Below are 69661 nucleotides of genomic sequence, written 5' to 3' on the forward strand. Positions count from 1 at the left end.
AATTCGTAACAGTGTAATAATACAAGAGCAATTTTGGAAGGAAGATGGCTAATTTACCTTATGTATTGTTTTTTTTTGTCCAAACGTTTACCTCTAATCCTTGTGCCAGCACCACTTATTTAGATACACTCCTTAATATACTAAGGTATTTGTAGTAGATGAAACAAAATTCTGGTTTGACCCTAAAAGTCTCAGTGGAAGAAAAATCAATAGTCAGTATAATCAACTTGTGGTTGGAGCGTTATTCATGATTCCTTAATCAATCGACTGTTATATCACAGACCACACATGTTGCAGCACAGTATGGTCAGACAGCATTTCTTTGTCACATTGTTGCAAAGTGGAATGCTGATCCTGATGTCCCTGATAACGATGGAAGAAGCCCTCTTCACTGGTCTGTACCTTTTTATTGTTTATGTTTTAATACGAGCTTGGTGGTATTATATATCTATGGCTTCACTGTTTCCCTATTGATTTATCTATATTCGTGATATTTGTAGGGCTGCATATAAGGGATTTGCAGATACCATACGTCTCCTCTTGTTTTTAGGTGCCTATAGGGCACGGCAAGATAAAGAAGGCATGCATTGAATTATTTCATAACTCTTCCTATCTTTGCACAAATAACGAACCGATCAAAAGAGCCTTCTTTCCCCCCAGCTTGTTGTTCATTTCCATTGTAAATACTTTCCTTAGGTTGTACTCCTTTACATTGGGCTGCTATTCGGGGGAATTTTGAGTCGTGCACTGTGCTAGTTCAGGCTGGCAAAAAGGAAGACCTTCTGGTGCAAGACAATACTGGCTTGACTCCAGCCCAACTTGCCGCTGATAAGAATCATCGACAAGTTGCATTTTTCCTTGTGAGTATTATGCATTATTATTAATATTTTTGCTAGCATATGCGCATTCCGGAGTCCAAAGTCCTTAAGCCTATAAAGTGTTGCTATCTAATTCTAATTTAAATTGCATGAAACACATTACTGTTGATTTTTTTATTTGCGCTACGGCAGATTTTGCATGTGTTCTTCCTTGACAATTACATTTTAGTGCTCATAGCAAGAACTAATTTTCAGTATTAGTGGAGTTAGCATGGTGAAGGTGAATAAATGTGTTCCCTGGCCCTGCTATTTGCCAATAAAATTCGTGTGACTTCTTGCCACATCCCACATGGCATTATTTTTGTTACCATAAAGATGGTCAAATTTGTTTCATAAAATATCATTTACTGATATTGAGATGGAAGCAACCAAAGAGGAAATTATTTCTCTCAAGTCTATCAGTGCTGAAAGTACTCATCTGTAGCTTTTGTGGATTGTGACTCTTGTAATTGAATATCACTTTTACCTATCTCTTATTCCAGACTATCTTGGTTAGGGACTTGCAGTGGTCATTATTGACCTCAATAGAAAATGTCTTACAGTGCAGTAGGGAAATGCTAAGGATCAATACTTGATGGTTTGCTTTGTTTTATGCAGGGGAATGCTAGAAGATTACATGAAAGGGGATGTGGTGGGAACAGTTATTTTGGGAAACTATCAAAATTCGGACTTGCCCCTCTTCTTTGGTGTATCATTATAGGTTTAATTGTTACATATATACATTCAATTATCTTAGGTATATTACCATTTTTATGTCTGTCAGATTATTCAATATTTCATAATGTGGTACTGATTTTATTCCTAATGTGGTACTGATTTTATTCCTTTTACACAGGACAATATAACACAAATATGACTATACTTTTTGGGTTATTTTCATGGTTGGGAGTTTTCCTTGCAACCGCTGGACTGGTTATGTTTTATAGATGCAGCAGGTAGACATCTTTGTATAATACCAGTAACAAAAAAATTTAAGGAGCAGAGAAATATAACCAGAAACTAGAAGAGCTTGCCAATTGACCTTTAAGGCAAGCTTTTATAAGAAACTGGGTCTCTTACATATTGTTCTCATGGATTGCATATACTAATCGTTTGTTGAGTCACATGCAATTTGGAAAAGTAAACATTGATTTCTTTGTTGAAACTTATCGGTTTGCATTCCAGCTTATGGACCATTTAGTACTAGAATACCAATTTATTTAATGCTTCACGTTATTTTTCCTTATGCGGCTGTGTAAGGTCTGTTACTTGCAAACAACTAAATTTCAATTTGTTTAATGTGTTGTGTTCTATGTTCTTTGCAACTCTATATATGCAACACCCAACACCCTACTTCTTTCACTTCTTAGTTATGTATTTTGACCATCTAAAAATTTGTCTGAAATGACCATACTGTTTGTTATGCAGGAAAGATCCTGGTTACATCAGCAAGAATATAAGGGACTCACAAAACCAAAGAGATGATGTGAGCTTGACAGATTTAGAAAGCTATCGTGGATTCCTGTCAATATGTTTATGTTCCATTTGATTATTAAACTGCCACTTTTAGAAAGTTGAAATAATATGCATAGTCCAAAATGTGCAATGTTCATCTTTTTTTTTTGCACCTCTAGGAACCTTTGTTGAAGAGGGGTCTGGACAACCCTGAACTTCTGGCTGGTAATTGGTCTCAACTATGTATAACTTGCAAAGTAAGTTTTTGTTAATTGAGCAATCAGTGGTTTTCCCCCTTAGATTCACATTTTTTTTCTTTTCTGAAATGGCCTGATTTGCCTACTATTAATAGATTGTCAGGCCTGTACGCTCAAAACACTGCTCTACATGTGACCGCTGTGTTGAGCAATTCGATCATCACTGCCCTTGGGTATCTAATTGCATTGGAAAGGTACACTTTCTCTACTTTTATATGTTGAACTTCCTTAATTGCAGTGAATATATTAATAATTCAGGTTTAATAAGTTTAAGCATATCAAACAAACATCCTAAAAACTACACTTAGTGTATACACCCAAGCAGGGCCTGAAGAACAAGAAAAAATAGTTCTTCCTCTAGTTGACAAATTACATCCTTTTTGTTATCTGATTTGAATATTAATGGAAAATCGTGATATTCCTCAGTCTCAGCTACAATGGTTTGAAATTGCAGAGGAACAAATGGGAATTCTTTATGTTCCTTATCCTAGAAGTTTCTGCAATGATCATTACTGGTGTAACAGCCATCATAAGTATGTTTACATTTTCCGTTATACATGAAATTTGTACGGCACTAAGGAAAATTATTTAACAATTTTCTTGTTGCAGGAAGTGTAGGAGACCCGGCTTCTCCAACATCATTTGGTGGATGGCTTAACTATACAGCTATAAACCATTCCTGGGTTGTGTCTTTTGTCATAATGAACCTCTTGCTTTTCTTTGGTGTAATAGCTCTAACAGTAATTCAAGCATCACAGGTATGAACCAAGTTGGTATTTTCTCTCTCTCTCCACACCATTTGAGGTCGATCAGATCCAAATAAATACAAGGCTTAGGTATAGCCTAATAAACCATCTGTTGTTTGCTTGTTTTTAGTTTGGAGTTGTGAAATATGCAACAGTTCCCATTGAGTAAGGACTCATATCCCGCCATGTCCAATCAACTAATTAATCACTCCGATTACATCTGACAATGCATCCATTATGCACTAGCACAGTATGGGTGTAGTTACTAGAACATATTCTTCGATGAAAAATTGAATGGCATCAGTGTTGTTTTTACCCATTCCAATGTCAATATGTTTTTGTACCCCTTTGGCGCCAAGTGCCATTTTGTTCACAATTCGTCTAATCTAATGCTGGCATCAACATTATTCTTCGGATCTATTCTGTTAGATGTATAGTTGTGTAGATTGTTGCTGCACATGACACAATTCTTCATATTTTCATCAGTATGTTCATTCATATTAAAAATTATCGCCTTACCAGGCTTCTGTTTGTTTGTTGATATCCACTGCTTCTAATATTGCTCAGGCATTATAACTTTCCTTTCCTGCTTGTAATTCCTCTATCTTTAACCCACTTCTCCACAAGCTGATCATTTCTTGCCTTTTCTACTTTGCAGATATCCAGTAATATAACAACAAATGAGATGGCAAATGCCATGAGGTACAGTTATCTCAGAGGACCAGGTGGCAGATTCAGAAATCCATTTGACCATGGGGTGCGTAAGAACTGTTCTGACTTCTTGCTGAAGGGGTACAACGAGGATATTGAGAGGGTTGAACAGACACTGCAGCCTGATGAGGAAATGGGAACGATTCAGATGACAAGAAGCGCAGTCTCGCAGAATGGCGAGAGCATTCCGCTTCATATTAATGGCACTGACCATGGTTGTGCCGATTCCCAATCAAACTCAAAATACCATCGTCAACTTAGTCCGTCTAAGTGTTGCAGTCACAGTAAGAAAACAGATAAGACCCCTTTGGGCCTAGGACTGGGCCTTGGGCGTAACAATCCCTCTAGCCGTTACGCATGGTCTCTTCTTCCCTTGTGATTCATTTGGAGAATGCGAGTGCATTCTTTTTTCAGTTGTAAATGCATTTGCAGAACCACAGCGATGTTTGTATGGGCTATTTCCTCATCAGTGCTTCGTGATTTGTCTCTGGTTGCACTGACATTGTAATGGTGATAGAAATGGAGCCCCAAATCTAAAGTTACTGAAAGGGTGACTATAGAGGAGATGGGAGTTTCGTGAAGGTTTCGTAAGTATCTTCTACTCGCATCTTACGGAACACCAGATAAATTTTGTAAAGCCATGTAATTGTTCTTGGTGCAAAAGTATAACAATTTACGATGTGTCCACATTTTTTATGTACATGAGGCCGAGGGGTTGTAGAACAGGTACAATCCCATTTTGAGGTCACTACAAGAACTGTAAACTGTAGAGTAACCAAATTCCAGGACATGGCTTCCCCTGTATCTTTTTATGGTGTTGCTCTGCTGGGCGACATAAGAGGTTTTGTGGGACTAAAATGATTCGAGCAATGAATCATGTCGAATGCTTTGGCTGAATATGTTTGGAGGTGCAAAAGGGAAGGATAGAAAGGCAAATGAGAGATTCTAAAAAAGGAGTGTTTATCCAGGAGAAACTGAAAGGATAACAAGAAGCACTCACAAGAAATCAAAAGTTCAGTGTAAGGACATAAATGATAAAATAGGCTTTAGGGAAGGTACAATGATGCCCGTCTTGTAGGCTATTTCATAGTCCCACGCAATATTAAGACAACATAACTGATAACCCTTTCAATGGGTCATGTTTTTAGTTATCTCATAATAACTCACTTATTTTGTGATCAATGGAAGGAAGAAAATATATCCATCTTAACAAGATATGGTATAATGGTGTGTAAGTCATATCGTAGCGCTAAATTTTAGCTTAGTACACATTTGTTTTGTGAGACAACATCCTCTCTCTCCTCCATATCACTAAACTCCTACACGATAATGTCTGAGAAGATATATAAAATGGGTGATATGGACCATTGACCTGCCCTCAGTTTGGAGGATGAAATGTACAGTCATGATTTAGCTGGCATAGCATCGAATAAAATAAAGTAATTACTTGAAGGACGCAAAAGATGGTATTGTGGATAAGGATCCACGACATAACAGCTAAGCAGAAGAGCCTACAACTGAGCATAGTGAAACAAGCGAAACAATCCAATGCGACAGGCACCTTGGGTGCGGGTATGACCTTAGACTTTTTTTCTTTAACTTCGTCTGGGTTGAGGTTGATCTTTATCTCAACAATATAAAAGCGGTAAGACTGAGTACGAAAGGTACTCAACAAGTCATATACTACTTCAAGGAGTTGATAGATGCATAATAGATGAATCAATGATAAGACTTTACGGTATAGTTTTAAACATAAAGCATGTTTTATACAGGTATCCAGTTATATTCTCTATTGTTAACCTTTTAAAATAAAGGTAATCTAGTAACAAATCTTTTGAACAATTTTTAATAAGGTAGCCCGGTAACAAAGCTTTTGAAATAGTTTTAAATCCAGAAAATAGTGACAAGTTATATCTAGGGGTTTTCGATCCTGAGAGGGGCTACACCTCGCTCTGCAGTTTCTATTATCACATCTGATGTACCTCTAGTATCACACAGCTCATGGAAGATCGAGCCAGTAACCTCATCACACAGACATCTAGTCTACACGCTCACTCATCAAGACACACACTCGAAGTCTAGTCAAAATGGTTACTGTTGTCGCATGTCCATGACCGTGTACACGACTATTTGAATAATTTTACACTTTGCAGAGGTTTTACTTTGTACCCACACGATATGCTCAGTCTCCAAACCGTTGCAAGCGGAGGAGCGAATCATATCGAGACACTTTAATCACCTTTCCTGCCAAGCTTTTCTACGAGATACCCCAAGCACCAGAGGTCTTGTACTGAATGCCAGCCCCCTTTTTAAGCTGTTGGTGGTTCTCAAAACATTCAAACAGAGGGACAGATGGTCGCTTGACTCCTCGCTGCTTCGCAGCCTCCTAATATGATGCTCAACCCAGTCCAGTGAAAGAAAAGCTAACTCTAGCCCATACACGACGCATGGTTTCACGGGGGTGGTTAAACATGAAGGCGCAATGACCCGGTACTTAAGCGGCCGAGCCATGCATCTTCATTGGCAATGAATACCACCAGGTAACTCAAGTCCCTAAGAGCATCCTCCCCGGAGGATCACTCTACCTGCCCACGCCAAAACAATTTTCACCGATTTTTATATATCACTCTCCATATCCCACACGATATCAAAGATTTTACAACCATCACAAAATTCATGACCATAAAAAATTCATGGTATATGAGTTAACATTGATAATAGTAAATTATTATCTCCTAAGAGATGTATTTTAAAAGTGACGTCTCTGAGTAGACGTATTCAATCCTATACATGCTAGATATCAAACGTCGTCTAACATTAATATAGATAATAAAATATAAATCCTAGGGTGATATGTATTCTAGATGATGATATTTAAGACATGGCAAGTGTTTGATAGGAGTAACTACCATAAGTAGTTCGTAAATGAGCAATACATAGCACATAGGATAATAAGTCAAGTTTTATTTGAACATATAGATTATCTAAAAATATGGGTTCAATATGATCAAGGAAATACGACTTGCCTTCCCGAAGGGGGTCATTTCACAATTGGTCTTGTCATTTGAGTTTCCCGGGTTCTTCATCATCGGATTCCACCTTCAGTTCCTTCCTCGCGTTCTCGCCTAGAAGCTTGACTTCGATTCTACGTAGACTAATGACGAAAGCGCAAAATGACTAAGCAATGGAACACCAGAATAAAACTAAAGGAAACACCAAAGCGAAAGAAGAACGACTAGGAAAACGACGAAATCTAACCTAGCGGGAAGACAATCGGTAACTCTAAGCTAAGCGAAACTAACATACAGAGTCTAGCGAGGTTATCTAGTTAAGTTAGGTTAACTTATTAACCTAGTTATTTTATTAATTTAAGAGAAAACCTAATCAAATTATTAACGACTAGGTGAGTATTTATTAGCTTAACTACCGGAAGGCGACAGTTAGAGTTTTTACATGTAGGTGAGTGCACGTGTACCGATATAAACGTATGCGCGAACCGTGCTGAGCATTTAACGATGTTCACACATTTTGTTAGCTACTCCAATTTACTAGATGATTGCTATGGATCTTCTTAAATGGGTTCTTAATGCAATTGATAAATTGAGGCATGGTTTTCTTTGGAAGGGATGAGAATAAGCTAAAGGTGGAAATTGTTTAGTCTCTTGGAAAAAGGTCTGTCGGCCTCTTCAGTACGGTGGCCTTGGCATTCATGATCTTTAGACTTTTGGTTGTGCTCTTCGTATGAGATGGTATTGGCTCTTCACATGAGATGGTATTGGCTTCAGTAAATGGAACCTTCGCGACCTTGGGTAGGTTTGCAAGTCAGGGTTCATCCAAGCTCTAGGGCCTTATTTTCTGTTGCCATGACGACCTTAATTGGTGATGGCTCTAACACTAGTTTTTGGCTGGATCGGTGGCTTCATGATTGGTCCCTTGGTGAGATAGCTGCACATCTCCTTGTTTTGATACCGAGTAGAATTATTAATCAAAGGACTGTGGCTGAGGCTTTGGTTGATCTCACTTGGGTCTCGGATAGTCATGATTTAGCTGGCATAGCATCCCAGTAGACGAACACAGACCCATTAGTCAGCCTCTCACCCTTCCCTCTCTGTTCCCATCATCATCTCCTTTGGTCATACATACAACACGCCACGACAGCAAATATTTGCTTACGGTGTATGACTTGTCAGCCGAAACATGTCCATGCCAATGCAAGGCGAGGCGACATGAGAAAACCACCATCAAAGGCAGTAATACATACTCTTTTTCCTAATAATTCGTTACATGGAGCATCTGGTATTGCAATCCTTAGAGCTTCAGTATATGTCCTCTATAATACGGATAGCCTTCTCCCGACATTTTGAATAGTTGAGGTTTCTCATAGCTTAGACTGCTTAGTACATAGAAGCAATGAAGCACTAATGCAGGCTACTCTAATACTACATTTGGTCTTTTTTTATTTGTCCTTATTAACTTTTCACAATCTTCGAAATACAACTTTGACTATAAATTTTTATAACTTTATATTCAACATATACTGATAAATTTATACTTTACCGAATCATTTGTAATAATAAATCTAATGATATGATTTTATATAATCAATCTTGACACTTTAGACATACTAGTGATTAAACATTTGGAAGCTTGAACCCTCCTCTGTTGGACACTGCAAAGCCTAACCTGACACGCGTCATATTTCATACAGGTATTCACCTGTACGGCCTCACCGGGCTCTTCAGCAGCGACCTCTCCTCCACATGGAACTTGTACGGCGACGAGGCCATCAGCTCCTTGGCATCGCTCCTCCTCCGCTGCTCCCTCGAGTGCACGACCCACAGCAACACCGCCAGCAGCACGGCGATGGCGGCGGCGAGCAGGCCCCGGAACACCTGGCCGCTGTACCTACGCAGGCCCGGGCAGTGGTCGTCGCCGATGGACCGGAACGTCTCCCGCACGACCGTGCAGTCGGCCAGGCCGATCAGGACTGGCCCGTAGTGGTACAGCCCGTAGCTGACGTTGGCCGCGCCGGCCAGCTGCGCGTACATGGACGGCGTGACGCGGCCCGCGGTGGTGCACACCTCCGACCCCGACGCGGCGTCAACGGTGGCGCGGCACACGTAGCCCTTCCATGCCTGCGTTGCACACGGCGACGCAGGATCACATCGCCGCCTGTGATAGTTGCGTGGGTTGGACGGATCGGTGGCGAGCGGTCGTGTGTACGTACCTGTTGCGCGGTGTCGAAGGTGACCTCGCCGGGCGCGCAGGCGCGGTCGCGGAGGTCCGGCGTGTAGGGGTTGCAGAGAAGCGGAACCGGCGGGCCGGACTGGTTGTAGTAGAGCGGCGCGGCCTGCGGCGGGAAGTCGCGGTTGGAGACGTTGGAGAGCGCGCCGTTGAGCACGACGACGAGCTGGTAGTTCACCTCCTTGCTCCGGTCCAGCGCCTCCGTCGCCGCGGCGGTGTCCACGCACGGGAGGATGTCGTCCAGCGCCGTGTGCGCCTGCGGGTGCCGCACCCACTCGCCCATCGCGACGCAGGTGTCACCGACCACGCTGAAACATGCGCACTCTGATCATGAGGAAACCTTTTTCTGCGATCACAAGAAAGAGAAGCAGACGCACCACTCTACAATACATCACACTCGTGCATGCGCAAGTATGCCCGGCAACAGTGGTGGAGCCAGGATGTGTTCCTCATATATCTAGGCACATCTAAACTTTACAAGTGTCGGTAGAGATCAACCCTGCATATGGGATACATTCTACAGTGTGTAGTACTTCGGTACACTCATGCATGCTCATGTCCATATTTGAACTGTGAAAGACAATACATGGGCCGTACCAGAGAAATTGGAGGCGCGATATGAAATTCAAAATCAAACCCCATATATAAGAAAATATTTGACAAGAATGTTCTTCCATGCATATATATTTGGTATTTCATCCGTCTCGAGGCATATAATTCATAAAAAACTTACAACCATTATTACTCTTGTACGTCATTTTATGTGTGATGTTAATAAAGAAAAAGTGATTAAACAAAATTAGTGATAGTAGAAGAAAAAGTGATTAAATTATAAATTTAAACAAGCATTTCAGATTATTGAGAGATTATCACACAACAAAAATAAATTGAGAGGATTGCTATGAGCATCCTCTAGAAGGCTGTTACATATGTTCTACATCGGCATCTATGCAATATAGTAGTATTAGGTACAATGATGTACCACATATTGCACGACATGTCGCTAAACTTATTTTGTTGCTTTTAAAGAAGATTTATTTTGTTGGGTCACTGATTTTATGGATGATAGATCTATATAATTGAACTTGCTTAATAGGGATTCGAGGCAGTGCGTCATCACTCTTTGCCCCATTGTGGCAAGAGGAGCATAAGACTAGCATGTTCCACCTGCTCTGCTCTAGGCCCATGATCGGAAACTGCACGTCACGAACAACCCATTGCCCATGCACATCTTGCATGGATGGGAATGGGACAGATGAATCTATCGTTCTCGCAAGAGTCTGAACGAGTCTGGAGATCGGCAACTTGGCGACGCCAGGACACGTAGAAGCTTTGCTGATCTACATTGGACAGTGAAGGAAACTATGCCGAAATGGGTACGGGCCTGACAATACAGTTCAGAGTGCATGTAGGCAACCATGAGGAAAGAAAATTTTATAAGATCCTTCATATAGAAAGACTTCTGTGAGATTTGATCTATACAGTCATTTCTCTAATCTAATGGCTAACGCATGCATGAGAACAAAAGAAGACATGAATAATCCTAAGAGAGAAGATCGTTTAAAGGACATGATTCAGTTTTCTTCCAACCATAGGTGCTCTGCTCTGTAACCTGTACTATGTAGTGTGACCAAACTAGCAGTACTGACTTGTAAGCAACAGGTAAGTAACAGCAAGCCACTTACTTGTGCAGGAGGAGGAAAGTACCGCACAGTAGGAACGTTCCTGCAACCAGAATCCACCCGAGAAACGCCAGCCTGCAAGCAAGCACAACAAATGTGACCCGGCATCAGATTCTCAAGCTGCAAATGAATTGGATTAGCTTTGATAAATCTACTGATCGAGTTGATGCTTACACGTAGACAATCGACTCCAATCCACAGAGCGAGAACACTGCAAGAAAGCATCGCAAAATCATTCACAAGATTCATTTGTTCGATGATGCCCCACTTGACTAGAAACACGGAAGTTTCACAAGGTTCATACGAGAGCTGAAGTGTTCCCTATAAAATTCATGCATTCGTAACGGAAATAGGGTTAAGGCTTTGTTTGTTTTTATTTTAATTATAAATTTTAATCTAAAAGTAAAAGTAAAAATAAACAGTCGGTGTAAAAACTAATTCTCATATTTTATATATCAAATTATACTATCCACATTTCCATTCTGATGAGAATAAATTTTCATGGATTCAAAAAACTGAACTGAATTCTCATGATAAAGCTAAAATAAACATGTCTAAGTTTCAAGAAGGAAAGAGGCGGTGGTCATCTCACCGAGGCCAAGGAAAACAAGGATTAGCATCGCGGCCGCAGCAACAACCAGAACCTTCCTTCTGCAGTGGAACAAGAACATATTGATTTTTTGGAGAAAAAACAAGAACAAGATGATTAGGGGTAGGTACTTGTAAAAAAAAATTGCCGACAAAAATGGTTCGGTAACGTACGCGGTCTCCAAGGCGGCGCGGATCTTGGCGGCGTTGCTTGTCGTGCGGGCGGCGAGCTCGTCGGAGGCCGCGCTCACCTTGAGGACGACGTCGTCGATCCTCCCCTTGACGTTGGCGGGCAGCGTGACGGGCCCCACGCCGGTGGTCTTGGCGGTCTCGAGGAAGCCCGAGAAGCTCGTCAAGTTGGCCACCGTGTCGCCGGACTGCCGCACCACGTAGTCCACCGTCGCCGTCGTGCTGCCGTGGAACCGCCCCTGCCCGTCGTACAGCACGGCGCACCCGACGCTGCGACGCACGACAACGAGAGAGACCGGTTACTACTTACTACTAACTTGACACGATTAGTGATCGGAGAGGAGACGGTGGTGGAGTGATCAGGGAATTACGCGGCGGCGGCCGTGACGACGAGGAGGAGCACGAGCGAGACGACCAAGCACGCGCGCGAGTAGGACCCGCCGCGGCCGGGGCAGCAGCAGAAGCAGCAGGCGGCGAGGAACAGGGCCAAGCCGAGCACGACGAACCAGACCCCGGCCGCCGCGAAGACCGGCGCCGCGGTGAAGCCGACCGACTGCGGATCGCATCGCGGAGATCAACGGCAAAATTTGCTCGAGATCACGAATAATGAAGAGCAGAGGCGCAAAAACAAGGCGATCGATCGAGATGGGAGTATGGGATCTGGGAGAAGAAGAACTCACAGCCCAGTAGTGCTCGTCGCTGATGTTCCAGCCGCCGGTGTAGTACCTCAGCCCGTCGAGAGGATCCTTCCGCTGCGTCTGCTCCGCCGCGAGCACGAAGGACGAGTTCGTCCCGGCCGCCGCTGCGGACGACCCCAACATCTCATCAAACGATTACGGCAAAATCAACGGAACAGAAGAAATCCTACAAGATCCCAACCTGCTGCATCCGTCGCGAACAAGGACGCGCATACGAAGAAGAGCAGGACGAGAGGAGTCGCACGAGGAGGCGCCGCCACCATCATGGTGATCTTGGCCTTGTGGGGATGTCTTGGCTCGAAGCGGTTGGTCAACACGGCGTCAGCCGATGTTCAAACGGCGGGAATGGAGAGGGGAACAGAGCCGTTGGCCATGAAATTCTGAGGATCGTTTGGTTGCAGGTTTGCTTGGAGATTTGGGAACAAGCAAGAGATGGAAGAAAAGCAAGATCTGATTTATTTTTGTTGTGGATTATCATAATTTAAATTATGTGAAAAAACTCATTTTCTCTATATTATGGATTATAAGATTTTATAGTACAAGCTAGCTTTTGAAGTGTAAGAATCAGGTTTTAGATTAAGAATATTTTTATTTTATTTTTAGAGCTAAAATCTATAATCAGAATAAAAAATAAGCTTGGCCAAAGACCGGCGATCTCCTCTTCTTGCCAAGTTACAGCTTACGTTACTCCCGGCAAGAAAAAAGTTTCTACCAGTTCATGAGCAAAGCTCGTTTTTCTACTCCCTTTTTTTTTTTGGTTTGTGAAATGCAGTCAATCAGACGCAGATTCAAATCGCAACTGAGTAAGTGGAGCATATTTTTTGGTGGAATGTTAGTTGTGCTCTCCGGAATTAGCGACGTGGTTCACGGAGCCGTTCATGCACACATGGACCGTGTGCCGTGCCATGTGAAAGAATACGAGGAGTCGAGGACGTGCTTATTGGTAGAGATTTTTCTCTTCTCAATTTGTAAGGCCACCAAAAAAAGGCAAAAGTCCAAGAGCCACACTGACATATACTTCATTCCAACCATAAAAGCAAACTATTTAATTTCTGGGCTGTGTGCAGGCAAATTATTTGTTTTGCGGCTATTAATGTCTTTTGAAATAGTACGGGTATATTTGTATTGAACAGTAGCTCAATGAGATTTAAAACTTGTTATAATTTATAGATATAATATAATTATGAGGTAATTTTTGTGTTTTGGAGACTGACGATAAACTGGCACCTTTTATTTTCTTTGCCGGAAGGTTTTTCGTGATTCGGGATGCATGACTCATTTCTCTTTTTTTTTGGGTGTGTAATTTAGGTTTTGTTTGGCATTACGGTGTTTTTTCAGAAGTGTTTATTTTATTTCTATTTTTGGTACGAATGTTAGTTAAAAGTATTATTTTAAGATCTGTATCAATAAAAATCACACTAGAAATAATAAATATTTTGCTAATTAATTAACTAGGTTTCATAGCATAGCGCAATGCAACAACCGCAAATCGACCTTAACCTGAATATATATAATGTGCCATATATTTGTGAAGGTGGTTCCTTAGGAAGAAAATGCTATTAAGTTAAAAATTAATTACCATTTTCAAACTACGATAATCCATAACCTCATATCAACTGCAATGCTGACCCACCGGAGATAATTGTGCAAAGTATTTGTATCTTACACACAAAGTAAGTACACCAGAGACTCGAGAACTGGCTTGGTTATAGTAACGTACTCTTTGGTTACACCAACTTATTTTTTCTTATTACTTAAGTTATGGGATCTCCGATTAGCAGGATAGGTTACTAGTGACTCCAGAACATGGGTACACATGGAATGCGATTTCCATGGTGTCTAAGGACACGGGTACGGGGCACATTTAAGTTTATGTTGCATCACAATGGTAATCTATCATTCTGATCGGAGACCACGTGACTTAAGTAATATGAAAAATTAGTTGATGGTGTAATAAAGAGTACATTACATACATATGTACCCATATTTAAAATACAAAGTACTCTTAACTGTATAAAATGTTGGCGTAAAGCCTTAATATTCTAAAAGATATTGTCTTATATGATATCTTAAAAAACGACACCTACTACTTGAGCATAATTTTCTGTCGCAGTTCATGGGAATAGAGCATTCTAATGAAAAAGCTCACGGTGTAAATTCAATTCGTACATAACTTATGCTAAAAGACTAGTATATTAACATCACAACACAATGATAATTTTTCCTTCCTTTTCTCGCTTCGGCATTGGTTGGAGATTGTTGGAATATGTCCCATGTGAAGCTCATTTATAAAAATGCAAAGTAAGAAATGCATGTGTGTTTAGTCTCACCTTGCTAGTGCAAGGAGATGTACACCAATATAGATAGAGGAGTTTTTTTGTCTTTCTTGAATTGGTGGGTATAATTAGAGGGGAAATGGCTTACTGGAGGGAGACTGCTTTCATATAATGTCCTGGAGACGTCCAGGTGCAATCACCCACTTGAAAACACCTCTATCCTTCTATCTTTCTCTTGCTGGTGACCTGAGTTGTATTGTGCTGTCATATCTCATCGGTCATGCACCAAGATGAAACGTGAGCAGTATCTCCGAGCTGTTACCGTTGTGAAGCCTACAAAGAGAGCGACAATAAATAAAGTTTCTAAATAGCACAAGTATATGACTGCTCGTGCGTTGTTCGTCTACTATCTGTACTGCTTTTTCTTCGATCTGCACGACCATAAATTGTCACTGAACCTAAACCAAGTGTGACTTCATTTTTATTATGTTCTTTATGTTTTACTGCCGGCTGCTAGTACTAGATTAAGTTGTATTATTTATTGTTTTAAAAATATGTTTTCTTGTAGAATCTGGTATTAGAATATTGTGCATATTTTCAACATTGCTTGATCAATGATCACTAATCTCTAGTTGCACCTAATTTCGTGTAGCCAGTCAACATCGCAGCATCAATACAAATACCCGTTATATGCATACTCTTCGCGTCGAACTGTACAAACAAATTCGCTCAAAAAATAAAGCAGTACGTATAAACAAAGGCAGGTACCACGAACCAATTTTTTCTGTCCTTAGATTGCAAGATCGGTTGTTGCTTCATGAACAACACGCGATTAGGTGCGAGCATTTATACACAAAGCCATGTGCGTGTATGCAATGCAAGTAGCCGCTCAAGGTCGTTACGGTGTCGAACTCTCGACGTGCAGGCTATACCTACGACATCCATGTGCGCCCACGTTACGTGCTTTGAATTCGATACTCTACTCTGCAATGGTTTCCAGCCGCGACGAGACCGGGTCTCTGTGGCGGAGGAGAAATTTTGCGCATCGTGTTCGTGCCAAACGTTTTGCCTACATGCGTGTGGGCTTTGTGCCTGTTCATGGTAGGTGCGATGCGGGGTGCGCTACTCGGCTCTGCGCCCGGCAGTATTACCCGGACACGGATAATGATGTCAGAATTAGATTTAGATTTAGGTGTTTGATTTGTTAAAGAAAATTTAAACACGTAAAATACAATTTGATCTCGTAATCCGATACGTGTCGAAATACAATTTTGATTTAAGAGGCTTGATTCAAAAAATTAGATACTAACTTCCGTTCCAAAATAATTGACAACTTTGATTTTTACTATTGAAACTTTGGCTAATAATATTTATTTAAATACTTAGTTTAGTAAAACGGAAAAAAGTATTAATATATATGTATCAATGTATTTTAAGTATGTTATGTAGAACAAGCTATTTACATTAATATTTGTAGAAAAGACAACGATCAAAGTTTGAATAGTAAAATTAATGTTTTATATTATTGTGAAACGAGGTTACTAACACTAGCGTCCAGCCGGGGGCAACCATGTGGCCATCTCCGGCTGGCGGGTGCACCGTCGGCCCCTCGTGGTTTGCAGCCTTTGGTGTTGGACCCGCGCTGCCGCTCGGAGGGCCGCACATCTTCTTGTGTTTCGTGCGGCCGCCCCCCCCCCCCCCTAAAACTTTCGTGTCCCTGAACATCACGGCATGCCGGATGCTGACGAGCGCAGCAGATGGATCGCTCCCATGGCCCGCGAGGTACACTTGCGTGTGGGCTGCTTCGTGCCGCTCAGCCGCAGCTCGTCTGACTTCAGCTCAATTGGGCTGCCGTTTGGCCTGGATATGTGCATTTTTCTGGGTCGCACCATCGTCCGCTTCTTCCTCGGTTGGCGTGGGCTCGAACGAACTTGGTATCCTTGTGGTGAACTTTTTGTGCTCCCGGGGCTACGCACGCTTGAGTTTTTTTTATATTTTTTTATACCTAATATTTAAATAAATAGACTCTTGCTAGCAAGATTTGTAGAAATACACATCTATCGCCCCCTGAAAGGGTTGTGCTAGCAAGATTTGCAGAAATATACATCTACCGCCCCCTGAAAGGGCTGCAACATTTTTAGAGAACGGTTAGGATGACATGGTGGCACCGCCACCCCTTACTACCCTCTCAGAGGGCGGGTAGAGCCCTCCCCCGCACCCGCCCCCCTTACCGCCCTCTCAGAGGGCGGGTAGGGCCTTCCCCCTCGCCTGCCCCCTTACCGCCATCTGAGAGGGCGGTTAGCCCTCTTGTCGCCCTCTCAGGGGGCGGTGAGTCTCACCGTTTAGAAATTTGTTTTTTTAATTTAACTTTTGTATACGTCAATTTAAAAAATAGTGCACATTAATTTGGTGAAAAATGTTAGTTGTTGATATTTTTGAAATTTTGGATTGAAACGGTCAAAAAGTGATCAAAACGGCATCACGGAGTAGTTACTTTTTGGAAATTTTAGATCGATGTAAATTTGTCAATATTTGTTTATTTATTTGATGTAAAATTGTACGAGTAATTTTTTTTAGTGACGTAATGTTGGGAGGATACAAAATCTAATTTTTTGAACAATTGTAGTTATGAAGCACTATTAGCATAATACCCAGCACGAAGGTTACATACGGTGATAAACATTACATGGGATCCTAACCATAAAGACACGACGATAACAAACGTTGGTATATACAATACGCCTAAAGACCAACCTAATAGTGTGCCGCTGCTAATCCTAATATGTCTTAGGGAGTGAAAATATGCCGGATTACAGTAGATGCTCTCTACTGAGTGCACCTAGGATATTTGTCCTTTTTCAGAGCATCGGGGCCATCCGCCTTAGCACGACGGGCCCTCTCCCACTTCCTTGCCCTCCCTGCTTCGCATGCTTGAGCCATGGTATGGTCATGTGCTTCCTTCCTCATGCGCTCCTTCTCCTGCCGCTTCAGCCGTAGTTCTTTCTGCTGTTGCTCGTACTCCCGGCGTGCGTACGCTTCCCTCCTCCACCGCATGCTAATATCGACCCACCGCTTTTGATCTTCATTTCGCTATATGTCGAGCCATTAAATGAAGTCACAAATAGGTGGAGGAGACTAGACAAATAAAACAAGATGTGAGATTAGTAAAACAATGCGTAAAATCGTATGGAACAAGATGTGGAAAGTGCCACATAACTTATTTATGTCGCTATACCGGTGGATACTCATACGGTCCATGTTAAAGATTGTCGTATTGGTAGTTGACACACATGAAAAAATGTAGACCATAGGTGTAGGAGATGTCCTGAGACTCGTGAAGCCTACAAAGGTCGCCACTGAACAACATCGGCGATTCGACCCCCTAGGGAATGAAAATTCCCCAATATTTCTTGGGTGGGCTTGGTGGATCCGAGGAAGACATTTCAGTTGAGAGAGGTGAGGAAGAAATGGTCTATCCATGGATGAGGATGAGGTTATTTATGGTGCCTAGGGGCTGGTACATAGATTGAATGCATGGGCTTGGCTGGAGGCTGGAGCATAGAATTCCGTGTGAAAGATGAAAAAGTTGTAGCATTGATGCTAGACAGAGATTCCCTGTGTCAAGATAGATGTGTTATCATTTAATTTATGATTAAAGCTCTGCCGTGTGGTCACTTCATTGTCTACAGCCTGCGTCAGGACAGAGGTGTTGTCATTTCATAGTTAAAGCTGAGTCGTGCGGTCACTTCGTGTCTAAAGCCAGACTCACGATAGAGGTGTCATGTGGTCACTTAGTGGATAAGTAGCTATGTAAGAAATACTTTTCTAGCTCTGTCGTGAACGGTTCATACAAAACTGAGGACGAGGAATGAGTCAACATGTTGAAGAAATGTAACTAGTGTGCGGTCACGTGGGATTAAGAAATGAGGTAATGACATGGTAAGTAGACCATAGAAAGTAGATACGTCCGAATATGTAAGGCTAGTTCGTGAATCGAAGATGCATCATGAAACAAACATGTAAGTTACAATAGCAAAGGTAAAATCCTACTGCTATCTCCCCCGCTACCGTCGGTCATTCACACCATCATAATCTTGAAGCCGCTACCGCTGGTTCACTCTCACGTGGCCCCTAGAGTAGGTCAGGGCTTCCGGTGGACCAACCTGCCTGGTAGGCCTAGTAGCGATCACAGATGTCGAGGCCTCCTCCTAGGTCTGTTGTGTCCGAAGTGGAGCACTGGGCAAACGGAACCGCGTGATGACGTCATAGTCTGTTGTGGCCCCGAAGAAGTCCCTCACGAGGTCAAACAGGGGGATGGCCCAGGCTCATCCTCCTGACTCGGGTATAATGACTGCGATGGTTCCATCGTCGTCCATATATAATCACTCGAGGGGCCTATGAATGGATGAATTTATTAGATACGTTAAATGTGCAAATGAATGTATTAGTATAAAATACAATGTTGTACCTGTATGGTATGCAGGTACAACAGTAGATGGCCAGGCATGGTGCTGAAGTAGGGTGCGAACGGTGGAGGTCCTAATGGTGGACGTGCGAACGGTCGAGGTGCAGATGAAGACGCCCCGGCTTCATCACCGTAGTAATCTGCGGAATATATTAGATATACTATTGAATATATTGAATGCGGCAATGTATTGGCGCCTGAGGCCTGCGAGCGGTGAAGGTGTCGGCACTGAACATGGTCTAGGTGGCAGCGTTGAGAAGTATGTAGGTGCACCTAATATATTTTTTGAAATTAATGCATCAATAATAAAAGATATCGCTAATCGCTGTGCATATGAAAAATGCGTACCTGTTGTGTCCGGGCCTGGAGGGCGTGGTCCAGGTGGCGATGTGGATGTCGGTCCCGGTGGAGGTTTTTGCACATCAGATTTCTTGGACGACTTTGCATGGACCCCACTGGACCTAGAAGGAGCACCGACGACGTCTGTGGTGGATCGGCATGAGGTAAGCTTCAGGGCCTGCGCGGTCTTGTTGAAAACCCGCTTGACAAATCCCACTACATCCGCCACACTAAGTTGCATCCCTTGCCTGAGGCGGTCCATGGTTCCAGCCGCGTCCCTATGGATATCGTAAATGATATCAGCCTGTTAAAAAAAAATATGAAATGAGAATTCCAGTTTATAGTGGTTCTTATAGGATTATATGATAAATAAATGAAACGTTAATTACACACACTGCTAATGTAGCGTTCTCGTCCCAATGGCCCAGGTAGGCCTTCGTAGTCGAAGCGACGTGCTGCCCGACAGTATCTGGGGTGTAGGTGACCCGTGTATGTGTACGCGGGACGTATCACCGTAGGTACTCCTCGAAGCTCGGCTCGACGAAAGGACGAGGCTCCTCGACGACATCCACAAGGGTATGGGCCCACGTCGAGACGTATGGCGCCAAACGATATGTCCAGAGGTTGCCACTCGGTTGGCCCTTTCATGTATACCTGCAAGTCAACCACGTTAGATAGACTGTAAATGAGATGAATGCTATGGATTATATATTTGATTTTAATTACTTGTGAACGTGGTCCGAAACCATGCTAACGTTGACAAGGGGGAAAGCCTGGAAGCGTCTGAACTGCCTCATCACGTGGTGGGGTGAGTACTCCTCGACGTAGATGTCGAAGATGAGCGGCTTCTTCGTAAGCCAATACTCCTCGTCGCGGCTACACAACGGAGACAGACCGACAGGTGCACGAGCTTGTATGAACAAGTGGCTGTAGGGGGTCTAGACCACGTCGTTTGGACGCAGACAGTCGAACTGCGACCTAAAAAGCTCATACATGCTGTGGGCCAGCTCGTGCGCCCAGTGCGGTTGTGGAGAAAAATAGTAAGAAACCAAAATTAAAACCCGTGGCAAGTGAAGCATAGCTATATTTCATACGTACCCGATGTCGATACCACAACGAGCCTATGGTGGGCCCATTTCTCGCACATATTGTGGCTAGTTGATGTGGTAGGTTGTCATATGAATCTTTGTATGTCCCAAACCTCATCTTAATAGTCTTATGTTTCACCCTCCATGTCTTGGCATAGTTTATTGTGTACTGGAATATTTCCTCAATAGCACGGATTATTAATCGTAGCTCATACTTTAGGTTTTCTATAATCTCTCCGTACATAGCATTGGCAACAAAAGCAGATGATAGGTTCTAGTGGGAGAACTCTATTTCCTCAATGAGACAATTATGCTCCCTAACTATTGAGCACTCCCAGTAGTCAACCCACTTCCCCCTGAATGCATGCACCCGTCACGGAAAATCAAGCACCAAACACTTGACATCGTACTCCCTTTTGCTTGACTTCACAACCTTGAACTTCCTCCGAAGAGACAGCAACCAGAATTTTACTGCAACAATAACAACCTCCTTACTAGGGTACATAGCACCCTGAGGCACCTCGTTCTCATGATATTCCCACGGTGTCCGATGAGGCACTGACCATTAGCTTTGAAAATTTCTGATTCTTCCACTCTACAGGAACATGAGCATTTCCCACCTCATTAGATGAATCCTCATCGGCAATGGCTTCCTCCAGCTCTTGATCCTCTATCTCTATCTCTTCAATTATGCTAGGGATGTGCTCCCCCTCATCGGCTACACCCCTCGGTTGCATCTCACGCACATTCCCAACATCTTGCTCGTCCCCCACCTTTGCCAGGTCTGCTTCATCCACCACTGTCTGACTTGTTCTTGTTACTGCTTCCGCAAAGTTTATCTCTGCTAGATCCTTCTGGTACGCCTCAGCTAGCAACACAAGAGGGAGATCACGTTCACATGATATATCTACGTACTGCCTCCAAGTAGATGTCGCATTAATCGGGATGAGCTCTCCAAAGTACCCCTAAGTAGCACGACTTAGCACAGCTCTCAGCTTAAGCTCATGTTGCTGGGGATCTAGTTGAAAATGGCGCATCAGCCACTTGCACACACCCACTATGGTCTTCTCATTGGCTCTACTAAGTCCCTTGACGACATGTTGAAATCCAGAGAGATCTACACTGATAGGATCATAACTAATTTGATCTTCACCATAATATATCTGAAAATATAATTTATCGGACATCCTTGAAAACATCTGAAAATATATCCAATGTTAATACTGAAAAACTATACTTTTGATTATCGAAACTCTAACAAAATTACCGACACCGATGATGATCTAACAATACGTTTATTTAATATTGCTCCTAAGCAAAGTAACCAATTTAAACTAATTAACCATCCGTCTATTCAATAAAGTTTCTAATTAGCTATAATTATTACTTACATCATTATTCTGTAAAATATAGATAATCGAAACTACCATACTATAAATACTATTATGTATCTGATGGCTATCCTACCATGTCAAAATTGATTTTTACAATATACTACAAAAGACAGCATATCCTACCTTTCTAAACCCTATGTTGCATATAATATAACTACTGTTATTACGCTAAACCCTAGATTTACTGGTACTTTAATTACTAATAAAAACATAAGTCTTAAAAAATTACCAGAAATCTAGATCCAAAATCCGCAAATCAAAAACAGTAGAGCTTCGCCGCGCTGCCTCCCTCTCCTCTCTTCTCCTCTCATCTCATCTCTTTCTTTTTTTTTTCTAGATTAAATGGCTATTTTAGCTAATTTTTAGCCTTTTTATACTAATGGAGGAGGGGCGGGGTGGAGGCTAACCGCCCCTGGGGCGGGCGCAGAGGGAGGGTCCTATCCGCTCTCTAAGAGGGCGGGCGTGGGGAGGGGTCTACCCGCCCTCTGAGAGAGCGGTAACGGGTGGCGTTACCATCGTGATATCCTTATCGCCCTCTAAAAGGGCTGCAACCCTTTTAGGGGGCGGTAGACATATATTTCTACAAATTTTGCCATCAGAAATCTATTTATTTAAATATTAAATATAAAAATATATAAAAATAAAAAAACTCGCGCACGCTTCGAGTCATGATCTCAGACTTTATTTTTATATTTCTTAAATAAAAAATTACAAAAATATATATGCGTTTTGAAAATCACGCATGTAGACTCATGACATTCATCGGAAGGGTGACATGTAGAATAAAATTGTTTTTTATTTATTATTATACTTATTATATTCTTGTCTGAAAATTTTTAGAGAGCTAGATTATAGTATCATCTATACTACAAAATTTTTAGAACTTTTTACGACTATTTTGATAATATTTTTTTAAGAGTGATAATATGTGGTTTTTTAAAGCAGACGTATATTTTACAATTTTTTATTTAAGAAATATAAAAAAAATCGCAGTGCTGCTGCACTGCTGAACAGCGGCACTTCTTCAAGTGTCACCTTCTTGTTCTTAATAATTTGTCACTGGAGAGAGGTGCCCCTTGCTCGTGTAACTGTGAAAATACCACTAGCGAGAGAAAGACTTCACCAAGACTCTTTTGCCCCTGTTTCTTCTTCCTTGTTCGCACACCATGGCCGGCCGGCCATGCCATACGTTTCTCGTCGGCGCTCGGTGGCGATGACGTCTCCGCTGTGAGCCTACGACCCCCCCCCCCCCCCCGCACGTACACTAGTGAGCCATGGTGGCACCACGGGGCCCACTGTCCATGCATCAAGCTTGGCGACGCCCATAGCATGTACCACGCGGCCTCACCGGAGAAGCTCCAGATCTAGCCCTATGGAGCACAGGTTGTCGGTGGCGGCTGAGGATATGCCCTCGCCATTCTCTCAGGGACGGAGGCCACCAAAAGTGGGGTCCGCGACAACGTCGGTGTGTGGAATTAGATCCATTGGCCATCTTATGGCATCCATGGCCTTAGATTCATTCTAGCTTTGTTCACATGGAGTTGCTTGCTGTAGCTCACGGCGAGAGGGGGCGTGGCATCGGCGACAAAGAAGAAGAGAGCTGGGAGAAGAACCAGCTAAGAGAAGAAGGGAATGACTTTGGTGCCCTTGATCAAGAAATGAAAGTGGTAAAGGAATAAGAACTTGTCTCTCTTCAATGGCAAATCATGAAGGATAACGAAAAGAGTTGTATTTGAAGATGTTCTATTATTTAGAGTGATAAAAGGTTAAAAGTTAAATACCGCATCTTGGCTTTACATAAAAGGGAAATTCTTTGTTTGTCATTGAAAATTTTCACTCTTCCCTCTATGTTACTTAAAAAAATCGAACTTCCTTATCTGTCATCAGTTTCAATTTTTTGTTCCTTCCATACGACTCTCTTACGTCTCGGCGAGTTCTAACGTCGAAGTTCACCATTCACCGGTATTATTCATGTGCGCAATAGTCTTCTGTTTCTAATTGTCTTCTATTATTTTAAAAATCCTATAACTTTGTGTGCATATTCCATAATCCATGTGCAACTTATTTTAATTAAAATTCTTAAAAAGCTAATTTTATAACTTCTAATAATTGTTGGACCCTTAAATAAAATTCTAAAAATCTAGAAAAATCACAAATAGTCTTATTAAATGATGGAGTAATTTTTAAAATTATTTCTAGCATTAAGTTATATGATGAAAAAGTGAGTTCCTTTGTAATACTCTATTTATATGCATTTATAATAGATATAAATGTGCAATCTAAGTTATATGGTAAAAAAAATGAGTTCTTTTGTAATACTCCATTTATATCCATATGCAACCTACTTATCGTTGCATATAAATAGATCATTTCAAAGGAACTTATTTTTTCATCATATAACTTAGGGCTAGAAATAATTTTAAAAATTAGTCTATCATATAAGAAAAATATTATTGAATTTTTTTAGATTTTTAGGATTTTATTTAAGAGCCTAACAATTGTTAGAAGTTATAAAAATAGTATTTTTTTTAGAATTTTAGTTCAAATTCTACATAGGCTTTTTAGGTAAATCTAATTAAATAGGCGTAACTGAGTGGTAGAGAAGGAACAAAAAATTAACACCGACATCAGATAAAAAAAATCGTTTTCTAGAGTGACATGGACAAAAAAGGTGAAATTTTTCGATGACATATAAAGAATTTCTTCGTATATATATTCACATCACAGACGATTTTTTTAATATGTATCTGTATTTTTACATCATAGACGACGGATTTCTTAATGCCTGTTTGTATCTTCTCATTACAGATGTATTTTCTTAATGTCTGTTTATATCTTATTAATTTCTATCACACCAACATGACCGGTTATGTTACATATATTTGGTTTAGTAACTGTATCTAAGTACTTTATTAATAACAGTCTAAAAAACTGTTTGTGACTACCCGTCTGCTCTAACCGTTGATGCTGTAGACTCGTAGTGAGATATGAACAACCCCAGACCCCAGTCTCGTCGAAGATCCAGCATCGCTGAGTTCGAAGACGTAGAGGACGGGCTTGCCGGGGGTGGGCGCCGTGGTACTAGGAGCTGGAGGACTCGTCGCCACCGCATGTGTCGGAGGACTCGTCGCCGTCGCAGATCTACGAGGACCGCGAGAGGAGACGGGAGCCGCTGGACTGGGTTCTTGAGAACGTGCCCCGGTCCCTCGCAAGAATGGCGGGCTGGCGGTGCAGAAATCGGCGAAGGCGGAGGCTTGAGCTAGCGAGTGGAGGTGCTGCTGCGTTCGTGGTGACGATTTGGGCGAAGGCAAGACGGAGCCTCGTCACCGGTAGTAGCACGAGCAGCGGCGTAGTACGGTGCTCACGTGGCCAAGCAGTTGCAAGCTCCAGCTACTTCGAAGTCAGGTGCCGTGATTATTCACTTGAGACAAAGGATCGGAGTAAGAGAATCAGGGTTCGTTCCAGCATACACTCTTCATCCAAGGATACCACACGGTGTGCCCTCATTTTGTGGAGTACGCATGAGTATATGTATTCAGTAGCAAAGCACGCAACGGTCTTAACCCCAACCCCCCCCCCCCCACCCCAAACATAAACATACATATACATATACTACTACAAAACACTATTTTTGGAGCCGAGTGGTAACCTATTTATAAAAACGTTTAATCAACCGTCTCCGATCGAAGACATGTGAAAATGGATGATTTTCACAGACGCAAAAATGATCGTTTGTGAAAATCAATTATCACATACGGTTCACTTAAGTAACCATTTATGGTAATTCATATTTCTACATACGGTTCCTTAAGCAGACCGTCTGTGATAATCCGCCACCGAATCGATTTTTTTTTCAAAAAATGTTTTTTTACCAGGCACCCAGCGATCGTGACGTCGAAAGTCACAAGTCATATGATTTTTTACACAAAATACGCACATACGGTTCTTGACACTCAAATCTAGAACCTCTCAGCTCATACGAATGCTACTTATCATCCCACTACAGGACATTAGTGATAATAATAGCATATGCAATCATTTTGATATATTATATCTAAAACTTCAAACAATTATTTGGATATCTAAATGACTTTAAATGAAAAAGTGTCATCATCCGATTTCATATGAAAAAGTTACGATTTTTTTTTAAAATAAATTATTATTCATTATCAAAAGTGGTTCCTTATGTGAACCACCTGTGATAATCATCCTATTTCTAGAGACGGTTCACATAAGAAACTACCTTTGAAAATGATCTTTTACACGGGCAATTTCTTATCTGAACCGTTTATGATAACCATCATATTTCTAGAGATGTTTCTAGAAATAACCTTTTACATGAGCGATTCACATAAAGAACTACACGTGGTAATCATCCAATTTTTAGAGGTGCTTCATATAAGGAATCGTATATGAAAATTTATTTTCACATGTGATCCAAAACCACAGGGAGCCCTCGCAAACTGCTAAGATGATTTTTCATATGAGTCGTTTGTGTAAAGACACTCTAGGTGTCTAAAAAATAGTTTTATAATAGTGGTATAAATATATTTCATAGTTGTTAGCAACATCATCAACATCTTTCTTTCTACCATCTCTTTTTTTTTATCTCTCTCTATGGTACCTTAATCCCTATCGAATACCACTAATACATAAGAGGTTAAGGTCCTATTTGATGCAGCTTTAGCTAGCTTTTGCTACTCAAAAGTATAAAGCTGAAGACTGTTTATGGAAATAGCTTCGAAGTAAAAGTTGACAAAAAATCATTATTACTGGAAGTCAGTATGGAGGAGATTTTGTAGCTTTTGAAATATAATATTCCGATAAGTACTTACATATATTATACATTTTATTCATATCAAAATCAATTCAAAAACAGTTTTTTTAAAGTAGCTTTTAAAAGTAGTTTTTAGAAAGTCTTAACCTAAGCAAACAAGCTCTGAAAAGCATCGTCTTTCGGCTAGAGAATTTCACGGAGCATTCCTTCTTATCAAATCTATAATAAGAAAATTTTCCTATGGGTTCACATTCTTTTAGAATTCCTTCATTTGTCCTCAAACTACATATTTTCAATTGAGAAAATGGAATTAGATTATGGTGTGATTTATACCTCATGCATATACCAGCCTTGCGAGTGCACTTCTAGGTGGAGCCCTTTGAGCGGCCAACTTCATGTAAGAAAACACTCCTAATCCTCATGATATACGTCATCCATACATACTCTACTTGTTCAAGTGTATATATAGCCGAAAACATAGTTTTCTTTTTATTCATACTGTAGAATCATCTGAGGACCTTATTTTCAAATGACTATCAACACTACATTAACCGTAAGCGTAAAATATATAGTAGAAGTGCGTGCATATTTCAATAATACGCCGTCCAAATCTCATAGAAAGAAGAGGGAGAAAAAAGAGAGGCGACCCATTTTGCAATTAACCCCTCTAAGCTATCATCGGCAACTGAACTGTCCACAGGGGAACATCCACACTGCATCCCATCCAACGCGGGCTCCGATGCGCTGCACGTGAGGCGCCTCCACGCATTAACCTTGTGTCAGACGCGCTCACGTGACGGGCACCAACCGGCCCCTGCCCCACCATGCTCGACCCCGCCACGTGTGTGTGCTTCGGATTGTCTACGCAAAGGGCGTACGTGCACACGTGCGGCGGTGCACATGCGGTCGTGCGATCGCAACGGTTCTGGCGAAAGGCAAAGCAGAAAAAGGGAAGCGGGTTGGAAGTTGGGATCTCGTGGACCATCATGTTCCACGTCGTCCTTCCAAATTCCAAAAATGCAGTACAACACATACACACTTATATTATTATAAATATATGCTCATATGCTGTTTACTAAAAATTAGAGATACAAAATTTGAAAATTTATCAAGTCACATGAGACGTCTCGCTATCGACAAATACATCGTTTATCAATTAAAAAATTACCTTAGTAAGACACATAAATAACAAATCTAAAATTTATTCTTCAATAAATAGATAGCACAACCACCTCTGCTAATCACTCCAGCCAAATCCTAGAGCGCACATATTATTGTAGAAGGTCGGCTTCCGTATATTTGAACGCATTTGTTTATAGTTCGGTGGGGCGATTTGACCAGAGATTAAGGCCATAGGACCGACAAAAGTGGTGTTAGAACCATCAAAGATTTCTCTGCTACTCCAGTAGTAAAGCTCCTGTTTTTTTAATTAACCCAAACTAGAGTAATGATTATAGGATCACCTACAAACAAGAGAGAACATCCATTGCTTCAACATTATTCTTTGATAGATTAGCATCCTAAGCCGCCTAAAAAAAAGTACCAATTTGCCAAGCCAACTTAAGGACGTTTTTGGGTCAAATCCTATGAGTTGATGCTATAAAGCTTTAGATCGTAGGCTTCGGAGTTTTGCTACCATAGGTGACTTCAATTTATCGAAGAACTAGTCCTCCGTACATTCTAACAAGAACCAACTATTGATCCATATATATCAATAAATGCATGTATTTCCACAACATACACAGCATCACAGACGTTGCATACTTGATGTTGAAATTTAAGCTCTCAAATCCGAGTAAAATGAATTTTTGACTTGAGATTTGAAGTTTCAGTTGAAATTTTGAAACTTGCAACACAGGGAATTTGATCTTTGAACTGAACATTTTAAACTCTATCAACATGGAACTTGAAGTTTGAACAATAAATCCTAGCCTTTAAACTTAGGCTTGTTTGGATAGAGGGAAGCTAGAATTTTGTTTAAACTAAGGTAAATTGTGAAAACTCCGAAGTAGTCCCCTCATACAAACACCCTATTAAAAAGTTTGAGCACACACGTCATACTACATCACTTATTTGTGGTTTGGGGGGAATATAAAGTAGAATACTCTCTCAAGAATGTCAGCATTTAACCAAATAGAATCAGAATCTCACAGTACCTCAGACACATGTCATGTGCTTCATCACTCTCCTCTAAGCTCCTATATGCATTTAGCATCATTAGTATGAACAAAAAGGAATTCATCGTAATTCCATCAAACTACAGGAACTAAAGAAAAAAAAAACAGCTCTGTTTCTATCTAAAACCAGGTGTAAAAGGCAAGAACATATGCAATCATTCTCGTCGAAAAAAAGAACATATGCAATCAGTATCAAGATATAAAAAAAACAGTTCAGAGATGAAGCTGAGCAAATGTTGCTTTTGTAGAATCATGTTATTATTCCATATTCTGTTTGACTTCTTGAGTTGAAGACTAATCAGACAGTTTAAGGAGGGGCTGTCGAACTCACCCTCCCAGTGATAACGGACCATTCTCTGAAAGACAGTTCAGACTTTTTAGATGCATTGTCAGAAAAATTACATCAACGTGTCTGATGAATCGGTACAGTACCATGTCAAAACTTCAGAGTGTAACCATGGAGCAGCACAAAAAAACCAAATCAATGCATGAGTGGAGAGATATGTTTACAAACCTTAATCACATCCAATCCAACCTGAGATAGTCCATCGCAAACCTTATCAAATCCGCACCTTGAACAACCCAAAGCTAGATCACTAGCTGTTAGCTAGATTCAAGCAGTACTTATCTTTTGGAATCTAGAACACGTACATGTAGAAGCCAAACAGAAACAACTTATTCATTCATTGCAATTGCAGTAACTAGGTCAAAATAATATCCATGTTGAAAGGTTTTATAGCAGAAGTAAATGGTAGTACTAGTTCATACTCCATACCAACGCTCTAAACACATAGAAAGTAATTGCAATGTCACATTAGCAAATCCATTCAAGCTTACTAATAACAAACCACACAAAAATTTATATTAAAATAACTGTTGAAGAGAATGTAGATCCCCAAATGAATTACAGAATGCATTAATCAAGCAGTATTTGTAGCTTACCATTTGAAATTTAGAACTCAAGTAAAACAGAACCTATCCTGTAGCAAACAAGATGGGGCAAAGCCCAAGACAGTAATTTGTTAGTGGAGACTGTCGATTTATATTGTATTCATGTGTTGCCCAAGAAAGGCCGTACTCGCCCCCACACATAAGGCTCCAAACAGGGAATCAAAGGGGCTCCTTGGACACTGCATTTGGTCATAGGTTAAAAAGTTGGCACAAGGGTTGGGAAACACTAGAAACAGCATCCACGTTCTCCTCACCTCCCCACCTCCCTTTCTTTCCTTCAAAATTGTTTTGTATATCTTGTTGGCTCACTATGTACATGTCGCAATAGCCCAATCTCCAAGAGATGCAAAGGAGATATATGTTAGAACTTCAGACCTCGCCATGCTCCAATGTCATCACAGATCAACATTTGTGAAATATTTCTTGTTCTAGTTATGGAGGGAAAAAAAGGGAAATGATTTTGTTTACAAGCAACAGTTCAACTGATTGAAATTCAACATCAAGCCTTTACTAACATCAGTCAATAATTTGTTTGGCATGGTAGTTTGTCATAATTTTCAGAATTGTGATATTGCAGTAAATTAATAGTGTAATACAGTAATTCACCATTGTCCATGTTATCACATTGCGCATTTGAATTCATGATTGTGGTCATGCAGAACTAAATATTCATGCTCGCAAATTCACTTGTACAAATTCCAAAATAACATTATGAACTGTAAAATTCTTTAGAAAAAGCATTGTTCATTAAGAGATTAACCTGATAAAACTATCAGTAAAATCAGCAGACTCTCCTTTGAGAAGGAAAAGCCACTTTTTTGTGGAATTTATGTGTGATCTCAGAGAAGCTATTGGAGATTTTGATATAATCGACTCTAGCAAGTTCAATGCAAGGGCAAGTTCAATGCAAGGCAAACCTAGTACAAAATTATTTTGCAGCTCCTTCCAATGAAATTACATTTTATAAAACAGTTCCTCCTTTTGAAATATTACATCCCAGCACCTACAACAGCAATTCCGGAACATGTTCTAAATTTGATTCACAAAGTAACTACACATGCCTATCACTGTCATAAAGCAAGGTGCATTCCATGATAGTGCCATAGATTAAGGAGTCAATTGTCAAAAGCCTTAGTGATGCAAATATATAGCCCCCTCTCCTGGTTGAGTCTTTAATACTTCTTAACCCACTAAACACCCCACCTCCCATCCTTCATAAGCTAAGACATATCTCTCTTCTTCAAAGCTCTCTACCCCGTCCAACCCAGAACACACACAACACCAGAGGGCTTTACACCTACATACATGATCATGGTAAGGATTCTAACCTTCTCCGTGCTCTCCTGTGAATTCTCATAGGAATTCTCCATTTATTGATGCAAAAACTGTTTGGAATTTTGAAACATCAGCAGGCAATGTGGAAGCCAGCATGGTTACAGGCCCTCAACACACAGAAGTTCTTCGTAGCATGCTCTTTCCATGAGCATGCCAAGAAGAACGAAAAGAACATCTGTTGCATTGACTGCTGCACCAGCATCTGCCCACACTGTGTGGCAGCACACCGTGTACACCGGCTCCTGCAGGTACGGCGATACGTCTACCACGACGTTGTCCGGCTGGAGGACCTTGAGAAGCTTATTGATTGCTCCAGTGTTCAGGTACATCAAATGTGCTTCGCGCATGCATGTGATTCTGATTATTGTTGTCTGAGCCTCTGAGGTTCAAGCTGCAAGCAGACTTATAATTTTGTATCAACATGGTGCAGTCTTATACGATTAACAGCTCTAAGGTTGTTTTCCTGAAGAAGAGACCACAGAATAGGCAATTCAAGGGGTCAGGGAATATCTGTACCTCCTGTGACAGGAGCCTTCAAGAGCCCTATTTTCACTGTTCTCTGGATTGCAAGGTAATTAACTAGAACTAATAATCAATGGTTATTCTGTGTGACTTTACGTAATTGAATTATGATTGCTGAGCAAATAAGAGAGCATAATTCATGCTAAATGAGAGGAGCAGAACAATTATGATCTATAAGGTACCTAGCAAGAGAAGTATATGTCCTTGTTTCTCATGCAATATCCATGTCAGTCTGTTTCTACCTGAAGAATCTGCCCACATCATTAGGATAGCACTACAAAGACAAATGTGAAAAATTTATGTCAGTAAATTTGTCCAAAATTTGTTCAGAGAGCTATTAAATGCGATGAAGCTCACTGTAAATTTCTAAGACATGAATATGAAAATTATTTGACAATTGGCAATTTTTCAGGTAGAGTATATACTACGGCAGAAGAAAGATTTGTCAGCATACTTGCGCCCATGCAAGATCTTACAGCTTGGCCCTGACTTCTTCATTCCTCATGATGCTGATGATGACACGACTCACTCAACCCTCGTTGATGTTGATGAGCCCATGGAATCATCAGACTCTGAGAATTTGAGCACACCGTGCACAAATTTTGTCCGCAAAAAGCAGAGTGGACCATATATTTGTGCACGGTCTGCAAATCGAGTCTCTGATGATGACATAGCCACAAACATGAGCAGAAGGAAAGGGGTTCCACATAGATCACCTTTGTGCTAATAAAATCAAGAATTAAATAGTTTTTCCTTTTCTTCACTTCTTTCATGTTATTTATCTCTTGGACTAAGCTGGTGCACTACTGACAGAATTTTGTCTCGATGGAACCATGTGATTTCAATGTACATCACTAGAGGCAATTGCACTCAAATTCTTCAAGTTGATGCACCAGTTCATATATATGTACGCTTCAACATAGTTCGTGTTATCCCCTTCTCCTTAGTTCTTTAAGTATGCTGTTGTTATTGTTCAGAAAACTAAAAGCTGTCCGCAATTTTTTATTAGGTCCTTAACTAAGACTAATATTTAGACATGGTATCCAAATATCCATTATGCCATTGTTCTTTATGCTTGACATGCCTACAACTACGACCAGGAATAAATACACAAATACAGGTATTTATACGTAGATTCAATAGCTAAGTCTTAAGAGTGTAATTTTGCAGCTAAGCAAAGGAACAAGCATATAAATTTTCCTTTTGCATCCACAATTTTACGTACTGGAGTAAACAGAGGGGTTATTTTAAAAGTGAAGGTTCTTTCTACCATATAACTGAAACTAAACCTGTCATAGCCTGCAAACAAACAAAACAGCATTCGAATGTCATCGCCATATCTAGTCACACTTGGAATCAAGTCAGATCTTTGTTGGAATTATGGGCACTTGCAGACTGTTTTTGCGAATTAGTAACTAGCAACCACCTAAAGTTTTCAATGGAGTGGAACAGAATATAGCGGTTAACATTTTATCATGTATAACCATCAATAAAATCAGTGAAACATTTTATAGTAGCCTCAAGTCTAGCAAAAAATGCTGCAAGCATGTTCAAAATATTACCAGTTGTTACACTTAAACAGAAATAAGGGGAAATAATTTATGGAATTACACACAGAAGATTTAATAAAATGACAAGTCATGAAGCAACTGCGATGAATCAAAGTTTTTCCAACCCATTTACATCTTCTATAATCTCAAGAATTCATGATGCAATGCAGTAGCACATAAAAAATGCAATGTAGATGCCAAAAATGGGATCCTAGAAATACTTTCTTCTTGTAATAAATGTAATCCCTGGCTAGTTATATATTTCCATAGGCAAGAGGTGGTCAAACATAGCAAAAAGATGCAGTTGTAAAGGTCAATTTACAGAGAGAACAACTTTCTCCTACCAAACAAAAGCTTGAAAGTTGTTTGTTTACCTTCCATTGCACATTTACTTGTCTACAACCAAATGGTTAGAGGAAAAAGGTACAAACTTCTTAAGATTACAGCAGTTTCCATGCAAGCAATCGTATTGTAGCAAGACAACACTGTTGGATCTTGTTGATTACATTTTGCTTCAGAACATAAAGTTAAAATAAACTTCAACCATTGGAAGTTGAGCAATTCTAATTTTAACTAATGAATCCCTCAGTAATGCCTACTCAGATCATCTCGAGATCAGAACATAAGATTAATATTTTTTCCATGCACCTCGTGATATGATTCGACACATATAGCTGGAAAGCTCGGGAAGTGCACTCGTGCGCGTCATCGACTAAATATTATAAGCCCGTTAAGATATTCTAGTGTTGATTAAAACAGTGAAATCTTTGTCATCCTCTCATGATGACGATTATTAAAAAAGGAATTGGCCTAGTTGCAGGTGAGCTCTCCCCCTTTGACTTTGACTGGAACCAAACATATTTTTCCTTTTGAATTTTGGTAAGCATTTTAACCACTGTAATTTCTTAGTAGTGTCCATTTTGTTGTCATTGCTGCAATCCAGATGCATGCACCACCTAGTTTGATGGCAGATCTCAAATTCATGAAAACCAGTACGGTCAAAAGTAAATGACATTTAGTAGCTGGGGTAACATGCGTATTACAGAAGAACAAACTCAGATGTAATATTCAAATATCACAAAAAGTGGTCATAGATGTCTGGTGATTCAGACGTACATTTGGAGTAGTTTTCATTTGGGAAGGGGAAACAACCAAGTGGCAGTTGATCATGTCATGTCGGGCATGTTAAGCTAAGCTCGCTAAACCTCTCTGATCAGATCAAATGGGTGTTGTACTCTAGTTCAGTTCAAGCTAGCATGAAACAACTGAGTTGAACATGTTTGAACATGTTTGGCCGAAATCAGGTACGCAAAACAAGACAATGCTCTACAGTAAATAGGCAATAATAATAATGCAGGCAGCAACTGAAGCAGCACAAATCTCAATATATTCGAAATTTGTTGCAAAGAGCCAGCCATGATCCACTCAATCCTTATAATGAAAAATGGATAGCTATTGGCAGCAAAAATAAGAAAGCCATGACATTCAAAGAACCGTACTGTTGAGAATATTGGACGGAGAAAAACTGCCATGTCTTAAGTCTCAAGCATTCGAGGATGGAACATGGAACTAAAGTTATTTGGCTTCGAATCACAACAGTTTCACAATGAACCTCTTACTCAAACACTAATTTAAAAAGTATGGTTCAACTAGTCATGCAACCATGGTACTCAGCCACACATGCTTCATTTCATGGTGGATCATTCTAAGGAACATGTCAGATGAGAACTTGACATAGAATAGGATGATGCAGACTCGCAGTTTAATCTGCCAGGCTGGGCCTTGGAAAGCTCAGAATCGAAGCATCTGAGAGAGGTGGTAGGCACGGAGGACTCAAACGCAAGCTAAAAAAATCGGTACTTTCTTTCGCAGAGCAACGTCTAGATGAGCTATCTAAAGTCCCATCGGATGCCTCAGATCGCAAATTTATAGTCTCATAACTTAGGATGAATTCTCACATGATGCATCCCCAATCATTCTATATATGTAGAGAGGAATCTGTATCAACTCACAAGAATATATATATATACGGCGAGGCTATTCTGCGTCTATGCGCAGTTGCTATTTGCACTGCACACATCCCCCAGTTACAACCCGAAACACTGTGAGTTACAACTTGTTAGGTAGACCAGTTACAACTTCACGTCCAGAAATGCATAATTGCAACACGAGAAGTTAACACTGTGAGTTACAACTTGTTATTCGCACCGCGCACATCCCCCAGTTACAACCTGAAACACTATGAGTTACAACTAGGTAGACCAGTTACAACTTCACGTCCAAAAATGCATAATTGCAACACAAGAAGCTAACACTGTGAGTTACAACTTGTTATTCGCACTGCGCACATCCCCCAGTTACAACTCGAAACACTGTGAATTACAACTTGTTAGGTAGAACAGTTATATTATTGTAAATTTGTGGCCTTTTCTGTTAATTTTTTTTTAAGTTTGAATACCCATTCTATGAATCTTGGGTCTGCCACTGATTTCTGGTCGACGCTCTTTGACTTCACCGTAACAACAAAATAGTTTTCCTTAAGTCCCTACAAGTTTCGATTCGCAAATGAACACATAATTTATGTGAGCAGAAACTAGTTCGGTACTCTAACTCTTAGAATCCTTGAACAGTAATGTCACCGGCTAGAGCGTCTCTGCAAAGAAGTAGTGAACCTAATGTATGATGTCATTTTGTCGTATATTTGCAGTAGCGTACATATAAAAAAAAGAGAAGAAAAGAAAAAAAAAATCCCGACTGGCCTCTCTCCTTTTGGGACGGCCCGATCCCTTCCCCTCTTCTCTACCGCTTGAGCCGGCCTAGCCCGTTTCCTCTCCTCCTTATCCCCTCCGCACCGCTGCCTGCCCTAGGGCGCGCCGCCCTGTGCTTCTTCTCCCTTCGCCCTTACTCGCATGCATCTTCACCTCTCCCATATCCACTTGCGCCGCCGCCTTTCCCCACGCGCCCGAGCCGCTCCCGCGTTCCCTGCTCCCTGGGCTTGAGCCGGCCGAGTGTGCTCGCCCCGCGCCGCGCTCGTGCTTGGTCGTTTCCCCCGTGCTTATCCCTTCCCTCATCCCTATCTCTTCCCCCAAATCCGAGCGCCCCCTATCGGATTCCTCCGTGAGGGAAGCCCTAGCCGCCGCTATAAGAGGTCGGGAGGGGGGAAACAGAGAGGAGGAAGGCCGGATCTGAGGGAGAGGAAGAAGAGAGCTAGAGAGGGCGAGAGAGAGAGGGAAGAGAGAGGAGGGAGATCCACCGAGAGAGGCATCCTCGCCGCACGGGTCTTTTTGCCGTCACCAATGGCCGCCGTCGATGGTGCTCGATGCGGTGGGTTCCTACCGTAACCACCCCTTTCATCCCCTTTTTCCTTGCTACAGGTGACGACCGGCGTTTGCGCCGCGTCAGTGCGAGCAGGTGTTCTGGCCGGCCTTGTGCCGCGACCACGTGAGATTGAGGTGTGAACTCCGGTCGGCCTCGTGATGTGATCGCGTGTTATACAGGTGTGCTGGCTGGCCTTCGTGCCGTGGTCATAGAGCTGGGTCCTGGCCGGCGCTTGCACCGTGGCCTTGGAGAGTGTGCCGCCGCTATGCGAGCTGTCGTTGGTTCTCTCTGGTTTGTGTTGGTCTCCGGTCGTGTGTGCTTCGTGCCGTGCAAGCGCGTGAGTTTGGCTTTGCTTTTGGCCGTGCATGCCTCCGCGCAGCATGAGCGCATCGAGTTTTGTTTGGTATTGTTCTGGCCAGCTTTGAGCCATGGCCGTCAACTTGGGTTCCGGCCGACCTCGTTGCCGCGACCGTGGAGATGTGCTGTGTTGATTTGGTCATCGGGTTCTCTTGTTCTGTGATGAAATCCGGCTGGCCCTCGTTGTCGTGACTGTGGAGATGTGCTGCAGTGATCATGGGTCACCGGCTGGGAGCCAGAGGGCCGCCGGCAAGCCGGCCGGGTGTCTGGGAGCCGCCGGGTGCTTATGCTGAATGCTGTGTCTGTGTGAGAACAAGTGTCTTGGCCGTGCCGGCGTTTGGGCTGTGCCTCGGCACACACTGCCATTGAGTCGTGTGCCTCTGTTCATATGGGCCGCCGTTGTTCTTTTTCTGATCTGAGATGTGTTCTGGCCGGCCTTCGTGCCGTGATCGTCGAGGTGTTTTCCAGCCGGTTTGCGCCATAGCCGTGGAACCTGTGTGTTTCGCCGGCTGGGAGTTCGAGTGCTGCCGGCTTGCGATGGCTACCGGTTGGGTGTCCGAGCACTATCTGTGCTGTCATGCCGATTGGGTGCTGTTGTGCTGTTTTCTGTGATGAATGGCAAGGTTGGCAGTTGTTTTGGTTGGTTGCTAGTGAGCTGGAGACCCTAGTGCTGCCATTTCTGTTATCATCCATATACACAACCATGTTGTTGGTATTGTCAAATGTCTGTGGCCCGGTTCTGTTATCGGCCCTCGAGTGCATATGCGAGTATCTTGCTGTTTTGGCTTTAATGCTCGACTGTGTATGACCTTTTGCTATTGATGATCATGTGCCTATTGTGCCTCTATGTTGGTTCACGGAGCTGGTGATGAGGGCTTCCTTCTGTTAGTCACGCAGAATTGAGGTTTTAGCTCCTTGAGATCTTTTGTTGGTTGATCTGTTGTGGCCTGTCTTCTGCTGCTGTGGTCCTGTCATTGTGACCCTGCTGTTTGTGAATTTTGTAACATGGACATGAGGCCCTTTTTATCGCTGTTTTATTGGTAGAAGACCAATGATGATCAATGAACTCATTGTTCAGTGGTTTGGCCGATGACTTGGTGGAGGCCCAACAGTTGGTTGCCATTGTTATTACCCTTTCGCCTTGGTGGCGTTTGCCTTAGTGGCTAGGTTGCTTGAGGGCTGAAGTTAGAGGTCGTAGATAGGAGTTTGGAAACACCACAGTTCACCGGGCTCCCACGAGGTTGTAGCCGGTAAACTGCTGTGTAGCTAGATTCTCTCTCCCTCCATTCTCCTGTAGAACCTGAGGCCGAGGCCGATGATGAGGGACTACAAATTCTGAGGCCTACGTAGCCGATGATGATTCGGGATATATAAACAGTTCATAAAGCTCATACTAGACTGTTTGTCTCGTCTTTTACTGTTATTTGTCTTCTAACACTCACTCTGTTTTGTCTGCAATGCGTGTGACTACAGCCTTGCAGACTCGGAGATGACTTAATGACGACCAATACAGCGGCTTAATCGGAGATTGTCCGGATGAGCCGGACGTAATTAACCGGAAACCTCACGAGGCCCTGGGAACCAGGATGAAGCAATCGTCAAAGAAGTAGTCAAATAGCATGTGTGTTTGTACGCGTGTAGAATAATTGTAACAGACGAAACTGTACTTTATGATTTCAATAATGAATGAATAAAGTTACGTGTTTCAATTGCAGTTTTTTTTTCTGTTCTTTTGTATACTTTGAGTATACTAGCACGCCCGCGATATATACAGTATACAACAATTTAAATTCGAATCTGTGAGTTTCAAATCCGCAAAACACCTAAAACTACCAAAATCCTTTCCAACATTATCATCATTAGAAAAGAGTGATAACCAATGATCTCGACAACTCACATAAGGTGAAGTAGACCAAATGCACTTATTCAATAAAGGCCACGTTAATCAACTCAAACAGTCAACTAAATTAAGATATGTTAGCATTTTTCTGTTCTGGGGATGCTCAGTCAACCTAATAACCATATGGCAGATGATGACTCAGAACAAGATGGTGAAGATCTCCAGATATGCTGATTGCAAATACACTGGGTGCAGTAGTAAGCCGACATATTGCGAATAGCAAAACCAAGTAAGTAAATTAATTTTTCACTAAGGAATAGCAAGATCATGATCCGACACTATATCATCTATTCATCTCTTATCTGATCCCTAGCAAGTATGAAGATTACACTCTATTTACATGGGAACTATTTAACCATTTTCCACCAACCTTTATCACAACATATTTAGCATAAGTTGTTGTAGCAAACAGGGCTTGGGAAAAAAAATGGTAGAAGTTAGTGGTCAGGTTAAGCTGGCAACCACTTTTACTGGCAAGTACCGCTTCAAAGAAACTGGTCGATTAAGGGGTTAAGGTTTATGCTTAGTTAGGGCTCTCTGTGGGTGAATTATGTTGATTTAGTAGTTTGTATGGGTGATATACAATTATACCGACCATGTTTTGCATTAATTTAGCCTTTCTTATTGCCTTATTGGTGCTCTGGGCCACTTAGCAAATTTTGCATCATATGTATCATGGTATGGCAACTATGTTTGCATCATGTTAATATGTAAACACAGCATGGCATAGTATTTTCAAAGTATAGAAATCTTCCGGAACTCATCAAGCACCTCAAGTTGAGCCAAAAACTAGCTGAAACGCAGCTAATCAGCAGGTTGCTACCAGTTTCTAAACTCATGGTCCATAACTGTTCTCGGAGGTGTTAGCTTAAATAAGGGACATTATAGTCACTTCAAAGAGATTAGAGCTTCAGCACTTCACCTATCACAAAATATACGCAGTATGAAATGATCAATTTGCATGTCTCAGGAGTCAGGACCACAATGATTCAATAGAGATGCTTTTGTCTGTGAACAACTTGCTGCACTTTGAACGCTTGAATTTCTTGCCTAGAACATGCATGAAGTCAAAGATACATAGTAGATGATTAAGCGAAGTCTGCACATAAGAAATGAGACATAGATCTCAACCTGGAGATTCAAGCATGTCCATGTCAATGGTCCATAGCAAGCAGGAGATGCAAAGACACTGGCATTTGAAGCCCTATTTTGCAGACAGCAGCCTCCTTGCCTTCTTACATAGCAAGATTGTGAATCCTAAAAGAGAAGGGTCAAATGCATGAAAACTAATTCAGGATCCAGTGAATGGCAAACAAATGCACATAACAAGAAGATCTAATTCTTTGCCATGGCACGACAACAGTAAGTACTCCGAACTGCCAAATCATACATGCTTCTTTTTGTCCCCAAAAAAAGAATAAATGAATGAACATGATCGATCACACTTATCAGGGTGCGTTTGGCAAACGATGGGAAAGGGCTTGGGAATTGGACGTGGGAGTTGGTAGAGACATTTACCAGGGGAATTTGATTTTTAGTCCTCACCCCTCGTTTGGTATGTGATAGGAATTTAGAGAGGGAGTTCATTTTCCATTGTTTGTTAATTGGCTTTGGGAGTGGGAAATCACAGGACGTGTTAACATAAGTTACGATCAACAGTGGAGATGTATCCATATTCTACTAACAAGCAATTATCACCTAATTACCACCACTCCCCCTGGTTTATAATGGTGGGAGTTGGGGCCTCAAACTCACTTTCCCCATCCCACTAAAATTTCCATGCCCATAAACCAATCCAGAGAATTTTAAGACCCCACCTCTAAACTCCCATTCCCTTGTACCAATTCCCTCCAAGGCTCCAACCAAATGCACCCTCAAATGTAGCAAGCGTAAGATTCTTCCATCAAGCCACGGCCGGAAGGTACTCAGAACTGAGCTCATCATCTCAAAGCCTACGCACGCTTCAACGACGACACTACCACGAACCATCACTAGTTCAATCCCAGACCCAAAATTTGCACATCCCAAATCCGCACCTGGGCATCCGCGTGAACGCTGACTCTGGATAGAAGTGCTGCACCACGCTTTAGCATTGCGTCGAACACTTGGCGGGCAGCCAAATTCCCCAGCGCCAGGAATGCTCACCGTCACCGACCTTTCCACTACGATCGTCGCGCAGAAACTGCAAGCCGAGGCGAGCACGCGGGCTCAGCCACCGGAGGAGACGGCCCCCGTGATCGCCGGCGTCGCCACACAGGCGGGGGACGAGCGGCCGCGTGCGCGACAACGCTGCGATTCTGCTTCGCCTCCTGCGAGCTGCGAAGACGTGGCCGTCAAAACCTTTCCACTGACAGGTGGGACCCACGCCCCGTCTAGTTGGCGTGGCGTAATGGAACGATCACTTTTCGAAAAGACCCCCCTGCCTCCCGTAAAACTTTCGAAACCCCTCCCTGGTTTCTTCTTCGCGACGTCTCATCCGGCCATGGCGACCGCCGGCAAGCCCGCGGCCTCTCTCCCTCCTCCCGCCGCGCCCTCCACGTCCGCCCGCGGGCTCGATTCGGTCCACTTCTCCTCGGGGAACCCCCGCATCGAGGAGACCCGCGGCGTCGTCGTCCTCTACCCCGACCCGCCCGCCGCCGCCTCTTCCTCCTCCTCGGCCGGCCTCCCGGTAAGCCTCCCCTCCCAGGGTTTCCGTATTGGGATTTCCATGGATATGGTTTGGTAGCCTGATCTCTAAGGCTGGCTCGCGCTCGCGTGTTTGTAGGTAGGGAGGAGGCCGCGGGTGTGCGTGCTGGCCGTGCCCAACCACATGACCTACGCCGACTTCTGCCGTTTCTGCGGCGCCTTCGTCCCCCACACGCTCGAGATGCGCATCGTCAGGTTCCTCGCTCATCGCCTGATCATTACCGCTTTGCTTTGCTTACCTTCACACCATTGTGTGCTTCCTTAGACTTAGGACTCAAATAACTCAATAGATCCATGTGATGCAATTCGGTTAGTTTGAGTTAACTTGTCTGCGTAGTCTTCTCAATTATGTGATATATCGTGCTTTGTTGGACTTCAACCCCAAATTGGCTAATTTGATGTGCTTGTATGGTTTCGACAAGTTTGTGGGCTGGAGTGTTAACTGGTGTTTATGGTGCAGGATTGATGGTGCAGAGGACCAGTACAGCGTTCTTATAAAGTTCGACACTCAGAGCTCCACTGATAGCTTTTTCAAGCACTTCAATGGGAAGCAGTTCTATTCGCTGGAGGTTTTGGTTTCTGTTCTGACTAATTCTGCACTGTGTTTTACCCCTGATACTGTGAATAAATGTATGTGATGATCACTGATTAGAGGTTGATGTCGTGCAGGGGGATGTTTGTCGTGTCCGTTTTGTGGAAGATGTGCACTACACTCAATTGATAGAGCATTCTCATAGCTCGGTTACAAGCTTGGCTGAGCAACCTACATGTCCAGTATGTCTTGGTATGTGTGACTGTCTTGAATAACTCTATTTTTTTTCCCCGAAATTTCAGAGCATGGTGTTATGTTCCATTTGATGATTTGAAGTTTGTAATCTCTCTGTTTTTTTGTATTGTATTATAATGGACAGAAATGTTTGTTACCTACACATTTGAAATCATGTCATAGTTCCTTGTGGTATTAATTTATGACATTTACTGGTTGATGGGAAAGAGAACATGGATTTGGTTTCTAACTTAAGAACATTTAGGATGTACATTGAATTAGATGTAGACTCGGCTAAGTGAAACGAGATTTAGAAACATGTGCATTGGCTATCTCTTAATTCCATTGGAAAACTTAGGTCATATTAGGTTTGTACATGATGATGTGTCTGTTGAATTTCGAACACTGTTCCAGTTGATTCGTAGTAGATATGTGATTTATAGCTTCCATATGTCTTGGTGCTGTTAATTAATCCATAACAGAAGGTTTAGGCATGCATAGATATGTCAATTTGGGGTTTTCACACATATCATTATTTGAATTGACTTATGATGTAGGAGGCTAAGGAGGTTTCTCTTTTCAAGATTTTCCCTATTTTGATGCTTGGCTGTGTGCATTACATGCATCTTTATAACTGTTACATGTAAATTATCCGTCATTCTTTTTATGCTCACTTCACAATATAGAAGCTTGGCTCCATGCATTTTATCAGCTTTCTAGTTCTAGAATATTTTAGCCCAGACAGCATGGTTTTGAAGTTTATGTTGATCACATCATCTATTTGTTTCTATTTTTAAATAGAACGACTTGACCAAGATCCTGGAGGCATTCTCACTACAATTTGCAATCATTCTTTCCACTGCTCATGCATATCGAAATGGACAGACTCGTCATGCCCAGTAAGAGATTAAGATGATTTACTTAGTTAATGTGATTTTATTTTATATTAGTTTAATAACCACAGTACATATGTTGATTGTATCATAATTGCTTCCGGATTACAAAATTCAAAATGGAAATGTATAAAAAAAACTATGATATTGGTGCCTTGGGGAATATCTGTTGTCACCCAGTTGGCAGCATCTCAGATTTCTAAAACTCAGTGATTCTTCTTTTGGTATCTACTAGGGGATGAACTGGATTTGACCTTCATTATTTATCTGTTTTCCCTGGGTCTAGAGAAACATATTATGCTATTCTTTTACTCTCCGTGGCAGCATGTCCAATTTGTGTTTACATTGGAAAGTATCTATCAGGTCTGTAGATATTGTCAGCAGCAACCAGAGAAATCCATGTGTTCTATTTGTGGAACTTCGGAGAATCTTTGGATTTGTGTAATCTGTGGCCATGTTGGCTGTGGAAGGTAAAGTATTTCATTCATCCTGAAAGTTGTGAATTTTGCTTAATAACTTATTTAATTTTATTGCTGGGGATATCTCGCAGGTACAAAGGTGGACATGCTATTGAACACTGGAAAGAAACTCAACATTGCTATTCACTTGAATTAGAGACACAGAAAGTTTGGGACTATGCAGGGGACAACTATGTCCATCGGCTTATTCAGTCAAAAACAGATGGAAAGTTAGTTGAGTACAATTGCCATGGTGACCACGCAGCAGATAGCACGTGTTCATTGTGCAATGGTGATGCTGGAATGAGTGAAGCTCTACTGAACAGTAAAGTTGAAGCTGTAATGTTTTAAGTAAATAATTTCTTTGTTGATTATTATATAATACCATCCTGGTGAACTTCTGTATGCCTTGTATTACAACATTGACTTTCCCTTCTTTTAGATTGTTGAAGAGTACAATGATCTGCTCACATCTCAGCTTGAAAAGCAAAGAAATGTAAGTTCATACATTTATGTGCATGTCTGGTCAATGTTTATTATCAGCTAGCTGTTTCTTTAATACTTAGAAGACTACTCTATATCAAGCCATGTGATTTCTGATTTTGTTTTTTGTGCTAATGTAGTACTATGAGTCACTTCTGCTAGAAGTCAAAGAGGAAAATGAGAAAGAAATTTCTGCTGCTACTGAGAAAGCTTTAAGCATAAAACTCCAAAAGTTACAAGCAAAGCTTGATAAGTGCATAGAAGAGAAAAAATTTCTTGATGATGTAAGCACTTGAGTATTTGACTATATGTTAAATCTAAATCAGAATGTTAGTGCTTAAGAATTGCTGTTTTCAGGGGCCTTATCATTTGTACTCATAATTGCTTGGATCTGTCCTTTTTCACAGATTAATGACAACCTTGTCAAGAATCAAGAGATGTGGAAAGAAAGGATACGAAAAATACAAGCAAGGTAATTTCTTCTTTGTGTTTCAAATGATCACACAATCAATTTATGAATCAGGGCTTCATGTTTGATGCAATCCTGATATTGTTCCAGCTAGAATATGGATCAGCAGGATAAGCGTACTGAGTTTTTGTTGCCTTCCTGATAACTGATATCTTAATATTTATCTGGTGAAAATTGCCATGGACAGCTCAATTTGGTATTGAGTATTGACCCATTATTTGATTTAGCTTCCATATGTTCTCATGAGTGATCACACTTCTTTTATCAGTTGGTCGATTGTCTTTTGTGATGTTTTCTTTGGCCACTGTTGCAGGTGTTGAACACCATGATCATACCATGAGTGATCACACTTTTTTTATCAGTTGGTCGATTGTCTTTTGTGATGTTTTCTTTGGCCACTGTTGCAGGTGTTGAACACCATGATCGTACCAATGTAGAATTTAGAATGTACTTAATTTGGGGTTTCCATCTAAAATGGCATAGTTTTATTTCAGGGAGCAAGCTGTCATTAGATTAAAAGATGAAAAGATTGAAAAGCTGGAAGAAGAGGTTAGTATGGCTAAAGTAACAGTTCTATTTTTCAGATTGTGATATGCTTCTCAAAATTCGAGATAGATCTAATTAGACTTTTTTATTTTTTATTTTTCTTTTTCTTTTTGGGTTTTCAACTATGGAATATGGAGTGGACTAGTTAAAAAAATAAAATCCTATTTAGGATAATAATTGGATAAGAGAGCCTCTACCCTGTCAAAGGATAGCGAGAGAACAAAATATGGGCCTCATGCTATTGCTTATGTTCATGGTGGATATTCATGTTCTGGTTTCTGTCATTGCAACCAACGCTCTGATGTGCAGAGTTATATTTTTTGAGTGGGAACTTGTTTAAACATGTTGAATGGATATGGAGCCTACTATCAGATAAATTGATCACATTGTTGTTTGAGCGAAGTTTGAGTTACAATAAGTACTGGTCTATTTGTTAATCTCCAGACAAAAAATTAACACCTTGGATCGGTTTGCTAAAAACGAGAATACATAGATCTTGATTCCTGTTTGACTTAATAAGTGGAAATGTTGTTATACGTTGTGTCTGCTTGTAGTTAACTGGTCCATTGTTGTCCTGTGACAGCTAAGAGATTTGATAGCCCATTTTGAGTGCCAAGATGCTGTTGCACAAGCTCCTGACTTGATCTCAAGTGATATACAAGGGGGCACGATTCTTCCGGTAGCATCTGCATCATCCTCAAGCAGCAGCAGCAGCAGTAACCACTTCGTGGCTCGATAAATGTTAAGGGGAATTGAGATCAGCCACTGCATGCTGCACTTTTATGAATGACTTATGACTGTTGGGGACTTCGGTACATTCTTACTCCCAGATCCCCACCCTTCATTACTGTATGATAGGTTCATGCAAGACTAACATACCTCTGTCACCTTCCGGGTCTCTCAGATCCGTTATCATTAATCGGCAGCAATACTCACTCTGTTTCACTATATTTGTCTATAGCTTTAGGAGACTGTTTCAAAATATTTGTTCATTGAGAAAATTAAGAGGTAGTTATTACAATATTTTCACTCTCTATCTCTAATTAAATGCTTTGAAAGAGAGAAAGTGGTTGTATCATGTCATTTAATAGGGGTGTGAGTGGTCATTTATTATTGATTTTTTCTTGAAATTAATATTTTCTTGGTCAATGGGTACGGTGGGAGGGAATATCGTGGTACCCATGGTGGTATTCTTTTGACGTCTCAATATCATTCTGTCTGTATTCCGTAAAGTATATCCTTGTTGGTAACTATCGGTGGATGAACACTGCAAGCGGGGATCCTGAGGGATCCCTTTAAGATTCGGCCGGGAGGCTGATTCTGAATCTACCTCGTACGTGGATTTAATGCGAATGTATAAGGTTTAGGCGGAGCGGATGATCGTCGGCTAGTGAGAATAAATGCACAAGGGATTTTAGACAGTTTTGGGTCGCACGGAGCGTAATACCCTACTTCTGTGTGTATGATGTGCTACTAATGCTCTTAGAATGCCTTTCTCTGAATCTCTGTGTTACAAGGTTTTTTGTCTAAGTTTTGAGCTTTGGTCTTCAAGTGCCGGTCACTCTGAGCTTTCTACTCGGCCTGTCCAAAGCTTGACTTCTATCAGCCGTGTCCTTCTTCGAAGTGCTCCCCCCTTTTATCCTGCCGGGGGAGGCTTGGCGTGCCCAGAACGCAGGCACGAGTTTCTGTACGCCATAAATGAAAAGCAACCATTATGTGTTTACAGTTTGATGTTACAGGGGTTGAAAATGCGCCCTTCGACTGGTCCCGTCGCCCATTACGCCCAACTTTAGCAGGTGCAGGAGGGCCCACCGAGCAGCCGCCGAACATCCCCGTATGCCCGTTCGGTCAGAGCAGACCTGACACTGAAGGGTGGCAGGCGATACACCTCGAGCCCAGCGACGACATCTTCAAGCCGTTTCCTTTATGGGCCTCGCAGGGTGACGTGCGATGGGATCCGTCGCATTAAATATCCCTACGTCTCCTGCTAGGCGGTGGCAGGGACTGATGTACTCAATACGATAGGCGTGGGGGGGAGTGATTGAAAGTGACTGGCCACGCTCTCTCTTAAATACGGCATCGGGTCTCCCACCGATTGACACCTCACTGTTGAGCCATTGTGGGGTCCACCGGTAAGGGGCTTCTCAGGTCCTCGGGGAACTCTGGGTACTCGGGGATCAACTGTTTATGGCCCCGGACGCCCTCTCCTGGATTTGTTTCTTCTCGGGTGGCTCTTCTCGGTTCTCGGGGAGATGGTTCTCGAGGAAAGGCGTCACGTGGTATTCTGTTGTTCTAGTCTCGGAACTTGAGGACTCTTAGTTCCCAAGTCACCGACAATAACTCATATACTGCATGTTTAGCACTACCTTACTCTATTCTTTTTTACTGGAAATTCCCTGAGACTAATAGCAAAATTACTCGTGTAACAAGTCCTGTGCGACTGTGGTCTCTGCCCAAAATTTTTGCACAGAAAGTGACGCGAAGGAAAGTGAAAAAGGCACTGTTACAGGTGTGAAGGATTTCCATGTATCTTGTTCTATGCTGGAGGCGTAAAGCCAACGATTAGCGTATACCATGGGGAACAATTGATCGAGACCTTATCTTTTTCTGATGGATTTGCCCTCTCCAGTTTGCTCGTGAAGAACTCGCATCTGCTGTTTCGGTTCAGCTATAATTATATTGGTGCTGTTTTTCTCTGGCGGTCTTCGGAGTTCCCAGTTAAAGTTTGGAGGGTTGCAATACGATGTATGAGCGTGAGCTCTCCTTTGACATGTTTCTTTTTTGTAAGGACATGAACTGTCTAGCTACTGATCTAAAAAAACGGCCGTCTAGGGTCTAGCTGTCTAGCTACGGCATGGAGAAACTTTGGTGTAAATTAGCAAATGAGTGTAACGTCAGTGAATGTCGGTCGACGTCTGTCTTATCTCCATTTGAAGGCTATGGTTAATCCCACTAATATACAAAAGTTCACTGAAGCACCGAGGGACAAAGTGTCTGCAGCTTAGGAAAAGAATGGCTCCCAAAAATTATCGAACATTAGAAGAGGACTTAGAATTTTCAATCTAAATGAGTGTCGAATTATTATGACTAACCATTTTTTAAAAATGGAATAACCAAAATTCAATATTCCATCAGGTCATAAATACATATCATTTTAGAAAATATTTGATCAAACTTTTAAAATTTTGACTAACAATAACTTTCAAAATATTTATTTTAAAAACCTTAAAATCGTATATGTAGATTTATCTTAGAAAAATATTTCATAATATCACAAATTCAATGAATTTTTTAAATATATTCTAATAAAAAATAGCGATTAAAGCTATACATTAGAGATCATATCTTATTCTAAATAACATATATTTATGATCGGAGACAGTAAGATTGGGTTAGAGTTAGATTGAAAAAAACCTAAGTGGCGGAGACATGTAGAACCTATTTGGTCACTCTTAAATTTATCATATATAAGATTAGTCGTATCATATATTTTAGATAATTATTTAGTTGATTGTCATAACTATAGCAAATCATACTTTATTAGACTCATGACTCGTATGTCAATTTAACTAACTTTACTATATTTATAGCTAAAAAAAATTTAACCATATTTTTTATAACAAATTATATTTAACTAACTTTAACGTGACAAACTTATACGGAATCAAATATGCCCGTAGTCCCGCAGAACGCACCCGCCTGGTTGCCATCCAAAACAAGAATCCCCAAACTGCCCCTGCATTAACCGTCCCACCCGCAACGCCACTCGCTCTCCCGCCGTGTACTTTTCCGTCATTCTCCGCACCTCCCGTACTTCAGCACGTCTCCCGTTCTCATCTTCGTCGTGCCCACCTTAACCAACCGCAAGCTAGCTAAATACTAATCACTTGTCTGACCAGCTAGCTGACCTCGTTGCCAAGGTCCTCAGTGGCCTGCCGCGAGCAGATGGAGGCGCCGTCGTCGTCGCTGAGCTCGCTGCGGCACAGGCTGAGGGCCACCGTGTGCTGCTGCTTCGGCCAGGGCGGCGGCCTCGACGACATGCAGGATGCGGCGGCGCCGCCGCGCGGGCGTGGGGGAATTCCGGTACGACCCGCTCAGCTACGCGCTCAACTTCGACGACGAAGGGGACGAGGAGGGGGTCCACGCCGGCCGCGGCGACGGCCTGCTCTACCGGAGCCTATCGTCGCGACCGGCGGCCGTCGAGGTCGCGTAGCTGCTGGGAGCGAGCTGGTCGATCGGATCGGAAGGTCTAGTAATTCAATCATGCATGCATATAGTAGCATGCTGCATACTTGTGTGCAATTGCTCGTTCATAGCCGTTTCGATCGATTCTACATGTGTTGCAGAACTGAAAAGTAGGAGTACTAGCATGCAGAGATTTTATGTAGTGTAAGAGAATGATTACTGGTTAGTATCCGATTTTAGGTAATTGTTATAACTATGATAAATCATACTTTGTTAGTTTTATGACTTATATGTCGTACGTTTAATTTGACTAATTTTACTATATTTATGGCTACGAATTTCTTAACTATATTTTTTTATAATAAATCACGTTTAATTGTTCGGTTGATTGTTATAACTATGATAAATCACACTTTGTTAGTCTAATGACTTATATATCGTACGTTTAATTTGACTAATTTTACTACATTTATGGCTACGATTATTTGAATATTTAAATGACTTCAAATAAAAAACTTTTCAACTACAAAGTTGTAGATCTCGTCAAAAGCTGTAATTTTTATATAAATTTTGTCCTCATCCGATTTAGTATAAAAAATTATAAATTTTTTAATATACGTTGTCACTCATTTATACAGCGGTTCATATAAGGAACTGGCTGTAGAAATGAGTGACAACGTATTTTAAAAAATTCATAACTTTTTCATACTAAGTTGGATGAGCATAAAATCTATATGAAAATTATAGTTCTCGATGAGATCTACAACTTTGTAGTTAAAAAGTTTTTCATTTGAAGTCATTTACATGCTCAAATAATAGTTTAAAGTTTAAGATAGAAGAGATCAAAATGATTGCATATAGTGTTAGTATCACTAGCAGTTCTCTGTTGGGATGATAAGTAAGGTTCGTGCGAGCTGAGAAGTCCCGAGTTAAGTGCTAAGAACCGCACACGCGCGTATTTTGCGCGAAAAATCGCGTGACTTATGACTTGGGACGTCGCTACCGTGGGGGGTGCATGGTCGGTTAAAAATAATTTGTTTTTTAATAAAAAATGTCGATTCAGGGACCAATTATTACAGACTGTCCGTTTAAGGAACCGTCTGTGAAAATTAATTTCTACAAGCGGTTCAGTTAAGAAAACACCTGTGAAAATCGGTTTCTACAGACGACCCGTTTGAGGAACCATCTGTGAAAACCTATTTTCACAAGCGGTTTCTTAAGTGAATTATATGTGGTAATAGATTTCCACGGACGGCTCTTTTACATCTGTGTAAATCGTCCATTTTTCACAGGCCTTTGATTACAGACGGATACGTTAAACGTCTGTAAAAATGAGTTATCAATTGCCTTTAAAAATAGTTTTTATAGTAATGGCCATCGAGGTCGCATATAGCTGCTGGGAGCGAGCTGGTCGATCGGATCGGAATGTCTAGTAATTCAATCATGCATGCATATAGTAGCATGCTGCATACTTGTGTGCAATTGCGCGTCCATAGCCGTTTCGATCGATTCTACATGTGTTGCAGAACTGAAAAGTAGGAGTAGCATGCAGAGATCTTATGTAGTGTAAGAGATTGATTACTGATTAGTATCCGATTTGGAGAGCTAGATCGAGCTTGAGGTGGAAGAAGGAATTTCGCAAACAGTTTAAAACAACTCCCGCACAAATCGGCAAAAGTTCATTCTTGCGTTCCAAACCACACCCAGGTAGTATCTTTTTCTTGTTTTTTTTTTCCGATCTGAGATGAGATTTATAAGACCACATGTTCAGCGCTAACAAAAGGTGTGCGATTACAGAAGGAGGATATTGAGCAACCCGTTCTGGTCTCTACAAACATGCTTAAATTCAACCTTATGGAGCTAATATATCGAGCAATTTAACTTCTTACGTCAACATGTCTAAGACATCCTCTTAAAGATTTCCTAAAATGTAATACCAAGTATATTAAAAGATAATCAGATTCTAGTGTCACTGGACAAGATATGCACTGAATAGTAAGAATAACATATTTATGGCAAACTAGTAACTCAGCTTCTCAGCATTAACAAAGCCGAATATGATATGGTAGGATGCAAAAATCACCTCCTATGTTATCTCTCGCAACAATACCCATGCCAGCAAGATTTATTTCCTCAAAAAAGCTACATCGACATTCACATTATACGTGCGTGCTAGCTTTGGTGAGTGATTAATCCTAGCTTGGACTTTGGATTTGGGCGCAGCCGAGCTTCGCTCTCGAGGAGAGGGAGAAAACTGTGTTCCAGGCCTTGTCAAGCGAAAGCGACGAGCTAGCTAGTGGGGGGAAAATCAGGGGGGGTGGAGGAAGGATGGTTTGGTGATCGATTTGATGTCGCGTGGTTCGACTTTACCTGCTCGTAGTGGCGGAGCTTGGACTCAAATTCAAAGAGAGCCGGTGAAGTTAAATGGGCTCTAACTGAATCACATTGAAGACCGAATCAATGAAATATCAAATTTTAGACTCAAAAATACTACAAATACATAAAATTAAATCGAGAAAAAATACACTATAAAATATATAAAATTTGTTAGGCCAGAGGAGGCCACGACCCCCTTAGCTACAACTATCCTCCGCCCCTACCTGCTCGGTCGCCACTTGACTTAGGCCAAGCATAAGCTTCGTTTGTATTCTTCCATTGTTTTTGTTTTTTTTTTCTCAGACGCAGGAGCTTTACTTGACTTTTTGATCGGTACAGGTTTTTCGCTTGCCTTCTGATCGATCGGTACAGGTTTTGTAGACTTGTAGTACCGCCGTGATTTAGTTTGCGGCGCCAGTAGAATTGACAAGCAAGTTTTTAAGCGAAATTTCTCTTCATAAGATTAATCATTTTCATGCATATGAAAATTTCTTATCATTTAATCGTCTAAAACTGAAACTACAACTACATAGCTTAAAATCGCAGTGCTATGTGAGTTGTTGGAAGGTGAATTGATGATTCAAAAAGTGACTGAAAAGTAGTGGAACTGCAATCACTTACAAATCGGTCGCTCCCTACGTTTTTAAGCGACAATTTGTTGCCAGCTTGTACGATCAGAACATGCATCTACATCAGCTAAAAAAAAGTGCATGCATCAACATGCTCAAATACTCCATCTAGGTGCACGGTTGAGTGCAACAGAGGTTATTTACATTTATGCGGATGTGTCATATGTGCATTAGCTTGTGTACAAAATCACGTACAAATACGCACAGCGCCCTCCACAGGGGCAAAGGATAAACCGAGCAGACACACGTTAAAGAATGAACAGGCAGCTTACACGCATGACATAACTGGACATATCTTCCATTACATACTCTTCAGGTGCACTTTGAACAGAATGATTACCAAACATGTATTACACACCGGCAATATTGTGCCATATATCAGAAGAAGGGAGCAGCCAATCTGAATCGTGATTTCTCCCTGAAATATCATTAACGATAAAATACACAATTACATAAAACATAAATTACTTCCTTCAGTTCGTCGGTTATACAACACATGATTCACAGATCACATTAGAGAAAGCTATACTGCAAAGGCATTACCAACTTTCAGTTCAACGTGGTCAAACTAAGACGTTAGGTGAATGCTAGGTCCACAAGATGCATCGTTTTTTAGAAATTTCCCTCTGAACGGGTCGGTCTTCAAATCTTGTTGGCTGCAGAGTGCAGGAGAATATACTACACTGCTCACAATAAGGTACAGTTTACATCTAGCTTCATCAAGATGGCTCGGGGCCGTCATTACCTGCATTGCCATTGTTACATGTTGAAATAACAGTGCAATCGAAGAAAAAATGTGGCAAGCCGGTCAGGAAACAGCAAAGCATAGTTTTCATTATGATAACCTTTTCTTCTTGGTCTTTTCACCAGAGGATGTTGGGTTGCTGTGCCAGTTCCGTTTGCGTTGGTTGATGAACCAATTGTTGATCTGCTTTAGCTGTAATCCTGTTTCCTGCACCAGTCGAGCCTTGTCGTCTTCCTGGATGGGTTAGGAAAGAGTTGTTCATCATGAACAGAAACTAATAACAAAAGTAAGCTAGGTAATGGTATTGACATGGTGTCACATACAGTTGGGTATGGCCACTTGGAATGAGCTTGCCACCAAGCTTTCAATATAGATGCAGTATCCCCAGGAAGTTTACCAGCTCTGCGCTTGCGGAGAATCTCTTCCCTTATATCAACAAGCTTTTCTTTGTAACCCTAGAGGTAGGAAACTTCTGGTTAGCTATTGATGCACCATGGTCCATGGATAATGAACGAAGAATTTCAAAGGATGTCAAGTAACCTGCTTAAGCTCATTTTTCAGCTCCTGCCGTACACGTTCAATCAAGGATCGTTCACCCTCCGTCAGTATTAGGGGGCCAAAGCCCATACCATCTGACCCATCGTTTCCATCAAACATGTTGGCCTCACTATCCACCTGGTTATCTTCATCATCAGACATGGTCGCTCCAGTGCCTTCACCAGGAGATGCCCCTGCAGAACCAATCCTAGCATCACTCAGTTTTGCCTGACATTGATGGTTTTCACAATACTATTATATTAGCTGTCCCCACAAATTCAGTTAAGGCGTACATTGTGCAGCATAAGAAGACGCAACCATCTCAGTTGCCATTTGGCAGAAGACCCTTCCATAAGTTCTACATCTAAATTCAAGCGAAACGAAGCCGAGTAGTTGTCTAAATCTCAGTGTAAATTGGTACAGTGCCAGCTTATTTGCCTCCAAATTGAACTCTTAAATCTGCCACCCCTTTCCAGTGACAATCTTTCCGCCTAGGTCAAATCAAACTAGGATACGCAAAGTTTATTACTGCAACCACCTCTCTTGTTAATGACATGGGATGACACACCTACACTCGTTTCAGTGCATGCTTAGCATGCTAAGGCATCCATCTGTCTCCCATCAATTGCTGTGATAGCCCAAGCGGCCTCACACATGCCTTTGAGGTTCTGATCATAATGCACATGTGTAGAGTCCCCAAACGAACAAAAGTGAACAATACCTAAGGTGATATAGTTTAGGATTGCTCGTAAGCTAGGCATTTATTTCTGAGTGTGGCTTTAGAAGCTAGGCATTTATTATAGAAAGTACTACAAACAGTCTAATCAGATATTCTTGAGTGTTGGCTAAGAAACAGTTGACAAGGCACGCAACAAATTGTGAAAGAAATTTAGGCTCATGGTCTCAAATGAATACTTGCACAAAATCTTCTTTTTCACTTTTTCGTTTTTCAGCATAGACTAATGTTTCCATCCATTGAATTACTACATAACTAGCCCTTGCAACCAATACTGAAACTACTTAACCATCTGACTGCGAGTCAGCAATTATTGAAATAACTAAAATAAGCACTGTATATTTGAAAATTTCAGCCATCTTGCTCAACTAATACCAGAAGGTAAACAAATTGATCCACCTGTTAGGCTTTGTAAAGATTGTTCAAGATCCCAGCAACCCATCACTGCTTCCATTGCATGAACACGTACGTGCTGCTGGAGTTGTTCCTTGAATGAGCAAAGGAGCAACACATAATGTGTCTGCAATAAATTAAAAGACAAGTATTAGAATCTAAAAACAGGACAGCACCAACAAAGAACATGATGCAAGATATCAACAATATAAGAATCCTTGATAAAGAATACTTTTTCTTCTAGTGAAGCAACACAAAGTGACTGAAACAACCATAGTGAAGATTGTGTGATACAATCATCAGTGCATGGGCTTATTTAATCCAGTAAACAGCATGATGACAGAACAAATACTGTCACTAGACGAGATTAACGCATCACAAATCATACATAGCAAACACCATTTGCAGCATATGACCTACTACAGCCAATCCACTTCATGCAGCCATGTTAATAAGAGGGAAAGGTTGTAAATTATAGTGAGCTGATGTTATTCTTCCAAGCCATGAGGTCTGCTACCATAACACTCCAGGTCGGACAATTATGCAATCGATAAACATAACCACAGAAAGCTCCAGTCGTGACCCTTATACATCCTACTTCACAAGTATTCTATCACGGCTTGAGAATTAGCTCGGGATATCTGCTCTGAATTCTTCTCATCCATGCAGAACAAATGGGGGAAGTCATTGCAAAAGCGAAGTTGTAATATGACAACATCCGCGTGAAGGTCAACTAACCAACGTTTCCTTCCTTTAATCCAAAATTCCAAATTCTTCACACATCGCACATACGCAACCCTTTAGCAGCAAATCAACTGCAGCGCCCGGTCGCAAAGGAGGCGGTACAGGAAGGAGGACTGAGGGTTCGAGCCGTACCATGAAGAGGTCGAGCTCCTCGCCACCGGAGGGCCCACCCGCAGCGGCGGCCCCAGCGGCGGCTGCGAGGGGCGGCGGGCGGGCGGCGATCTGCGCGTCGATGCGGGGGAGCTGGTCGACGGGGGTGGCGACGCGGAGGCAGGAGACGTGCGCCTCCAGCAGGCGCTCGTAGAGCGGGTGCGCCGCGATGGCCGCCTTCTCCCTCTCCTCGCCGCCGGGGGAGAAGCCGCTAGGGTTCAGCGACGACGCGGCGGCCGCGTCCATGGAGAGCCCCTGGTCAGGGTAGTGGAACGCCATCCCAGCGGCCGAAGTCACCGGCGGAGAGGCGGCGCGGCGCGGCCTTGGCGGTTGGGGGTTTTGGTTGGTGGGGGTGGGAGGGACAAACGGCAGCGGATGGATGATGAGGTTGGTTGGAAGAGAAGGCTGGAGCTGGCTCGACGGGGTTGGTTTTCTTTCGGCGCAGCTTGTCAAAGTGGGGTACTAATTGCTACACTTACATTAAAAAAAGGACACAGAAACTTTAAAAACACTACTGATTTTAGAGTTATTTTAGGTTGCAAATACCACTAAAAGTATTTAAATTGTAAGGAGTATCCACCATCCTAAAACTCCACTCTTAGGTCAGGTTTGTTTTTATTATGATTATAGATTCTAGCTTAAAAGAAAAAAAATCGTCACAATCTAAAAATTGATTCTCATAATCTACGAACCAAATTGTACTATAAAATTCTATAATACATAATCTAGTGATATAAATTTCTCCAAAAAATTTAAATTATGACAATCCACAACAAAAATAAGCAGTGTCTTAATCTCTGGTAGTATATTAGTGTAGAGGATAAAGAGGCTATCAAGATGTTGGTTATATGACCTAGCAAACTCCACTCTTAATCCTGAAACTCCACTCTTAATTTTGGTTATTATTGATTGGCGATCAAGATTTTTCAGACTTCGTCCACCAACATAGAAAGAAAAACCGAGTAAGTTATATGTAGATAGACGTTAGTATTTTTGTCGTAAGAAAAATACTTTACCAAAGGTACAATATGCGGCACCTGCTAGCATTGTGCTATTGAAATCTCGAGATCCTTCGAAGAAGAAAAATGTTATCTCGGCGTCAAAAAAAAGGTTACTTCACTCCAAAGTTAGTAAAAGATTAATAGCACCGAAATATGCAAATTAGCTGGGAAAAGAAATATATGCCGTGCCATTTTGGTGAGGACAAACCAAACTTTATGTCACTTTGATGTTGCTATAAGTAATACAATCTCTTGCGCAGTTTTCAATTGGAGGAGGTGCGTGCAGGAGATAATGACATTAATTTTGGCATTTGCTACCGGCCAAGGTTTGCAAAGATGGAAAATGAAATGAAACCACGGGAAAAATGGTTTGGCGTGACCGAAAAATATATGTTACGTGATTGAAAAATATATGTTAGCATGACAAAAAAAAAATATTGCGTGACCGGAAAATATATGTTACAAAGAAGATAACCAAAAATCCACACTTTTTGATACATTTTGACGACAGCACCATATATAGAGTACAGAGGCAATAACAGCCTGCAAGATTTCCTCTCTAAACAATAAAAATAATCTCGAGCTAATCAAGAAAACAACCTTGAACTGATTTGTTTGGCAATAACAACCTGCAAGATTTTCTCTCTAAACAAAAAAACTAATCATGTAATCAAGGAAACAATCTCCAACTAAGTAAAGAAATAGTATTCAACTAATCAATGAAGTAATCAGCTAAACAAGGAGATTTCATACACTTATGTGCATGAATTCTTGTTCGGCTACCATAATCAAACAAAAGTGAAAAAAAAAAAGTTACAATATATGATTCACCATATCTCTGTTTGTACTAGATAAGATTTTAGCATGGACACAGCTGAGTAGCGTAGGCACTCACCACACCGCCACCGCTGAGTACGTTGATTGGGTCGACGGTGAAGACTAGAGAGGTGTGAGTTATAAATGGAGGTGCCGATGGAGATTCTACGTGTACAACCGTTCTTTTCACTGATAGATGACGTCTCGGCTCGTTAATGAACATCAAAGAGCGAGTGTAGTGAGACGGAAAAATTCACAACCCCTCTCAAATTGCCCCACCAGCATTGAATATAAATCAGGATTTGAAGATCTGCAATGGTTTACGGGTAATTAAAGGGAGAGAAGTAAGCCAACACTATTTAAAATCTAGCTGGATCAGAGTTTAATGCCTTTTCTGGTTGAGTGAACCTGTAGCTTTTTCAGTTGCAGGAGTGGATGGTGCATTAAATACTTATTTAACGTGTTGGAGTTAAATAACAGTTCATATATATGTACATCTATCCCTTTTCTACAACTCATATACAACTCAAAATTGAATGGTTAAAAACATTTAGATGGTGACTCATAAATGATTCAATGGTTCAACATAAAATGTGGGGCCAAGCACATGCAAATTTTGCGAGCTTAATGGCATCAGAACTGTGTTCCCATCTTCCATGATGAAATTCCACCAGGCCACAGAGACGTATAGCCGAAAGATCTGAAGTTTTCACCCTAGCCTAGCAAAATTCGGCCCATCATCCCTAACCGGCCAGATTAAGCTCACAGGCCATGGCCACCTACTACAGAACTTGCTAGCTCTACCAAAATAAAACTCAATATTTGCATGGAGTAAAAACCTTGGATACTTTCTTTAGCTGCAACTGGAGGAACCATAGATCCACAAACCAGACAGAAAATAAGTAACAGTGTTCTCCTCACAAACGCCAGATCACAGGTAATATTTCACTTAATTGAACAAATAACATGAATAAATTCATCTAAATCCACTGCATTGTGGAGGTCAGTTTGAGCTGAAACTAGCTTCAGCTCTACCATATGCAGATGCGCTAGGCAAAACAATGTCAGGTGAGTTCGTCTCTGCTTTAGCTACAGCGTGGCTTATCACTTAGGACTATAGTGGTACTAAACTCTTTAATCTAACAACTTATCGAATATGTGTCATTCTCCAAGGATGACGTGGCGGTGCGCCTTCTAGCCTGCTACCTTGCATCCTCTATGTACACTTGTTATTCGGTTAACAAAGTCGCAGAAATCTGGAGTGACCAGTGGATTGATAGAAAACTGGAGTGATCAGTGGATTGATGATACATAGGCAGTGTCCTGTGGAGGAAGGTTGAGATCTGGTAGCACGAAGCTGTCTCGTGGGGACTGAGTAACCAACCGTTGATCAATCTGTTGCTTTCCATTCTGCTCCTTTGATGTGATTTCATTCTGCGAGTTGGATTGTTCCAATCTTGTCTGCGTAATAACAACAACATTGTGTTAGATGTCTCTATTGTTCCCAATTCGATGCCGACAGAACTAAGATAAATTGCAGCCAGGCATTGAATATTGGCTGATTATTCATGGAAAGCTTTCACAACGAGAAGATAAAGCACAACAGCTTACTCGGAAGTATGGGATTCTTGGATTGAACAGTTATTTTATCTATCTACAACATGTTGAAATGGGAAAAGGTGAAGCCAGATATGACCTACCTATTACAAACGTGAAGCTGCAATGGCTTATGTAATTGCCTAATTGAGATGAGCATGGTGACCCCGCAAAATCAAAGCTGAGTAAAAGTAGATGTCCCATGGACTGCCCAAAATCAACATGTACTGAATAGGAATTAATAGGCATGAAACACACCTTGACAGATCCAGAATGTTGGTCATTATAATGGATGGGCCGAGCACTATCTCATGGCAGAAAAGACGAGAGAAGAGGCATAAAGGCCACCATTAAAAACAAGTGGCCCAGTTGGTTGCAACTACGCTTCAACTGAACCAGACAGGATTAGGTAAGCAGGTTGTTTTAACTGCAGTATCTTAAGCTTAAAAAAGTTGCTTCTTAGTGGTAGATCATTGCATTCATATACATCATTCAAGAAGGTGAAGGAGAAGGACACATGATTACCATTTCCGGAAGTTGTGGCTTCAAGGGATGTGGGTTGTGGTGAAGTTTATATTGCCAGGAATGTTTGAATAGGTTTTGTGGAGATGATTTAAACACATATATGGCCTTCCAGTACTGAGGACGGCAGTTATCATACAGAAAATCACAAACTGGAACCCTAGGAAAATGATTATGTAAGGAGCAGCCGTTACACCCATTTTAACATTGTATTATGAGTGTTCATGCAATGCTGGCTGTGGTTTGCATTTTTCTTGTATGTATACACAATACGTCAATCAATAGGCCGAAAAAAAACATTGAATCCATTTTGAAGAACGGTTGACTTTAAGATGGTGTGAAATTAGAAAGGACAAATCTTGGCACAGGTCTAAATCCATAGCATTGACTATTTTCGTGTCTCCATGCCGTTACTCATCAATTAGGGTGCAGATGGATAGCTCAAAGAAAGCAACCATCATTTCTAGTAGCTGGGATTGGGATCAGGTGTAACTGTACGGAAGTGACAAACAAAGCAACAGCAAATATAACAGGGATGGGTTTGTTATAAACAAGGTATCCCTAAAGTTAATGAAAACACCGCATTATACTAAATTGACAACTTAGTTGTGCCCCATTTTCCATTGGAAGAAATGTTCTGTTTTTTAATCCTTATTGTGGTCATGTCATAATACTAACGTTGTCAGAAAACAATTATACACAGAATTTGTCAATTGTCAACAAATCACTGACCACTGAGAAACTAAAAGTAACACTGACGTGTTGCTTCTGATTCCAGATGTGAGACCATTTGTAGCTGCCGCGGTCCCACTGACCAATCAGCCCATTTATTGGTCTGAGATGTCAGTCACAAACTCCACGTAATACAGGTTATTCAGAAAAATTGGAACCTTGCCACGATGGTCCTAATCCTTGACTTAACAACTGAATAGTATGTTGGTCAGTGTCAATTCATCCAACAAGACACAAATGTTGGGTTTTTGAAGATGCAACTTGCATCAAGAAAATTGACAGCACAACCGGACACACATCATGGCAACCCTACTGCTATTGCTGACCATTGGTAGTTATCCATATATCACGAGTGTCATAATAAACAAGGAGATCTATGTGTTAGTTGAATCAAAATTTAGGCCATACCGCCCTAGTTTTGCTCAGAACGATCAGAATCAGATAGTATTCCATATGCTTATTGCAAAGGCCTCTTGGTACAAGAGGCACGGGTCGGTAATCTCTCTATTTATTATAAATGCGTGGATTTTCTTCAGTTGATGGTGCCCTGCCCCTCTCATGAGTGGCTGTAGGTAGGATGCAGCACTCTCTGCTTACAGGTGGAATTACTAACAATCAGTTTCACCTACAGCTGAGATCCAAGATTTACTCAGAGATTTTTTTTGTCTCCAAAAACATGAGAAATCTACATCTAACATAGCCCATCATCTACTCTACTCATCAGCCAGTGGCAGATGAGAGGCAGCAAAATGATGCTGGCCACAAACTTGTAGACCGTTTAGCATCTTGCCCGTGGATAGCTTACAAACTAAAACACATAAAAATTATCACAGGATTATGTAGACTGCTACCTTTGGAGGCTTAAAGAACTCTCCTGCTAGCAATATAAAATCTATAACTTATGCTTGAAGCCAAAACAACGAAGACAGCCTTTTCATAAGCCATTCCACCAACAGATACCATTTGGTGGCCCACATACCAATTTGGGACACAACGAACAAGAGAAAAAGATTACAATTGATGTTACCTCAAGCTTGTCATTTTCTTTTGACAGCGCATTGCAAGCTCTCTGCAAAGCCCGCATCTCCTGCACACATAGCCAAGCAAGATCCAACGGCGGTCAGTAAAACTAGCAGCAAATACTCTGAAAGTACTTAGTAAAGAACAATTTATCACCTCGAGGAGGCTCTCATTCTCCACCGCGAGAGACCGCACCAGCTGCTGGACCTCCGGTAGCCTCTGCAAACAGAGCCAAGCATTAAGCCAAATGAAGACACAGGGGCAAGAAACAGGACATTCTCTGAACTTTACTAATTTTTTGAGCTTTTTTGGAGCCGGACCATCTTGATGATGAGGTAGATCTTTTTGGCCAGTACGCATTTGTGGCTTTTAAGGCTTTGTCCTTAAGACTCCACTTTGTGTTCACCATCCCACTCATTCAAACTCCAGACAGATATATAGCTGCTGCTGCTTTATTCTGAACTAGTACAAGCGTAGTTCAACCACCACTAAAACAGCCTTTTTTCTTGACTTTCTTTTGCTAAGACCAGGTCATGACTTTCTTTTGCTAAGACCAGTAAAGCGCGAACACAAACCTTACACTTTTCTACAGCAAAACACCTCCAAAACAGTTTTTGAGTCTACCTCGCGCCAGCCCATCAGTCACGCTAAGCTGAATCATAAGCAAGATTAACGTGTATATGACTTGTAAGAGCAAGGCGCTCACCATTTTCTTCCGTGGTCGCTGACCGGTGGGCCGTGGAGCAGGGGTTTGGAAGGTCAGCTGCGGCCGTTCGATGAAACCCACCTGCAGTGAAAGGAAGCAAACCATAAGTCCATGGCCAAGCAATCAACACACAAGTCCAACGAAACACACACTTGATGCTGGCCACCAGGCATAGCTGTCCAACAACATCACGGATACAGAATCACATAGCGGTATCACAGAAAAAAGCACACACAACACAAGCAAATCACAGAGCAGGACTACAAAATAAGGAAAAGAAAACAAGACACAACAATAGCATGCTTAGGGAACGGCTCCATATCCAGGGCCTCCTCCCTAACTCCCAGCTAGAATATCCCATCCACCCACCAATCGGGCAACCACACGAAGACACGCGCAACAAACCTATCCATTATTGTTCTTCTTCCTCTAGCCGGAAAAGAAATCTAAAAAATTCCTCCATGGATGAGTCCGCAAGAAAACACATCGGCCAAACAACCCTCCGACGCAGCACCATAAACCTTTCCACGGTGCATTACAGGTGGGCCCCGCGCGCAGCTTCTTTCCACAAGGGGGAAAAGTGGACCCACTCCCCAGCCGGACACCGCGGTCCACGCCTCGCAAAGAACACTGGGGCCCTCGTCCTCGTGCGAACCTGGCGACTCCGGCCCCGCGCCTCGCCGCGCGGCATGACCCGGCCTGTGCGCGCGGCGGAAGGCGGCGAGCAGCTCGCCCCAGCGCGCGCGCGGGGTCGGCGGGAGCCCACGTGTCGCGCAGCCGCGCCGCGTTTTAACTCCCGCATCTCCCTCTGTCTACTGCTCCACCCGAGGGGGGGGGGGGGGGCACCGGCTCCACGCTCCCAGTCCCACCACACGAGCAATTGCACCGGAGGATAAATGACGGCGAAAATGACCGCACTGCCCCCGGGAACGAAACGCTCTGTGAGGACCTCGCCTCCCAAGGTGAGAGGGGCAGCTTGGGCAATCTGGTGGCACGGAAGCTATGGAAGGCCCCAGCTCCGGCCGCACCCACCGGCTTCCGCGCATTGCCGGAATTACCCCTCCCCAGTTAGGAGTCAACCACAAGCGCATAAAGAAACACACGCACCATGAAAAACGCAAAATGATTTTTTTTCTTTGTTAACTTTGCAAATCGAACGTACGAATTCGGAAATTTTGGGATAAACATAGGAATCGGAAAGAGAATGTGGATCTGTGAAGCGAAACGTGGGCCGGAACTTGACGTCCGCAGCAAGTAAACGGAAAATTTTAAGCACTGAAGAGATGAGATGAGTTTATGGAAGTGTGGATTTGAGGGGAAAGAGTGGGTGGAAGGCTGAAGGAAAGTGCAGAGGCGGTGTTTGAGTGACGAAGGGAAGGGATTTTTGCTGACCAGTAGGGGCAGTTTCGTCACGCTAACAAAAAAAAGGAAGAGGGCAAAGAACGCTCGGAAAGAGAACAGTGGATAGGAGAGAGAGAAAGAGAGAGATAGAGAGAGGGTACTGGTGGTGGGGGAGGGAGAAGAACCCAAAGCAGCACGGCGGCGGTGGCCACACCAGAGAGAGAAAGAGATGTGTGTGTGTCTGTGCGAAGTCACGAACCTTGGTCGCCGGCGCACGGCGGTGTCCTGGCGAGCAGAAACCGCCGTCCTCGCCGCCGCTTGTGGAGGCGCCGGAGCCGGAGCCGCCGCTGTTGTCGAGCGGCGACGCCGGGCTGGCCCGGCCCCACCTCCCCTTCCCTGAGGCCGTCGCCGCCGACCCCGCCGACGGCGAGCGGCGGCGCGACCGCTTCCCCCGCACCACCGCCGGCCAGATCAGCTCCCCCTTCCGCTTCGGCGCGGGCCCTGGCTTGCACCACGGCGGCGTCCACCCTTCGAGGTCGGCCGCGCGGAGCGAGCAGATGATGTCGGCGGCCAGCGCGTCTGCGTCCGCGTCGACGGCGGCCATGGCTTCCGCCGCGGCTCAGCTCGGTCACCAAACCTCGACGGCGAGAGAGAGAGAGAGAGAGAGAGAGAGAGGTGGAGATGTGGGTGGGGAGGGAGAAGGGAGCAGAGGCGAGTGGGATGTGGGGGGCGTGGAGGTGGAGGCGAACCAAGGCCGCGGCGTGGTGCCCGGGCTTTTAAATGGCGGAATAAAACCGCGGGTTAAAATAACCCTGACCCACACCCACACGACACCACCCAACCCCCCTTACGAGAGCTACGGCTCGCTCGCTCGCTGGCACCCGGTACCCAACATGTACCCCATTGGCATGCCGGGCCCACGGCTCAGCGTCAGCGAATGACGTCCGAGCGGGTCCCCTGCCACGCCCCGACCAGGCGGAACCTTTCCGTCCCGCAGAGTGGCCACGCGGAAATGGCCGTGCCGTCGTTGGTGGGACCCAGTGTCAGTGGGTTACGAGCGAGGGGTGGCTCGGCACAGCCACAGCACCGAGGCTTAGGACGCAAGGTAACTAGGGAAATGGAATGGAATTGGAGGGACATCGTGGCGGCCAGCGGCCTCGGGCTTCGTGTCAGTGAGAGAGGAGGAAGCTTGGTGGCCCGATCGGAGAGGCTGAGAGAAAAACGGTGGAGGTAGACATGGCTAAATAAGCCGCCCTGTACTGTACGGTCGGTTAGGATCATGTCATGTCGGTTCATGTGTTAAGCTATCGGTCTAGTTATGGTTAATTTAAAGTCGGGTCATGTCGTATCGGTTCGTGGTATATGGGTTATGGTGGTGGCGAAGCGATGTGGGGGGGGGGGCGAGGTAGCGTGGGTGGGCCATCGCAGGGCGACAGTGAGGTGGGGCGGCACGTGGCAAGGTGATCGACGATGGGGCACGGCGGTGGTGGGGTGAGGCAATGTAGGGCGATGCAAGATGAGGTGATAGGGCGGCGTAGCCGAGCCAGGCCGTGCCGGCACGACGTGCCGCGGCCTCGGCCCAAGCACGGCCTAGCTAGGCCTCGAGGCGTGTCATGCATACAGTAGTGGGCCTTGTGCCAGGCCAGTAGGCACGGTCTAGTTGGACAATTTTATGTGGAGGGGAGCCGCTCGCTCTTAACTCTTGGGTAAGGATTTGTATTGGGCTGGATCAGATCGAGGCCTGCGGGTTTTAGACCCGACGAGAGCAAAGATTGGGTGCAAAATTCAACCTGTGGGGCCATTGGGTCGAGGCCTGATTTAAGACAAGTCTGGGGCCTGGCCTATCCCGTGGGTCCCCCACGAGTCCCAAATTTAGTCCAACTCAACCCAGTAGCCCACCAGAGATCCAATCCAACACTCCAGCTCCAACAAAACAAAATTATCGAGTGTTAATCCCTGACAATATATCCAGGATATACCGATCGATGGGAGCATGATCAATGTTTCCTACCAGTGGGAGTGTGGGTATGATAATGAATTCAAGAACATAAGGGGTTATCCAAGTTCAAGATTTTTATGGGATAACAACCATACGTCATATGTATTTTCTTATGATGGGCATCAACTCGACCCAGAAAGAGTTTTTTTCTCCTTCACAAGCCTAGTCCTCCCTCCTTTATATAGTAGGAGGAGAGACATATATAAAAAAATACATGCCAGAACTATGACAATCTCATTCCTACCGTAAACCCCTACTACGAGTCCATCGTTATGGAGAGTGGGTATGTTCGGTCTGCCTGGTCGTCTTGTGAGTCCTGTCACATCAGCCGCACATCGTCATGCCCACTTGCGAGACTGTCGCCCTCGCCCGCAGGGCTATCCTGTAGCATTAATTGCTACAGAACGGGCCACTGCACCACTGCGCCGGCCACAACTTCACTCACCGAAATGATGTGCCTGGGAAGGAAAATACTTGAGTGGGTAGCATTAAATAAGATTAGATTGGTTAGGTGAATACATGTCGCACGACCAGCCTTGCTGGTCGTGAGGTTTCCTTTTGCGATCAGGGGACTGGTCGTGCAAGCCCTACCAGACATGCGCGCCGTAGTTTTGGTAATATCTATTATCAGCGGGCCATTGCTAGTGTGGACCTTTAGAACAGGAGACCTCATATTCTTTACATCGACAGTAGCCCCCAAACTCCCCTTGGGATGCGAGAGACTGAGTGGTTTTTCTACGTGACCGTGGTCGTGGTCTGGTCATACCACTTGGGCCCCACGTGAACATAAGTTTCAGCCCAAGGGATGGCCGTCGACACCACCTCCTCACATTGTTGGCTCAATAAACCACCTCCTGAGGGGAAGTTAAACGTCGAGATCGAGATCGAGATCGAGAGAGAGAGAGAGAGAGAAATATTCAAGTGGGATATGATCATGGGAGAGAGAAACATTAACTGCACCCGAACCCAAGAGAATTTTGGTTCCCCAAGCATGAACCTTCGAATTTCGAAATGGATAGATTCCGCGTCAGTTGGGATATCGCATCGGCCCTACAAATTGGAAAGCCAAAGGTTCCCAGCAACATTTCTCCAATCTCTCCCATCCTCTACACCTTCGCACCCAGAGCCCCTTATTTCCGTCGCCATTCGTGCTTCTACTTCCCCCTCCGTTGTGTTCTAATGGCGCTACGGGCAAAGAGACAGACTTTCCCAACTCCAAGTGTAACACGGCAAGGATAAAGTAGATGTGTGACAACCATCAGCTCCCTTGTCACCTGTCTTCAAGTAACTGCCCTAGGGAGGACGTCCATGCTCCCCACGAGGGGGAAATCGTGATGTTCGTCTCCTTCTTGGCCAGCCTCATTTTTTTTCTTTTCTGAATTCTTCACCACCGTTATTTCCTTCTACAATATCTATCACCTCTACATCAATCCCAATTCCATCATCATGATGAACGTCTTTGCTCATATGTACGAGAATTTCATTAGGGTCAAGCTGTGCCTCGACCTCTTTAGATTCTTCTACACGGCCAGGTTACAGACCGGGTCGGCCACCGGGAGAAGCAGATTTCATCTCCTTGACGGCGTCACGGGCTCCTACCTCAAGATGGGTCTTAAGTCATCGTGGTCAGGCTAGAGAGATGAATGGTTCTATCTTGCGACAAAAGATTCCTTGGACAACATTCGCATTCCGAACCGATCGGCGCAGAACACCGAGTACTAGGGGAGCGCTCATGCGGCAACTTCAAAGTTGCTGGTTCTCATACATGGGTTAAGCGGCTTGCGGATACCGCGTTGTCAGGGTTGGATATTGTCCATGACTATATCAAATGCCAGTTGTGCCTTTTGTGGAAGAGAGCACATCTGGCATACCAGTACACTGGGAGCACAGATGTCACCCAGGAGAGCTCTGTAGGTAATACCATAGCCACATCCTGAGTGTTTTTTGTTTTAGCCGTGCAACATCTTAAGTATCCCCCTCCTACCCATATCTCCCTAACGAGGTCATTGATTCACAGGTTAAATTCCTAATTGCGGCTGCCCCAAGAAAGGGTGGCCCTCCACGTGATGTTCCTCGCTGTGTGATTTTCCTTCATTGGAGAGGACTCAGATCAGGCTGGTACGTTTAGCATTTTCTCGAAATGTTTACCTCAAAGCTTTCTCCTATCTGAGGGTTTCATGGTCTGTGTTGCTGCAGGGTCTCCCGTAGGTCGATGTCCTACGTCCAGTGATTGACGAGGTCATGGGGGTCATCCGGGAAATCAACTCTGGTGCCCACCTGACCCCTTCGTCGCCCACTATCGCTTTTGGTTGGCAATCAACCTGGTCGCGGTGTCGAATATCGACCATAGGTGGAGGCTCTCAACCCAAAGGACGAGAGAGCTACTCAGGGCTAGGACTACACCATCCACGTCCTTACGGAGAGGTTTGTCATGGCTTTCGCCATCGTCGTCACGTCCTCCGAGGTCCTCATCACCAGTATGTTCTTAAGTTCTACCACTATCACAACCCAAACTTCAACCTCGAGACCATCTGGGTAGGGGTTGTGACGACCAGTCCCGTAGCCATGGAGAGGCTAGAGGCGGAGTGCTAAGGGTCAGCAGATTTCGTGGGGTCTATCTTCCAGGTGGAGACCATTGAGGAGGTCGTCGAAGAAGAGTAATCCTTGAACTATAATTTAGGCTTGCATTATGTATGAATGAAGCTTTTGATTCTCTGATGAGTTTGTGTCGCTGCTACGGTCGTATATCCCAAGAATTGACCACCCCTCCTGCTTGTTCTGAACCCCTAACCACACCTGTTGATAGCGCCGAGGACCAGCGTAGTCTGGAAGCGGTGGCATAATGGGAGCTTAGGTTTGCGTCAAGCGAGAGATCTACAAAGCAATCTTCGAGGTGCATCGGCCCTACCCCTATTAAGCCACGTGTAGTCCCCGGCTAGCCAAGTGAGCATCAGCCAGCTAACTTCTGCGTGGTTTGTGACCTGTTTCAGCTTGTCGGGAGGAGCTTTTGGAGGAGAAGAGAAACTTGGAGCGAGTGATGAGGGAGGATGACCAACAGTGGGTGTGTTTCTACGATCGTCTCAATCATGCATTCACCCCCTTCGACTCACTACTCTGGACCGCTGGCATTCAGATCTGCCCCACTTCTGGAGACACTGTAACTGGTCATGTCGACTGGTTCTTGGCGGCCTTTGAGGAGGTGGGTACGCTAGAGCAGAGGCTGTACGGGAACATCAGCGACCACTTGTTTACGACCACACTCCATGACGCATGCCTTGCCTTTACTTGTGTCAGCGAGCACTTCCCCGACGTAGACCTTGATCCGGTGATCTCCAAAGGCTTCGTTGGTGTCTGGAAGACAATGAAGGAGCTTCACGACCTGATAGGGTTATTTTATTTTGTGGCTTAGTCTTTGCTTTGGTCCGTCCGGTTTGACCCGGAGAAGGGCATCTTCAGATCATAAGGATACTGAGTAAAAACTATTAGAAAAGGCGCCTAGGCATTACCCGAGCGGTTAATTTCTAAAGACAGGACCTACTTTTATGTAAACTTTATCTAAGTCCCTGTGGTGAGCAGGGAGGGAGGGACCAAAACATTCCATGCAGCTTGCTAGTTAGGTCTGTGTCGCATAGGACAACCCTTGACGCGAGAAGCCCTTCGATGGCAACCAACACTTAACCCGAGTTAGGGTTTGTGGCTTCGTGGTTGTTACTCCCCAGCCATCGATGTCCTTGAAACTGTGCAAGTGGCAACTTGAATCCCCACTAAAATGGTTTGGTACTCACCACAAGAGCGAACAGACAAAGTAACTAACATCACATAAAAACAGGAAAAAACAGGAAAACAAAGGACTACACAATCTAAACTGCTATAAAGCGCTCGACTGCCTGATCGGCAAAAAGGCTACCGACCAGGCGGTTAAGGCTCAGAAACAAAAAAAAACTTACAAGTCGGTGAGACATTGTTCCTTTTTGGGAAATCCTGCAAAATAGAGAGTTTGGCTCTTTTGAATTGGGAAAACTTACAAGGCATGTTCCACACTCGTCCGAAAGATCCTGCAAAACAGAAAAATTGGCCCGTATTCAAGCAACTCTGGACATAAAACTTGCACAACTAGACTATGTTTCAAGAGTTGTGCAATTTACGGCCGTCCTCCATGGCTAACTTAACCGCACTAGGTTGGGTGACATCGACCATCTTGTAGGGTTTCTCCCACTTTGGAGAAAGCTTATTCCGGCCTGCCTTATTCTAGACCTA

General features: G+C 42.8%; 6 protein-coding genes, 1 long non-coding RNA gene and 1 pseudogene across 14 annotated transcripts in view; 4 read left to right on the forward strand and 4 right to left on the reverse strand.

Moving 5' to 3' along the window:
* The window catches only part of LOC133918507 (protein S-acyltransferase 24-like), a 6755-nt gene extending 2042 nt beyond the window's left edge, over positions 1-4713 (forward strand). Inside the window, exons 3-13 of one of the 3 annotated variants that reach the window (XR_009909780.1) lie at positions 282-394; positions 501-580; positions 697-860; positions 1476-1614; positions 1714-1813; positions 2286-2343; positions 2492-2569; positions 2665-2763; positions 3024-3102; positions 3179-3405; positions 3974-4111. Coding sequence is in view for 2 of the 3 variants with exons in the window: in XM_062362410.1 (XP_062218394.1) it covers positions 282-394; positions 501-580; positions 697-860; positions 1476-1614; positions 1714-1813; positions 2286-2343; positions 2492-2569; positions 2665-2763; positions 3024-3102; positions 3179-3327; positions 3974-4405 (1491 nt within the window). In the remaining variant the exon portion in view is untranslated. Of the gene's footprint in view, positions 1-281; positions 395-500; positions 581-696; positions 861-1475; positions 1615-1713; positions 1814-2285; positions 2344-2491; positions 2570-2664; positions 2764-3023; positions 3103-3178; positions 3406-3973 lie in introns of those variants that run through there. The other 2 variants (XM_062362410.1, XM_062362411.1) reach the window with 2 other exon arrangements.
* A 3853-nt stretch (positions 4714-8566) lies between these two features.
* Positions 8567-12901, reverse strand: LOC133917390 (uncharacterized). Its single transcript, XM_062361292.1, has 9 exons — positions 12609-12901; positions 12410-12531; positions 12101-12282; positions 11715-11999; positions 11545-11603; positions 11127-11163; positions 10956-11027; positions 9254-9578; positions 8567-9161 (listed from the first exon to the last, which is right to left on the reverse strand). The coding sequence occupies exons 1-9, from the start codon at positions 12691-12693 to the stop codon at positions 8739-8741; spliced, it is 1590 nt and encodes a 529-aa protein (XP_062217276.1). The 5' UTR covers positions 12694-12901; the 3' UTR covers positions 8567-8738.
* Positions 12902-30853: 17952 nt separating this feature from the next.
* On the reverse strand, positions 30854-41216 carry LOC133918511 (uncharacterized). Of its 4 annotated transcripts, none has more exons than XR_009909781.1 (3): positions 40913-41216; positions 39799-40133; positions 30854-32025 (listed from the first exon to the last, which is right to left on the reverse strand). It is a non-coding gene; the product is annotated as an uncharacterized LOC133918511 (long non-coding RNA). The 4 variants fall into 4 exon arrangements; XR_009909782.1 differs by having other exon boundaries at positions 30854-31814; positions 31934-40133; positions 40913-41141; XR_009909783.1 differs by having other exon boundaries at positions 30854-31620; positions 31746-40133; positions 40913-41141.
* On the forward strand, positions 31084-32478 carry LOC133918510 (protein RGF1 INDUCIBLE TRANSCRIPTION FACTOR 1-like). 2 transcript variants are annotated; one of them, XM_062362415.1, is made up of 4 exons: positions 31084-31208; positions 31304-31552; positions 31660-31800; positions 32164-32478. In XM_062362415.1, the coding sequence occupies exons 1-4, from the start codon at positions 31200-31202 to the stop codon at positions 32476-32478; spliced, it is 714 nt and encodes a 237-aa protein (XP_062218399.1). In that variant the 5' UTR covers positions 31084-31199. The 2 variants fall into 2 exon arrangements, with proteins under 2 accessions (XP_062218399.1, XP_062218400.1); XM_062362416.1 differs by having other exon boundaries at positions 31085-31208; positions 31307-31552.
* A 62-nt stretch (positions 41217-41278) lies between the features above and the next one.
* Positions 41279-46124, forward strand: LOC133918508 (BRAP2 RING ZnF UBP domain-containing protein 2-like). Of its 2 annotated transcripts, XM_062362412.1 has the most exons (12): positions 41280-41544; positions 41641-41756; positions 42022-42130; positions 42231-42345; positions 43129-43226; positions 43584-43690; positions 43771-44017; positions 44121-44174; positions 44302-44445; positions 44569-44633; positions 45125-45179; positions 45760-46124. In XM_062362412.1, the coding sequence occupies exons 1-12, from the start codon at positions 41359-41361 to the stop codon at positions 45913-45915; spliced, it is 1452 nt and encodes a 483-aa protein (XP_062218396.1). In that variant the 5' UTR covers positions 41280-41358; the 3' UTR covers positions 45916-46124. The 2 variants fall into 2 exon arrangements, with proteins under 2 accessions (XP_062218397.1, XP_062218396.1); XM_062362413.1 differs by lacking the exons at positions 45125-45179; positions 45760-46124 and adding an exon at positions 44944-45113 and having other exon boundaries at positions 41279-41544.
* A 2909-nt stretch (positions 46125-49033) lies between these two features.
* On the forward strand, positions 49034-49592 carry LOC133917391 (uncharacterized; annotated as a pseudogene).
* Positions 49593-52614: 3022 nt separating this feature from the next.
* Positions 52615-56108, reverse strand: LOC133918509 (homeobox protein knotted-1-like 2). The gene is made up of 6 exons (XM_062362414.1): positions 55654-56108; positions 54784-54904; positions 53652-53842; positions 53435-53566; positions 53212-53345; positions 52615-53111 (listed from the first exon to the last, which is right to left on the reverse strand). The coding sequence occupies exons 1-6, from the start codon at positions 55948-55950 to the stop codon at positions 53108-53110; spliced, it is 879 nt and encodes a 292-aa protein (XP_062218398.1). The 5' UTR covers positions 55951-56108; the 3' UTR covers positions 52615-53107.
* A 2201-nt stretch (positions 56109-58309) lies between these two features.
* Positions 58310-64211, reverse strand: LOC133918513 (uncharacterized). The gene is made up of 5 exons (XM_062362417.1): positions 63665-64211; positions 62065-62145; positions 61515-61577; positions 61366-61425; positions 58310-58949 (listed from the first exon to the last, which is right to left on the reverse strand). The coding sequence occupies exons 1-5, from the start codon at positions 64007-64009 to the stop codon at positions 58782-58784; spliced, it is 717 nt and encodes a 238-aa protein (XP_062218401.1). The 5' UTR covers positions 64010-64211; the 3' UTR covers positions 58310-58781.
* Positions 64212-69661: the final 5450 nt, after the last annotated feature.

The sequence above is a fragment of the Phragmites australis genome, chromosome 5 (genome assembly GCF_958298935.1).
Source record: "Phragmites australis chromosome 5, lpPhrAust1.1, whole genome shotgun sequence".
Taxonomy (NCBI): domain Eukaryota; kingdom Viridiplantae; phylum Streptophyta; class Magnoliopsida; order Poales; family Poaceae; genus Phragmites; species Phragmites australis.

Bases quoted from the DNA above. Each gene is read 5' to 3' on its own strand.
- LOC133918510 (XM_062362415.1), top strand. The intron at 31,553-31,659 runs GTACATCAAATG...AACATGGTGCAG, and splicing joins TTGATTGCTCCAGTGTTCAG to TCTTATACGATTAACAGCTC. The intron at 31,801-32,163 runs GTAATTAACTAG...GCAATTTTTCAG, and splicing joins ACTGTTCTCTGGATTGCAAG to GTAGAGTATATACTACGGCA.
- LOC133918508 (XM_062362412.1), top strand. From the start codon at position 41,359: ATGGCGACCGCCGGCAAGCCCGCGGCCTCTCTCCCTCCTCCCGCCGCG. The intron at 44,634-45,124 runs GTAATTTCTTCT...GTTTTATTTCAG, and splicing joins ATACGAAAAATACAAGCAAG to GGAGCAAGCTGTCATTAGAT. The intron at 45,180-45,759 runs GTTAGTATGGCT...GTCCTGTGACAG, and splicing joins TTGAAAAGCTGGAAGAAGAG to CTAAGAGATTTGATAGCCCA.
- LOC133918513 (XM_062362417.1), bottom strand. From the start codon at position 64,009: ATGGCCGCCGTCGACGCGGACGCAGACGCGCTGGCCGCCGACATCATC. The intron at 62,146-63,664 runs GTTCGTGACTTC...CTTTCACTGCAG, and splicing joins GCCGTGCGCCGGCGACCAAG to GTGGGTTTCATCGAACGGCC. The intron at 58,950-61,365 runs GTAACATCAATT...GTTATTACGCAG, and splicing joins AAGAAAATGACAAGCTTGAG to ACAAGATTGGAACAATCCAA.
- LOC133917390 (XM_062361292.1), bottom strand. From the start codon at position 12,693: ATGATGGTGGCGGCGCCTCCTCGTGCGACTCCTCTCGTCCTGCTCTTC. The intron at 11,164-11,544 runs GTGAGATGACCA...GCTTTCTTGCAG, and splicing joins CCTTGTTTTCCTTGGCCTCG to TGTTCTCGCTCTGTGGATTG. The intron at 11,028-11,126 runs GTAAGCATCAAC...GCTTGCTTGCAG, and splicing joins TTGGAGTCGATTGTCTACGT to GCTGGCGTTTCTCGGGTGGA.
- LOC133918509 (XM_062362414.1), bottom strand. From the start codon at position 55,950: ATGGCGTTCCACTACCCTGACCAGGGGCTCTCCATGGACGCGGCCGCC. The intron at 53,843-54,783 runs GTGGATCAATTT...TTGGTTCTGCAG, and splicing joins ATCTTTACAAAGCCTAACAG to GGGCATCTCCTGGTGAAGGC. The intron at 53,346-53,434 runs GTATGTGACACC...TAACCCATCCAG, and splicing joins CCAAGTGGCCATACCCAACT to GAAGACGACAAGGCTCGACT.